Source organism: Anguilla rostrata, chromosome 3 (assembly GCF_018555375.3).
Source record: "Anguilla rostrata isolate EN2019 chromosome 3, ASM1855537v3, whole genome shotgun sequence".
Classification (NCBI taxonomy): Eukaryota; Metazoa; Chordata; class Actinopteri; order Anguilliformes; family Anguillidae; genus Anguilla; species Anguilla rostrata.
The window spans coordinates 24041755-24113843 of NC_057935.1; the positions used below are offsets into that span (position 1 = coordinate 24041755).

The following is a 72089-nucleotide window of genomic DNA, read 5'->3' on the forward strand; positions in this document are numbered from 1 at the left end:
AAAGACCGGTCTAATCTGACATTGTGCGATAGGAATGATGTACTGGCCCGGGGGCCAAATGCAACCTACCACAATGTGACTGCTGGCCTTTTGACTACTATGAAAAAAAAGTTATTAATATGCATTAAATAAAAAATTATTGATAATGATGTGTCTGCACACTCCTAATATTCAGATCAGGACCGGAATGGTTTGTTATGAATTTGATAAAGAAGAACTATGCATCTTTTAAAGAATGTGTCCAAGGTGTTCATGGTCATCACAAACTACTCATGCATGTATTGTCCTATAAATAAGAAGTGTAAAATGTGTGGAATAGTTCACAGAGGTTTATGTTCTGCTTAAAAAAAAATAGTATGCACTTTATCTTTTCCATAAACTCATTGTCAGTACAAAGCTTTTCTTTAGAAGCCAGTGCAGCAGTTCCACAACAGCAGCAGCAGAATTATTCTGTGGTCACTGGCTGATTTAATAAGACAGCCCATTGACCAAACAACACACAGCCAACAGGGACTCAACATCAGTCAAGCATTTGAGAGGTGGTAGTAATTATAGTTCACAGTTTGCCAATCAAAAGAAACGGGAGGTTTCGACCATAATGTTGCAAAAGAAAAAAGGGAAAGGCAGAAAACTGATTTCACATAATAACCTGAGGCTTTTTTATGATCTGGCTGTTCAGTGCTATGATGGTATAGCGGACGCTATGCTTAAGGTGCATGTTATATAATAATAATAACAATAATAATAAAGGGTGCACATAAAGACAACTTGCCTTTGCCCTACTATCGCTAACATTTAGCTGGATATATTTACTGAATTATAGCAGAGCATGTGGAGTTCTCTTTGAAAAACAGAGTTGTACAATAAAAGCTACAGGGAGCTGAGATAACAAGATTGGTAAATTTACATTCATATATCTTTTTTTTTTTTTTTTTTGTAATGCAGACTGATCAAACCCTATTTTTTCTTTAGGAATGTGTTTACAAATGTGTAAATTTACATCAAGCCCATCATTTTATTTTTGAGGATAACCTAACTCAAGCCAAATTTTCATTAAATAGAACTCTTTGGCTTACGTTTCAGGTAAGATATGGGTTAAGAAGATAGAAGTTAGCCTTCCCATCCTGAAAAATGGAATCCAAACCATGTATTCTTATGAAAAAAATGATTGTGTAAAATGTGTGCTCCTCATTCACAAAGGTGTCACCATCTTGTCTAATGTAATATAAGGGCACTCTTTTGTTACATTGCTGACACTTCCATATAATTTGTTGTAACTGACCAGCACCCATAGGATATGGCGTGTCTTATACTATAAGAAGCTTTAACATCGTGACGATTGGGGGGAATAAATTATTGTCAATCAGGTGATTTAGCCCAGTTATGCATATGTCTCTCACACCCAAGATGCTGTTCAGAAAAGCTATATTTTGAAATATAAATACAACAATAATAATAATAATAATAATAATAATAATACATTTTTACATATTAAAGCTAAACAAAGTAAACAGACTGTGTTACCAAAAGAGTTACATTTTTTTCATTTATGCTTACTAAATATGAACACATTTCTGTGTTTAATATAGCAATCATGTCTGCGTCATGTTGCTTCATATCTGGTTGGCAATAGCTACAGAATGTATAATCTGTGTTCAGATAGCCTAGACATCCAATTAGCAGCTGGTGTAAGGGTCACTTATTACATAGGCTGTAGCTCTGCATGGCTGGGGCAGCCCTTGGGTAGCAGTCTTTGATACATACGGTATTCCAGTTAGGGGTCTTTCTGAACTGCCTCCCACAGGTGCAGTGCAACTCTCTCTGCGCCTGATTAAAAGTGGATGAGAATGAGGAGGATACCATTGCACATGAAAGTTTAATACATATCATAGTCATAGGTCAAAATAAAATGTAAGATGGTTGTAATTGTCATATTTATTCGTATCACTTTATGATTCTCTTTGGCAACTACTCTTTTTTTACACCTTTAATGAATGCTCAACCCCACAGCCAGGATCAGTGAATTGACTTCATTATTGCATTTTCAAAAGAAAAACAAAACAAAACAAGGAAATACATCCTGCTGGCTGATGTTCACATTATATCTATTTTACTCATTGTACATGGGCACTGAATGCAGAGCAAAGAACACAAACGTCAGAACAGAAATCTTCTGGTGTTCTTTCACTTTTCACGCATACACACTATTTCAGAATCACGCCATGTATTACCCTGTACTGTATTAAACACAAAAACGAGTAACTGGAGACTCCCAAACTGCGTACAATATAACACTGGGATGGCAGGTATGTAATCTGTGGTGTAACAGCTTGTTGGAGCATACCTCATACCTACTGTATCTGTATAACATTCCTGACCTCATATAAATACACAGCATTCTGACACAACAGTTTCGTAAACTTTCACTTTACATTTATCGTTTTTATCCTGCCAGTCACATCATCTGCTTTGTTATAACACAGTCTGTACATCACAGCCCAATGCAAGCTGCATGAACGGAACTTTACTCTTTTGGAAATAGAGAGATAGAAGTAAATTTAAGAACACAGAATCTAAGAGTTAAAAGTTTTAAGAGTTAAATGTTGAAAACAGGGTTAAAAAATCATTGTTGTTTATTGTGAATTTCTGTTGAGAGCTGTTATTCTGTGATTAACTGGTCATGCCTTCAAAGTGAAGGTACATTTGGGGAATTGATTTGGGGACAGTCAAAAGGGAAAAGGGGGATGTGGCCATAGTCTGTTATGGTGGGTGCTAACCATGTGTGCTCTGGATACAGAAAATACAAAGGACCGAAAAGCATCCATATTGTCTGTGTCTCACTGGCATTTCTTTTTATGTTAAAGTAAGTCATGTGTGCTACCAATTTTGGTATTAAATTTGCTTGCCTGTTAACGTAAATACCCAGTATAATAACACCATCATTTTCAGAGCACGGAGAGCCCTCAGGGCAGCAAAACTACATTTGTCTCCTGTCATTTAAGTACAATTAAACTCAGATTGCATTACATATTTTATTGCATTTGATTTATTCTGCTGACAAGCAAGCCACTAGAACTGCACAGTAATTGCTTCCATAGTTATTCTACTGGTTGAGGTAGCCTGCTGGCAAATGGAAAACGGAACTTCAATTTTTTTTTTTTTTTAAAGCAACCTAAAAGTAGTTCTTCAGAAAGTTCTTACATTGCCCAGAACAGGAAGATTTGGTATTGGCATTGGTATTGCCAAATTAACACAGGATTTAGATTTTAACTAATCAGTGGTCTCGCCCTTTCGTGGGGCTGTCAATCAGTGGACGTGAAGTGAATATCCATAAAGAATGGACCCTCAGTGTCTTGTATTTTGGGAATGGTACTTTATTATTTTCCTGTATATGAATTTGAAAAATGTGGTATACATATTTATCAGAGTTCCCCCTGTTAACCAGCAGAGGCCACCTGTTCTCCTTCCTTGTGTGCCAGTATTTTATCTGTGTTCATTTCTTGTCGTTATTGGATAACTAGTTCTTAGATTCACGTTAGTTTGTTTACTGTAGATGATCGTTTGCTTGTGTGGTCTTGTGTATAAACAGTATGTTCCCCTCTTCCCAAGTGTCTCTGCTGTGTCTTTGTATGAACTTCCCCAGCCCTTTGTGTTATTAGCCTCCTGAACATTTCCCTAGTGTTTTCTCAAGTTCTCTGTCTGGTGTTTCATCAATGTATTTGCACTTCATGTATTTATTTGTATTTTTGCTTGAAACTTCCAGTAAAGTATTTGGGGTTTTTCCAAAGGGCGTCTCTGTGAATCTCTGCACTTGGGTCCAATTTAGAAATCCTGAAAAGAGGCCAATTTTCTCTGAGGAAATATAAAGTCAATATTTTTTTTACACAAGAAATGATGATTTAACTAGTTAATCCCATCCCTTGTAATGTCTCCCCTGGGTCTGATTTTTTAAAACAATTCCGCCAAATCAGGGTTAATTTCAGCGCATGCAATGCAGCTTGTCCTACTACCGTATGACCATATAAGGATTTCTCCATCCTTGCACCCAGGCAGAGTGCCTCAGCGGCAGGTGTGATGCTGTGTCGTTTTATTACGATTAGCTAGCAACATACGATCTCATCATTTTAAGTCCAAGGTCCAAAAATGTTGTGTGCTGCATTCAACTGTACTAACCGCTATTCTAAGGATTCTTCTCTCCAGTTCTTTCGGTCAATGCATTTGAGACATTTTCAGATAAACAAGGTTCTATGTCAAAATGCGATTTTTGACCATTTTGGGGTTTCAGCTGATTCTCATAAAGTCTCATCTTTTATAATTTGTATATGTTGTTGGTGAAATCAGATTTGTAAGCCGTTTTGAAGCTTCTTTAAGAAGACAAGCTAGGGGCATTTTAAAGCTTACTATCTTGCTATCGATCTATCTGTCTATCTAGCTAGCTAGTTATCTCATGATATATCTGTCTAGCTATCTAGAGATCTAAGTTATCTGTCTATATAACTAGCTAGCTGGTGATCTATTTTATCTATGTATGTAAATATCTAAACACTGAACGTATCTTGCACAATTAACTTTTTTAAATGTTATGACAGTTAGTAATTCATTGTTGATGTTGCACATTATATTCATTGTTGTAGTATGTGGACTTTTTGTAGTTCAATATGATCATATATTTTTAGTTATCCAGTACATAAGTCTTTGTCCCAAAAACATCCAGCGCTGTGGATACCCACAAGTCAGTGAGATCTGGTTAAATAACAGTGTTTCAGCACGGTAGTACATACAGGGTCCTCTCGCTATGAGCTTTTGACTAATGGTTCTGTGGTAGCACCATAGACCCTATAGAAATAGCTAGTCTACCGACATAACATTCAAATGTTTACGAGTGTTTGTGTAAAGTTTTTCACCTGAAATTATCGCTAGTCTGTGGTTGCACTGACACGCTTGTATTCCAGATGTGGGCGTGTCTAATTACCATGTAAGGTAGCCGGGGTGGAGTTTCCCGTAGTCGTGGACTCCACTCTTTCACTCCACTGCGCTTGCGTTGGTTGCAACGGGCAATGGCTACGCCATAGTTTGGACTTCATGCACCAGTGAGCACTGACTATTGCAAATCAGTGGGTGACATCATGAAGCACTTTGTCCATATCTTTATATAGTCTATGGTCATCCCTCACTTGCCTCTGCTGCCATTTGGACTGCTGACATCACAAACCGCAGGGCAGTCTGAGCTCCTCTTAGCAGCACAAACACTAGTCCATTCCCCTCCTAGTCCCAAATGTTCACATTAGCGGCTCACAGCCTGGGATCTAATCAGACCTGACTTTGCAGAGGATAGCTATTACAGCCGCCAAGTTTTCTAATACAAATTACTAACTAACACGTCATTCCGTGCTTGGGCTTGAGCCAGTGAAAGGTACATAGAGCATTTATTCAAAATGACCTGTGTGTGTGTGTGTGCGTGTGTGGAAATCATGTGAATACAAACACATATTGCTTTTCAGTGTGTCCCTTTGTGCAGATGTGCTTATGGGATAGGGCTTGAACAGTGAACCTTTGTTGCCATAGAAACTAATAAACTGAGCTGTTAGCCAGTAGATGAGAAACAGGAAGTGAATAAAAGTGAGAAGGATTGTGCTGTAATCCTGCCTTTGAAGAGTGACCAGTAGTGGTATTGTGCTGCTTAGTGACTGCTCTAGATCTACGGTCATCCACAGAGAAGGTAATAAAATCCAGTTTTTCAGCCATACTTTGTCATAATGCTTGAATTTTTCTATTAATGTATTACAGTGATGTAAAATAAAGTATGTATTTGTATGTCTGTATTCAGTAGTATGACGTGTACAATACAGGTACCGGTTTTATCATTAATATAGAATTTGTAAATATTTTGTATATACTTGACGTCAGACAAAACTGTAATACAAATAGCTTAATTGAGCATTTATGGTGAAGCAGGCAGTATGAGCCCTTACTGTATACATGAGACAAGTGACACAGACAAGGTAATAGTCTTGGTGCCCCTGACTCTCCATTATTCCTGCAACTGGAATGCTGGTGCATAGTTCTGTTTGGTGTTCCCTTACTAGCGGTACAGATTAACACACTCTTGCTGGTAAACTATTTTAAAATTATCTGTGAATGTCTGAGCTCAAGTTGTGCCATATAATTGAATTTAAAGGATAATGGAGTTACAAATGGGACTGAACTGATTGCTCACTTGTTGAAAGATTAGAATACCTCACTGAATGTCAGCGATCATAATAAGCAGAGAGCATTTGCAGGATTTTTAATGGAAATGTTCTTGTGTGGTTGATTATTACCAAGTCTAGCTCTCGGCAGTCCATGTGGTTACCTTTTTATGCTTTCCAATTTGAACATTGACAGGGCATTAACTAGTTTTTAATCACATAAATTGTTGCGCTTGGTGGAAATAGTCTGTTTTCATCTTTTGGAAATTGCATAAGGAAGCTTCAACCTGTATGTACTGGTTTAGGTTTAATAACAAGCAATATATAGCAAAGCCTTTTTTACATGTATAAGTTTGTACCTTAGAATGTTTTGGGCATGTCATATAAGAACATTTTTGTTAGTATCCAATTCATTCAGGATTTCACGTATATAGTTTTAATGGGGAGTCTTACAGGGTAAAAATAAATGGAGGGAGAGAAATAAGAAAAGCCTAGATTAGTAAATCACCAACATTCCAAGTAGCAATTTACAAGAGTGTAATAATGGTTGAGCCATAACACACTGGTGATACTGTAGGTAATCCTTTGTCACAAGCATTAACATGTGGAAGTAAAGACTGTAGAGAAATATAGGATAAATAGGAGAACATGTGCAAGACGAGGGCTACGGGATCAAGGTGGAAAAGGGGAGGAGAGGTATTTCCTGAACAGATGGGTCTTCAGGTTACACTGGGGGAGGGAGGGAATCTGTTGACCTGACTGAGGTGGTCCGGTTGTTCTGCCATTGGGGAGCCAATAGGGAGAAGAATCATGACCAGAAGGGGCGATGACCAGGTCCTCGCAGGGAGGGGAGAGCTAGGCACCAGTGGCAGCAGAGCATACAGCATGGTTTGATGTATAGGGACCATGGCCTGAAGGTGTGGGGGTCCAGCTCTTTTACCAGCTTTGTACGCCTACACCAGAGTTTTGAATTTGATGTGTGGAGCCAGTGGAGGAAATGCAGGAGGGGGGATGACATAGGAAACGTTTGGGAGGTAGAAAACCAGGTGGACTGTGGTGAACGTACACACACAAGCATAGAGCGGCCCTATGACATGTATATCAAAATGTACTGTTAATAAGCCTGGGACTGTGCGGTGAAAAATTGTGAATGTATGCAAATGTTTTGTTCTGTGTTGTGTATGTAATGCTTGTGGTCCTCTACTTTCTCCTGCGATGTGCATTTAATGCAGATGTATCCAAACTTATCATAAAAGGACCGATATAGGTGCATGTTTTTGTTTTAGCCCAGCACTAAGACGCCTGATTATACTCATCTTCAGTCAAGGTCTTGATTGAAGACCATGATTAGAAAATCATGTGTCTTTTTGGAAAAGACTGGACACCCCTGATTTACTGCATCCTAGTAGTCCTAAAACAGACAGAAAATGCAGGATTTGTAAAAGAAGGGATGGTTGCTCACTGGTTAAAATATGTATGTCTCATATGAGTCTCATTTGCAATTGTTCTGCTCGTACTGTGGCAGTTAGTCCTATCAGTTGTGGCCAAGAACAACAATCATGCTTCATTATTTTTAACAGCAGGAGAATTTACAATCAATTACAAAGCTATTAGCCTTGGTATGAAGTTGTCTGCAAGATGGTGATTTTTATACATTTGCCAATTTTTATCTGCATCTTATTATTTAATTACACCGGTAGGAAGTAGGAAACAAATATTATATTTTTCAGCGAGATTAAGTTAAGTACTTACGTGTCGTGTTATGAAGTGCTTTAATCTGAACATAATTGCATTAAGTATGTATGCAATTGTGCCATGTCATTATGGATAAACTGGGTTAGCATAACCTGAGTAACAACCTGATTACTGTATCTGAAAAGCTGTGAACTTAACAGGCTGGAGTTCCATCTGGATACAGTGCAGTGACGGATCAAGGTATGTTAGAGAGGCTTTGCTGAGTGAATGCTGAATGGTAATGTAATCCATAAAAAGTCCATTCTTAGATATGTGGTCCAGTTCACACTGAATGCAGAATTATTGTCGCCTGGACGTGTTTACTGTTACATTGTCCACAGTCTGTGTTTTGTTCAATTATAAATCCCATAATAATATATCTCATGTAGCAATGGGTTTATTCTGGAGTCTGTAAATTCTCCAAGACTGACTGAACGAATTTGTGGCTGTTTAGGTTGATATGTATTCATTTCTTTCATGGGCACTCCATTCACAAGTCTAATGTGTTCACATTTCCCATTTGGTAACTGGGTAATGGGTGGAATGGCTAAAATACGATGTTCATTCATATGCCCAAATACCTATATCTAGATTCCATTTACAAAGTTGAAACTGACTTTTGGATCAGCGGTGTTTTATTTTCATTTAACAATGTCATGCTAAAAAATAAGTTGATAATTACTTCAGTAAGATCAACTCACAATGACCCTGCAATAGAAAGTCCAGTAGGAACTTAAAGATAAAATCTGCCATTTTTTCAAGCTTTTGCGTTTTAAATGTACATTTAAATTTTCAGAACAGCTGATACTTCCTCTCAGCTGTTAAATAGTTTTTTTTTTCTTTTTTGGCAAATGGTTTTACCAGGTACATTTCTGGGAGTGATATGTCTACATACAACAAATACTGCTGATTATTCTTTGATACTCCTTTCTATGTTCTCATTTTACTTTTTGTATGAACACAATCTTTTGTAAACTAATATGCAGGGGATGACTCAGAGGCCCAGATACAGTTGAATCTTATCACAGCTTGAGGTACAAAAATGAGAGCATTTATTTTTTCCTAACAAAGCACATTTTATTCATTTCAATCTTTACAATCTCATAATGATGTGTCCATGAAAAAAATGAAAAAGCACATTGACTTTAGATTGAATCTTGATAGACCTTAGTTCTCCTTTATACAAAGTTTTCATTCACGTGTGAAAAAAGCCTATTACGTGAAAATGTCCAGTTAACATGTGACATTTTGTTTTCACATGTGGATATTTTAATTCACCTGTGAAAATGTTAAATTAACAGGTGAAATTATGACTTTCACATGTGCAAAGGCAAATTTCACATGTGATTTTACTTTGTGAGAGATGTCAGCCGAGTGTGTGATGTAAATGATCTCTCTGCCTGAAGCAGCTCCGCCTGCCCCCTGCGCTGCTGCTTGGAGGCAGCTTGGGCGGGGTGTGCCGGAATGATAACCCTTGGAAGCAGACCGAGAGCCGCCACGCTGGAGCGTCTGGAGTCGGTAATGAGCCAGTTCTCCGGGAGCCTGGACCAGTACGACCTGCAGGACGACACCGATGACCCGGACCTGAGCTGGCCTACTGACCAGTACGACAGGAAGCCGGAGGGTCAGCGTCTGTGTGGTCAAGTCACTGCAAATTAATCAGATTACATACAGGACTCTGTCATTGTCCTCAGAGCCCTTGTTTGCTGCTAAATGGCTTAATTGCTGCTTGATGGTAAACAGGCATTGCATTGTGACTGTAGACTAATATCCACTCTGATGACCACTTGGCTTTGACTGTCATCTTAACTTAACTAACTAAAGCAAATGCCGTATTAGTCCAATAACTCGGACGTGAATTTGAATGCTGTCTGTTCGTTTGTTTCAGAATCGAGTAAGATCCCGTTCCACGCCATTTACAACTTTGTTTCCTTCAAGTCGCTGGACTGCAGAGTTTTTCTGGATCAAGTCCCCATCATTGTTCGGGTAACCGAGGTGGAACGGTTCTCTTCCACAACACGGGCGAGTCTGAAATTCTCCTGTCACAATTATATACAACGTGATTAGATGTATAATTAAGTGCAACAGAGACATCACATGGTATAAAAAAAAGATTTGTCATATTTCTGATAGGAAATATGCAACAATGAAATGATGCATGTCAAAAAGTGACACAATTGTGTTTGCGTGAATAATTCATTGAAATCGTGGGACATTTTCACACAAAACTGACTAGGATTACTCCATTATAGATCAGGTTTTACCCTGATATAGCATGGCTACATCATATTCAGCTTTTTAAATTATGAAGTACAATGGGCAGAGGACTGTCCATCTACTCATACAAGTATAGAGTATTATTCCTTGTTGACTTGATCTGACAAAATCTGTTGATAGGCATTGCTTTAATTAATATTAAGCCATCTCTTCCCCTCTTTGAAACTAATTATCTTTAAAGGTTTTCAATCCCAACCTGTATACAATTGAACTGAGACATGGGGACTTCACATGGAAAGTCAAAAGACGATTCAAACACTTCCAGGCCCTTCATCAGGAGCTACTGAAGTTCAAGGCCCTTCTGAAGATCCCTCTGCCAACACGCACGTAAACACGGCTAACTTACCTCTTAGCACATGCAAGTATTACTCCAGCTTGCAGGGAGAAACAGTAGTCTTCCTATCATTGTATCCTTAAGCACTGATAATGATGTTTAAATATTGCTGTTGATAAGGTGTGTTTGCATTGATCTATGTACTTGCTTATTTAAGGTAATTAAATTGATTAAATTGCCACAAACCTTGTTTCCAATTCTGACATTCCTGCGAATGACTACTTATATCATAAGGAATCAATAAATAAATAAATAAATATCTTGCATGCTAATATGGTATGGATCCATGGTCGAATGTGGAAAGCACTATAACTAACCTTACTTGAATGCCACATATATTTTGTCCTAATGAGGTAAACTATTTTATAGAGACTGTGCCAGATATAAGTTGATATTGGAGATGTGTACAGAGTTTTCTAACAATAGCCCTGCAATTCTCTTAAAAGCCATGCAGTTCAGAGAAAGTCATTCAAAGGTCATAAGTGTTCTCAGGGAGGACACATCCCCACATTACCACAGAGACCCGACGCCTTGGTTAAAGAAGACCAACTGACAAGCAGAAAAGTACAAGTGCATTTTCATTACCGTTTTCATGTTTGTCCTGAAAGATACTATGGTTAATGCCACTTTTTGTGTATTTTCATCTGTGGATAATTTCCCGGCCAGAAAACATGTAGTTGAGTGACATCGGCACAGCTGTCGATTTTGAATCGCCACGACAGCGGTCCCCTAAAGGACAGCTGAGGTGAGGCTGTTGAGATAAGGATCAGGCAAAATGGCTTTTGAACAATGCTGCTGCTCTTGGGCTGTTTTTAATATCATTTTTCTAAAGACTGGCAGGCCAGTACCTGACACTGTGATTGCTTGCTGGGTAGTTGTCCTGTAAGCGAAAAGTGAACTATAGTGATATCTGGAGGAATATTTAATGGTGGAGGAACTTTGAGAAATCCAGCATATAAACCCAGATTTTTTGAGAAATCATGCTTTGCTTTCATTTATAAGCCAAAGTTAAGTAGAAGTGCTCATTGAATCCATGCCATTGTACGCATGGGTTACATAGAACAAGCAGTTCAGGTATCTAATTGGAGATAAACATTTTCCTTATAATATTTTGGGAGTAGTAATGTAATTTCCTTTTTTATTCTTGTGGTTCATTCAGATGCATCTTGAGGATTATTTAAAGAATGTGCTGAAGAGACCCATGTACAGAAGTCACCCTGCAACAGTAAGGGTCAATGTTTTCCACTCTTCAGGAATGAGATTCGTGTGAACAAATGCAATAAATAAGCATTGTCCAAATTGGAAGTAAAAAAGGTGTAACTTCGTTATAAATCGGGAGCACTCTCCTGTACAGTGACCTGTGAAAATAAAATAAATTCATTTGAAAGTTTTGAGACAAATTTTATTGATTTAATTTTACATTGCATCATAGTACAGTTTGTAAGGGAAACTAATGTACACCATTCACAAGAGACTAGTTATCTATTGTGGACTCTGCTAGCCCTGCAGTGGAATTTGCAATGAGATTCTGTTAAGGCTTAGCTTTCGCCTTGCATTTCAGCTTGAGTTCCTGGAGGTGAGCCAAATATCATTTATTCAGGACCTTGGACCAAAGGGAATGTAAGAATATTTTCTGAATGGTTACTAAAATATGGCAGGTTTAACTAAAACCTAGCCAGTGTATTAGAATGTATCGCAGTTCATCTGCGCAGTGGAACAATAGAAGTTCCATTTCAAAAAGATAAATGTAACTTGTTCATTGCTGTGTTTGTGCTTTGTACTCATGCATGGGTATGATCAGCATTTTGATCTTTGTCTTTTTTGTTTAGCTGTCATTTTGTCTGGTGTAACTTCCACTTGACAGTGATGTGTGTTTTGTGTGTTTCATTTTTGGCTGCTCTAAAGTGAAGGGCTTATCCTGAAGAAGTCTGGAGGGAACACCTTCCTAGTATGCTACTGGTGCGGCTCCAACAGTGTCTGTTACTGTTGGTCAAAGAGGTAGGACAGTATTATACTGCTTCACATGCCTCCTCTTCAGGGCCTATGTCATAAATGGATGCATTACTGACATACATGCCTTAATCCTGACCAGTTTACATACATACTTGGATAAAATCTATTCAGGCCAAATTGTGACAGCAGGAAGACTGGGAAAAAATAAGTAAGTTAAATAAGTAATCAAAAAATAGTGATATATAGATGTTTTACCCAGACCATATTGATGGCCTGGAAAATTATGTTATGAGTTTGTTGGAAGGATCAATCTTGACTTTAAACGCTGGACTTGAGTTGATGTGTTGAATCTCAGAGACTACAGCAGCCAATAGCATCATTAGACTTTATAAAACTCAGTGGTGCACATGAACCACAATTCTGAAAACAGTTTTGTCAGCTAATGAATTTTTGATATGATCAAGCCTTCACATTCTTACCTATTCTCTATTTATAAATCTGACTGTTTGCAGATGTAAAGCACGAGTAATACCTGGATAGCAATGGCCAAAGCTCAATTTGCATCTCAAACCCTCTGGCCACAAATGAACACGAGTCTAGTTAACTGCCATAGCTAACCAGATTCAATCATTCCACGTAACTGGGCTAATGTTCAATTTACTCTGCTTAATAGTAAATTGAAGACTTTTGATCCCCTGGCTAAGTTGTTTATTGATATGGCATGTCTTGTTTCATCTGTTTTGTTTGGTGGTGCAGTACTTGCAATAGTTGCTGAAGAAACTTTTGAAAAGTGTTGTAAAATAACATTACTAAAAATAGTTGATGAAAAACAAGAGTGGCAATCAAAAGCAAAATAACTTAAAAAAATTAAGATCTGAATGTGAGACATTGGTGAAAAATTAAGTTCTGGCAAAGTGTTAAAAAAAAAAAACATTTTCAACAACTTTATTAAATATTTAAAGCATATTTAATTCAACTTGAATAAAGCACAGTGCCCACCAGACTTTTTACTTTTTATTTATTTATTTATTTATTTATTTAATGAGGTGGATATTTTATATTTCAGATGGCTGGTGGTGAAAGATTCTTTTGTTCTGTACATGCGACCAGAGGATGGGCAGGTTGGCACAGTCATCCTCTACGATAAAGGATTTCATATCAAAACTGGAATTGAAGAGACTGGAGTTAGACATGGACTAACCGTTGAGAACCTCTGCAGGCAGGATTAACTTTATAAAGTCACGTATCTGCATTTTGTTTCACATTTTGTATTTTCAGCAACCAGTTCCAAGGCCACCCCACCACCTCACTCCCCAAACATTAGTTCCCCAAATCATTCCGGACTAGTGGTCCCTAATCCCTCACCCTGTCCACCTACTCCAACCAATCTCATCCCATCTGGTGGAGAACAAAAAAGATAAGAAATATGAGGAGCATTAACGGGGAAGCTCTAAAATTATACTAAATTAAACGTATCTACACTTGAATTTTGTTTTTTAATCATTACAGATTAACTCTGACAAAAGATAAAGAAAAAATGTATAATCAGTTCAGGAGGAAATCTGTAAATTTTGTAATTTTTTTCTGCAAAAAAAAGAGGAATGACTTGTGATTTTTTGTTCACAATATATTTTTAGGGCGCTTACCATCAAATGCTCCACATACAGACAGGCTTGTTGGTGGGGTCAGTCCATTTTGGAGTTTGTGCTGAAGTACGGTAAAGACTACTTAAAAGAAAACCGACATGGCTCCTTTGCACCTGTCAGAGAAAACATACCCGCTAAATGGTGAGGTTAATGGAGCTAAGCTAACATTATGCACATCCGTTCAAGTTATTATTATTATTATTATTATTATTATTATTATTATTATTATTATGAATAACAATAATAATAATAATAATAATAATAACCGCAAGCGGTAATTAATGGGGTGTAAGCAGAATTTAGTAATTATTAATTTGTAAGCTGTAAGGACCCATGCTGGAGGAATGGTACAAATATTTTCAGTGTCTAAGCATTTCACATGCCCACTGAAAACTTACTGGGTGATGGCAGTCATATTTTCTTCCAGATGTGAAATCTATGATTGTACATCCAATGGGAGACTGACACAACTTGAGTGGTCAAGCAATTGAGGAGTTAGAGGCATTTAAATGCATTTTCTTCTTACAGCGTCAACTCTTGGCAAAAGGCCAACTAAATTACCTTGCTGATAAGAGGCAAGCATTGCATATGTATGCCAAATTTTGTGATGACCAGACAAAGCATTCACAATTTACAGCTGTTTTAGTAGCAACTTTACTAATAATGTATCAGATCAAAATCATACAGATGCCACAACATGAAAAACTATACTGTATGTATAGGACAGGGTGAAAAATAGGCAGTAATTATGGTAGTAGATAGAAGTGTTAAAACATTTAAAAGCAGAATAAACAATGAGCAATAACAGACATTGTGTAGCCTTACAGGTCGACCATACAATGGAAATAAATTGGCACGGTATGTTTGTTGTTACCCCACATATGAATTATTCCCATGTACGATCAGTCTTTTCCTTTTTTTGTCCTCTTGTAGGTTTGTTAATGCTGCTGACTACTTTGACACTATTGCTGATGCCCTGGAAGGAGCAAAAGAGGAAATATTTATCACCGGCTGGTGGTATGTGGCCACCTTACACATGGCTATTTCAACAGGCAGCCATTGTTCCTCCCACACAGCTTAGCATTTATCAAATGCACATGTTTTGCACTTCTACTGCCAACCGAGGAAGAGTATTTACAATTTTCCTATGATTTTAAAGTTTATATTGCGTCCCTTGGAATGGTAGAATGTTGTCCTTTGTTAACAAACTATAATTAGTCTGTTTGGCATTATTATTCTTATTTTTGATGGACTTAAACAGACTTCTCTCATTTGAACTATAAGACAACTGTGTTGTTACTTGTAAATGCTGCTCATGGTCTCTTATGCTTATTAGGTTAAGCCCAGAGATCTTCCTCAAAAGACCAGTAGTGGATGGAAACACTTGGAGATTAGACTACATCCTAAAGCGGAAAGCTGTAAATAATCCTCTAAACCAACACACACACACACACATGCACCACAAACACACACATAATGTACACACTTATATACATTGCTGTATTGACTATAAGTGTTTTAGCTTACTTTTGTTTCAATGACCTTGATATGCACTTTTGTATTTCACTTTGGATAAAAGTTTCTGCTAAATAAATGTAATGTAATGTTACTGTCTGATTATGATAGTGTAATACTGGTATTATGACAGCATAATAATGCTAATTTATCATGGCTTTCATAAAGAACTCTTTATAATAAAGGGCATGTTGAAGCGAAGTAATTTCAAGATGTAATACTCTGAAAACATCAACACATGTATCCAGTTAACGACAGAGGGTTAACATAAACTTATCTCTCTAAAGAGTATTAGATGGTGACTAAATCAAATGCCCACCCTGAGTTTGAGAAGCAAATACAACTGATTTTACTAGTGTCAACCATCAACCCACACCTTGGAAAGATGAAGTGTAAATGCAGGGTCTGAAACTATTTTTTTTCACCTTGTGGATGAAAATATTAGCCAGACACTTGTACATTTTGTCAGACACCATTTTCTTTTGCACAATATGAAAATTAAAATCACAGAACTGCACAGAAAAGCATACTTTGTAAAACATTTTTTTAAATCTTTGTTTTAAGAGAAAATTGGTTTCAGAGTGCTATTTGAATGAACAAACCATAGTAATTATAATATTTTTGTCTATTTTCTTTTAGCTGGGCTTCCAAAGTTAGAGCTAATAAAATATAGAAAGCGTGTCATTCAGTAGTGTATTTTTGACTTAACGGGGGCATATAGGCTGCAGTCGGCACAGAACATAACTTGCTATTCAACCTCAAATATCAACCATTCACGACACTTACCGTTATCATCAAGCTTCCACTTCTCATTAAAACACCATTTCTTTTTTGCTTTGTTCTTTAAGATTATCATTTGTATTCCCCTTTTTGACAGGTTTACCCCAGCGATGTGTTGCCCAATCTTTTTCGACATATGATTAATGTTAGTTAATTGGCTATGATTCTCACAGAAACATGTTGGCTAACGTTAGGTTACCGCTCAATACCGTTCTAGCAGGTGCTAACCACTGACACATCCAAGTAAAATATCCTTACGAACGTGAGGATTTGTGGGAGTCTCGTATTCTGAAGCTATGCTTGTGATTGCTGTAACCTTCCAGGTAGCCTATGCTTCTGGGAATTTTTTCAGATGGTTGATTTCTACATGACACAGTATCTGGTAAATTGGTCCGTTTTACCCAACACTGACATAATATATCTGCATTTGGTGGGTGGCCGGGTGCTAGTTTCAGAGCCTGAAGATTGGTACATTTTTTCCCACCTTGTTTCTTTGTCTGCCTCCACAGGAACAAGGAGTGAAAATATGTGTTCTGCTTTACAAGGAGGTAGAAGTCGTCCTTGGCATCAACAGCGAGTACACTAAGAAAACCCTCATGGGGCTGCACTCAAACATCAAGGTAAGGCCCATTCCAAATGGATGGAAATATGGGTCAGAGGGGAGGGCGTGGTTCTCTAGTGCCATTGTTAGAGAAATCTCAACCAATCATCATCGCTGTGAGTGCAGAACTCCAACATGGCTGTCCCTCAAAGGTATTCCCTGACTTCAAAATACATTATAGCTGGGATCTAACTCCAGGACTAGGCTGCTTCAGCACTAGAGTTCTTAATGAAAGTAAATGACTGAAAGAACCACCTGAACCCCCAGGATTTCTGAGATTCCTGATTTGCTCCTCAATTTAAATAAAAAGAAAAATGTGCCTGGTTTGCGCTGCTATTAAATAAAGCCTGAAAAATGAAAAATTATTTCATTAAAATATGCACCATTATTAGGTTATATATGATAGTTTTCAAGTAATTGCAGACCGTTATCAAAAATATGCACTGCCTCTTTAACAAAGCAGATTAAATGGCCTCAGCAGTGAGCCAGCCAGATGTTAGTGTTGAGCTGGGTGGTTAGATAAACAACCCTTAACACAGAAATTGCAATGTGGTCTTGTTTTAAAAGCTATGAGACAACACTTACAACTGGCAGGGTAACACTTAACAATAAGATCACGTGAATTGGCATTAACGAATGTAGTTGTTAACATGAATTATCGATGTTCAGATGCATTAACTAATATAACCTGATTATTTATACATTGGCAACACATAGCATAAACTCATAATTAGTTAACCATGAACAAATAAATGAATTGTTTTTCTAATACCTGCATTAACTAATGCAGTTGTTAACATGAATTAATGATGTACAATACATTAACAAAGTGGTACAGATTAACTTTTCAGTAGGTTGTAGTTACTACAAACTACATTAGTTAATGCCAATTCATGTGACCTTATTGTAAAGTGTTACCGTCCTCTCTAATTCATCCCCCTGCTCAATTGGCTTGTAAGGAGACCGATGGCTGCTCAGACAACCAAAACCAGCTGATCACCAAGAACTGACCAGCCTGTGGCTTCTGCTTTGCTTTTCTGGAAATTTCTCAGCTGAGAGGGAGTCAGAGGGCAGAATTAGCTCACAGTTGAGGCCAAAAGTTTACATTAGTTTTTTCAAGAGGAGCGGTTTCTCAGATTAACCTCACTCTGGAACACATTAAACTAGGTCAGAGCAGACCAGAATAAAACAGTGGCCAGGGTGTTACCCTACTGGACACTTTTATGTCACATGGTACATATACTGCCTGAGCTAACTTCCTAATGTAGTGGTCCAACATTTAACCTACATTACATTACATTACATTACAGGCATTTGGCAGACGCTCTTATCCAGAGCGACGTACAACAAAGTGTATAACCATAACCAGGAACAAGTATGACGAAACCCCTAGAGAGAAGTACTGGTCCAAGTGCAGGGAACAACCGCATAGTTCAACTTGGACCCTGAAGGTTAAACTGATTAACACTAACAACGAGAACGGCAACAACGCAGTCTATGGAAAAAATACAAGCAGTAGTTAAGACGTATAAGACGTATAACAGAACTTGTCAGTTAACTTGTCTCTAAACTCAAAAAACCAATGTTTAGCAACAGGGCTAACTGCTTAACATTGGATGTGGTTCTGGCTGTTTACAGGTCATTCGTCACCCTGACCATGTCCCATCCACTGCTTTGCTGTGGGCACACCATGAGAAGACAGTAGTGATCGACCAATCAGTGGCCTTCCTCGGTGGCATTGACCTGGCCTATGGGAGATGGGACGACTGCCAACACAGGCTGACCGATGTGGGGAGCGTCAGGAGGAGTCCCCAGCCGAGCCCTGCCCTCTCTTCAAATTTTACCAGGGCAAGTACTGTTCATTCCATTGTTATGATAGTGGTAGAGGGTGTCAATGTTGCATGGACTCTATAACAACTAAACCATCATTGATTCAAGGACAAGTATTGACTCAACTTCTGTGAACATTATTGACAGCAAAACAGCAGAACAAACTGAATTTTCTAGTTCTCTGAAACCTGGGCTTAAAGATTAATGTGATGGAGTAATTATTTCAAAATGGTGTAAGTGTAATACAGTATGTGATAGCAAGCTATATAGCTGTCATCATCCATTTCTGTTCAAATGTGTATGTGTGTTTAAAAACAAAACAACCCAAAAAAAAAGCTATAATTTAGTGTGAACAGCTTTACCAGAAGGATACTTGAATAAAAGCATGATACCATACTATTGTGTGACGCATCAATTAAGTTCATGTGCAATTTTTATTGTTAAATGTTGTCATCTAATAGAGTACCAATTAGCACAGTATGTTTGATCTCAATTCAGCAGACAGTTATGCTATTCTGAGGAACAATGACGTGGCTGGTGAATGTACTGTAGCCAGGTAAAATTATAGAAAACGAAATCCTAATTACTGTGTCTGGGTCTACCATCAATGCTAACAGATGATAGCTGTCCTTTCCTCCAGCTGAGAAGCATTTCTAGGCCCTACTACCGCTTTCTTATTCTCCTTGAGACCCAAATTAAACATAAAGGTCTTGCATGGATGAGTGAATCATCAAATTACTGCCCCCTCTAAATGGGAAATTATGTACCCATTATAGGCCACCTTAGCCTGTCTGATTGTCCTATTAAATATGTCCATGGCTATTAAACAGATGTTATTTTACTCTTTCCATGGGGCCAGTTATTGCATCCACTCAGGCCATTTTGGACTATGATTGAGAGGCAGGATCTGTCAATTTTGGGCTCCTCATTTGTAAAACCCTTTAATGAAATGCCTCCATTTATTTTACAACTGAATGAATGAAGGAACGGGGTTGTATTTTCATGTATACAGAATATTGCTGTGACATTCATTATTTGTCAAATAGGCTGCGAACATTGCCTCTGGAGCACACTCCCATTACCTCTAAATAAATGATTCACTGAATCAGTGATGGGAAGATCAGTACAAAAGCCACTAGATATATTCAGTATGCAATAAACTTCCCCAACAGATAGAGGGGTTATGCTGGGGCAAATGCAATACAATTGTGAGAGAAGGATGTACGGATGACGTGTATGTTCCACAGCAGTCTGCAGTGATACCGGAGGAAGAGAAGGCTGGGACAGAGGAAGAAAAGCTGGGACGAAGGGCCAGAGACATCCTGAGAGACCTGGAGAATGGAGAGGGGTGGGGCAGGTGTGGGGCATGTGAAAGAGGCGGTGTGGGACAGCAGGGGGAGAACAGTAGTGGAGTCCTTCCCAGCAGCAGGCTTCTGAGCACACACACACAGGAGGACTTCAACTACTGCGCAGAGTCCGGTAAGAATAATGCACACGCACACACATACACACACACACACACACATACTGTACACACACAGTTGCCGATCTCCCAATCAGGACAGGGGTTCTGTTCATCTTGAAATGTTATTTCATACATACATCAGGCAATGTCATGAAATGGTGTCTTGTTCTCACATTTGCCCCCCTTGCCCCTGTTGTCTTCTTGCCCCACCACCAGAACAGTGCAGCAGCAGGAACAGCCTCAGTTCCAGGACCGTCCCACATATGGAGCGGCAGAACAAGAACCCTGCCCTTCATTCCAACCAGTCTGAATCCTTCCGTACCCATAATTCTCTCCGTCTGCCTCAGGGTAGGTACCTCCAGCAGGAGCCCAAACGTATCTGTTAATGCAGGATAAGAGGGCAGCACCTGTAGCAATGCAGTATAATGTTAGGTAGCTGGTCTTTTGACTCAGAGGTTGCAGGTTTGATTCCCAGGAGCAGTCACTGCCTTTGTACCCTTCAGCATTGAAAGATCCTTCTGTATAAATGAATTGTATTTTCTGTAAGTAAGTCATGTGAGAAATGTCTGTTAAAGGTTAATGAAGGATGTGTGTATGAATTTGTTCTGCTTGTTAAATTCTGATGATAACAAATGCAGTTTTATTTCATACAGTCGTGCATATCTGGGTTTGAGTGAACACATAAATTGAAATTCACTGAATGGTTTGGAAAAATAAACATCATAGACACATTTCCGTTGATGAGTTGCAGTTGATGAATTGTATTTCTGGTAATTTCCTGAATAGACTGGATAGAAATTGAATTGACTGATACTTGTTGACCTTTTGTTAAATATTACTGGTCTGTTCTACCTTCTCTCTCGATGCACCCCTAGAGATCAGCTCTCTGAGGAGCCACATACGCACCAACGAACTCTCTGGAGAAGCACGGTTCTGGCATGGAAAGGACTACTGCAACTTTATCCTGAAAGAATGGGTCAAACTGAACAAGCCCTTTGATGGTAGAGTAATTAACAGTCTCTATGCATTAAGCACATTTTTGTTTGTTTCGTAAGCAAGCCCCATCCTCGTCATTTACATGATCTAATACAGCCCCAATTTTTTCCAACAAAGAACACTCTGCTTGTCTAAATCAATGATGCGCTCTCCATCCATTCATAAATGGTCATTTGTTAGATTAAAAAGGAACACCAAATCATTGCATTACCAAGCATGTATGGCTTATTCGTGGTTGAGGCAGGATCGATCAGCTCTCATTATCACAAAATTTGGAGAGCAACATTTATTTATTCATTTATTTATTTTCCTGTTTCCATCATCAAGCTTATGAACAGTAATTACTAGGTGCAACACTGCAGAAAAAGCAAATGTCTGACCGATCCATTACTTTTAAACCTCTTGCCTTTTCAAGTGAGGAGACCATCAGTTGTCTAAAAGAAAGAAAAGGAATTTCATGTCCAGTACTATCATGATCAAGCAAGCTGTTACCTTATGTAAGAAAATAAATATGAACTATTGTGTAAAGGAGGAAATGCTATATATTTCCATGCATAGCATGAAACAAAAACGTTTAATTTGAGATTTATGGTTTACATGTAATACTAGCCTTAACCAGAACCTTACCCAACCAAACCAGACCATACCAGTAGCCAATTCTCAGAACTAACCCCACGTCCGGGCCAGGTAATTATTCCTAAGGTGTAGCATAATTGTACAGAGCATTATGCTGGCTAACTATTTTATGTATCCCAGTGTGCTTTTAGGCATGTGTAGAATTCAGTGCTCTCATGCATGGGTGTCCCTTTTTAATTATGTTTGTTTGTTTGTTTGTTTGTTTGTTTGTTGAAGACTTTATTGACCGGTACAAAACACCAAGAATGCCTTGGCACGACATCGGGGTGGCCGTGCAGGGCAAAGCAGCTCGAGACATTGCCAGACATTTTATTCAGCGGTGGAATTTCACAAAAGTGGGTAAAACGATGGCTTCTGTTTTAATGGATGAATCTTAACAACCTTCAAAAATATTTTATGTACATAAGGTTGGAATCATGAACTATTTGTATATTCATTCCTGTTGTCTAATTATTTTCAGAATCAAACATTATTATACAGTATGTTTTAAAAATACAATTAACAGGCAATACATATATGTTGCCTGTTTAGTCTACATAATTAATACAATTGGAATAGTATATAATACACAATCACTCAATAGTTATTTTTCATCTGAAATACATGCTTTGAGCCCCGGTTTCTCTTTCTCACTTACTGTAGTATAAATATTTTGTAAGAGAAAAAAGAAAATGCATTTATATAATCACCTGGTGTATGTGATTTAAATTTGATCGCTAAAATAAATCCCATGTATGGTTTCTGAAGCTCTTTAGAACAGGCTGCATTAGCTTGAGATGAGCACCCTCTGCTGTTAAGCAGTGTGCACTTGTCTATCTTCCATCAAAGAATGTATCTTCCGTCAAACAGTGGCTCTGTTTCTCTCAGTTTTAGGGACTAGGAGCTTTTTAGCTCTGTGATTTCGATCAGAACTTGGACATCACGTTTCAGGTTAAACTGTAAATAAACAAATCAGTGTATGGAAGACAGAACACACAAACACACACACACTCACATACAAATACACACGCACAGACACACACACAGAAGACTTAATTTTAGGCTTTCTGAAAATTAATCAAAGATAAAGAACAATCTCACTTAATTCTGGGATGGAAATCTGGCCACCATAGGTAACAAAATATGTTTTGCTGCACCAATTTTCTAAATGCATTCTTTCTAAAAGTGTTTTGTAAGGTTTGATGGAGGGAATAAAATGAATCAGTGAGCGTACTTCGACATGAAACAACAACACAACGTTCAACATAAATATTTGTTTAAAAAATAATTGTTGTAATACCCTAGCTGCCTGTCAGGATTGTAGACACTATAAAAATTTAAAATCAGGTATTTAATTGTGCTCCAGGAGGGAATTATAATAATATTTAAATGCATATTTTAACTCATAAGACATTCTTGTTCAAAATTCAGCTGCTAACAACTTCCTTTAAAACAAATATTTTACCTGTCTTCTTGTTCACCAGGGTATCTAAGTAACTGATGCTGAGCTGTGACAATTTTCAGTCAAAGTTTCATTAAAAACTCCTTGTTAGTATCATACGCCACGTACAGTGTTATATTCATGGCTAGTTGCGTATGTGTATAACCATTCAGTACAGAAACCAGTCGTAGCTGATCAACTATACTAGGAATGTACCTGGCATTGCATACCCTTTTTTATAGCCAATGCTTTAATGCACAACAAAAGGCCACATTGATTCATAACTTTGATTAAAATATTAACATAAAATCTGAGTTGTGGCAGTGGCAGCTCTTGCAAAAAATATACAGTGAGCTCCATAATGTTTTTTTTTTTTCCTTGATTTGGCTCTGTACTCATTTTTGAATTTGCAATTAAACAGTTGTGTTTAAAGTACACATTCTCAGCTTTTATTTAAGGACATGTTTATACACATGGTTTCACTATGTAGAGATTACAGGACGTTTTATACAAAGTCTTCAGGGCACCATCATGTTTGGGACGTATGAATGTTCTGTAAATGAATTATGTTTAGTAATTTGTTGTATATCTGTTTGAGGCTAACTGGTGGTTTTAATCCTGCAGTGTAGCCCAGACCTGGGTCAAATACATATTTGTTTTGGATTCAAATACTCTTCTACGCTTTACTGATCTTGTCTGGTATATTGGAACTAATGAAATACTCTGAAAAAGTGCAAACCCTGCCTTCTGGTCATATCGGCGAACTCAATTACACCAGGCAAGATCAATAGAGCACAGAAGAGTATGAATTCAAAACAAATATGTATTTGACCCAGGTCTGGTGTAGTGTCTGTAGTTCTGTTTGTGAAGTCTTATGTGGACAGTAGTCACTGACACATCCATACCTGCCTCCTGAAGCATGTTTCTGATCTGTCAGACAGGTGTTTGAGGGTTTTTCTTCATTATGGTGATAATTCTGCAGTTATCAACTGTAGAGGTCTTCATTGGCATATTAGGCCCTTTACGATTACTGAGCTCACCAGTGCTCTCGTTCTTCTTAATGATGTTTCAAGCTGTTAATTTTTGTAAGCCTAATGTTTGGCCTATGTCTCTGACTCGTAATGGTTTCCTTGACTTTCAATGGAATGACTCTGGCGCTCATTTTGAAAAACCCCAATAACAGACTCAATCAATCAAAATCAATGAAAAGAGATACTGAAAGCTCTCTTATACCTGCATTAAGGAAGCAACTGAACACACCTGACTAATCAAAAACACCTGTAAAGCCATTTGTCTCATTATGGTGCGCTGAACTGGGGTGACTATGTATAAAAAAGTGTGCTGTAATGTCTACATGGTGAAACTAAAATTTATTAAAAAACTTTAATAAAAGCTGAGAATCTGCACTTAAACCACATTGTTGGTTACAAATCTAACATTATGGAATACTGAGTCAAATCAAGAAAAATGTCTTTCTCTCAAATATGGAGTTCACTGTATATGCTTAATATTAATACTTAATAGTAATCATTTCACCAGTGTTTATGTACAACTACTTCCCTGGGATAAATACTGATTTAGTTTTCTGTTGGGACTAGTAATATGGTGCAGGCAGCAGTGGCTTTCTGTGACTGTTGTGTGACCTGGTTATGCTTATCGAGGAAGAACAGACTGCCTGTTAAAGATGATAGAGAGAACAAAATAAGATTTGGGAGCGCTTTAGCTCCCCACTAACTGTTCTCCATTTATCACAATCAGCCCCGCTACTTAAGTCAACAGACAAGGCTAATGTACCTTCTTCATTTTAAAGTTTTTTTTTTTCTTTAATGAAAAATATAGTGTCACAATAATGAGATAAGACAGCATTTTAGCACACTTGGCTGCAATTATAAATCTTTTTTTAATCTGGTCAAATTCAAATTTTTTAAACAACAATTTCCTTGATTACTAAAATCACAATCACATGACTTTTTTTCTGCAGCTGGTGAAGAAACGGTCGAGGGCGACGTGTTATCCCTGCTTGCTGCCGAAATCACTTAGTGTGCCCACAGAAGTTCCCTCGGATGTGGGAAAACAGACGCTGGCCTGTGTACAGGTAGTAAGAGATCTGTGGCCAAATCTGTATCAGCCAGATGTCTAGGTACCTTCCTATGGTGATCAGGACAACAGAATCACTGGCTGCCTTCTGACCCAGACCCAAGACCCATCTCATTAGTCTGCATCTCAGCCGTTCACATCCTCTAAAGCCATTGCTACTTTATAAATTCAATTGTTATAGCGGTGGTAATGCTGCATGATATTGTTTCTCATTTCCAACGACTGTGTTATGGTTCCTGGTTGGCATGGTTACCAACATTAGTGCTTTAATGACATTGCACAAGCTCTGTTTGTTACTCGTGCTAACTCGTGTGGGTACGCTTATGCTGTCTTGCATTGCAAGCCCTTCTGGAAAAGTGCATCTGCTAAATGAGTTTCATGTAGTGTAACGCGATGTACTGAGAGGTTATCTGTGGGTTAACTGTACTCTCTGCCTCATTCAATCCCAGGTCCTGAGATCTGTTTGCCAGTGGTCCGTAGGTTCAAAGATCCATGAGGAGTCAATTCACCTTGCATATATCTCTGCAATCCAGAACAGCGAGCATTTTATCTACATTGAGGTGAACACAGCTCAAATCTGACTGTACAAAAATGTGCACGACTACACATATAGCACGCATTTAACATGTAATGGTGGTTTTTATTTTGCCTGATAAATGGCATCTACCCATCAGCCTTTTAATACCTCTGGTGCTAACTTTCTCTTACAGAATCAGTTCTTCATCAGTTGTTCTGACAAAACCATCCACAACAGCATAGGTGACACCCTCACAGAGAGAATACTAAGAGCCCACAGGTACGGCTTTAAAAACTAAAGCATCTCTGCATTCGTCTGGGTGTACCAGTGACTGATGTTTTTTCATCAGTCTTTTTTTTTAATGAGTCTAAATATATGTAACGAGAGAGATGGATGTTCTGTCACTGCAGGGAAAAGAAGAAATTCAGAGTGTACGTGGTGATGCCTCTTTTGCCCGGATTTGAAGGAGACATCTCCTCTGGAGGGGGCCAGGCCATCAAAGCAATCATGTACTTTAATTACAGGTACTCACAATTTTATATTATCCTATGATGACAGAATGTGCCACAATTTCTCTCTTCATAAAGGCTAATGATACATAACATGCAAATATTATTATTATGATGATTATTATTATGATGATTATTAATATTATTATTACTACTACTACTATTATTATTGGCAGTAGTAGTAGTAGTAGTAGTAGTAGTAGTAGTAAAGTAAAAAAAAAAAAAAAAAAGACAAGCAGTTGGTCTGGCACTTGTAGAGAAGTGATCATGTGCTTCTTCCTTAGGACAATGTGCCGGGGAGAGCACTCCATCATTGAGAGACTCAAATGTGTGAGTAAGTAGACATACTACCGCCACTAATTTACTTCAACCTTTGTTCTCATTTTAAGACATTAGCTATATGATTTGTCTTAAAGACAAATGGAGACTCATTACTGGTTACATATATCTACTGCACAGAGTGTATTAATAATTTAAGGCCATTGTTAAAGGACAAGGAATTATGAATGAGTAAGGAGTAGTCATGGTCAAACACACAATTAATAAAACATTTGAGTTGAAGCCCTCAGGGGAAATGTGGGAATTAGTAATGCTAGTTTAATATGTGTCTGTATGTGTGTGTGTGCGTGTGTGCATGCGTGTGCCTGCCTTCATGTGTTTGTCTGTCTGTCTACATGCACGTTTGTGTGTATGCCGGTTGTGTGCATGCATGCTTACATGTCCACACAGTGGCTGGCATCTGGATAAACTACATCTCTTTCTGCGGGCTGCGAACTCATGCTGGTCTGGACGGAAGACTGGTCACTGAACTCATCTACGTCCACAGCAAGCTGATGATTGTGGATGACCGCACGGTCATCATCGGTGAGAGGGGCAGCATGCCCTGCCTATACATGCACTGTGCACCAAGTCTTTCATACATAATACCAGATGGGAGGATTACTCTTCACTCATTGTAAGTCTGTTGCTTTGTTAAACTGAATAAGGAAAGGTGTATTCCATCCGTTGCATTAGCTGGATATATGTATCCAAGAAGGAGGTCACTGTGCATTAACCAGCTAAAAGGCTTTTATTTTGCACCATTTTGCATCTGTGTGCTCCAGACGTCTTCGCAATCTGGATTGATGCATTGTCTCTATCCAGTAGATGGCACTGTCCTCAAGGATAGAGCAGGGCACTTACTCTGATGTCTGCACCATTGTACAAAATGTTTGTATTGTCGCTGGCAAAGCACTTCATTAATTTATTACGTGTTGTTTGCTTGAGCCCTGTCACATTTGATTGTCTTCCAAATATTTATTATTATGATTTATGTTGTCGTACAACATAGCATGTTTCACCTTTGTTACATTTAACTATATGTCATGTCATTATTTGGGTACTCAAATGTCATACAACCATGTCTGCTGCTTTTAATACATTGTATGAAAAGCACTTCATAAATAACATTAAAGATGTATTAAAATATATATTTACTGCAGAGGTAAAAAGACCAGGGAGGCATTTCTCAAAGTTAGCCTTAAATGTTATGACATAACTCAAAATATTTGCAAATGTTAGCTGACTAACTTAGTTCTGCTTCATATATATGTCCTGCCGATCTTTTCCATGTCACTCTGACATCTCTCTGCTCCTCTTTGCTGTGACAGGCTCTGCTAACATCAATGACAGGAGCATGCTGGGAAGGCGGGACAGTGAGATGGCAGTGGTGGTGGAAGACTCTGAGCTCCAGGCGTCAGTGATGGACGGAGAGACGTACCAGGCTGGGAGATTTGCACGCTCTCTAAGGGAAAAGTGCTTCAGGTTGCCTGAATGTGTGACACTGCTATTATTAGCCTTATGGAAATTGAAAATATTGCAATACATTGAAATAGATGTTGAACATATTACACCACTTCACAATACTTGGACAAATGCACAAATTATTATAATAAATTTAAACACCGCTCTTATAATTTACATAAAAATCCACATATTTACAAATATGTTGTAGTATATTCCATGTCTGTAAAAAAAAAAAAAAAAACTTGAATGTAAATTGGCATCCACTTGCCAGAAGGCAAATATTTTAGCAATCATTTAATTTGAAGACTTTTCTTACTTTCAGATCATTTGGTTATACATTTTGAGCTCTTTGTTCTGCTGGGAGGTATGGACTCCAAGGTCTTGTATCAAATGCAGACTGTGTCTGTGTTGACTGTGGCCAGCAGGTTGCAGACCTGCAGGGTGATGCATAATTGGCCATCATATCACCAAGGGAAGTAGGGTTTCAATTGGTGAAAGTGTCTCACAGTCAGGTGCCGTCCATCTGCACATGGAAAATCCTCCTCTGATTTATGTCTGTGCAAGCTGGACTTGTGTATGAAAAGAAGCACTAGCTGGACATTTTGGAAGCATCTGCTTGTCTGAGTGCTCTCAATTTGATAGCAGAGATTGCGGCCGGCCAATTTCATTGGAAATTTCGAATTGGGACAACAAGGGAGGAGAGCATAAAACATATGCTTGTCTTTATTCAGGATGGCATGTGTATATGATGGATGATTCTTGCAATCTTTTAAACATCAAGACTTGCCCTTTCAGTAAGAAAATATTGCCATTAAAATCTAGCGTGTAATTCCTCAGGTATGAGTGGAATAAGGAGCAAGCGCATGCACAGATCCAAATAATCTGGTCTATTCTCTCTCCCAGGCTAGCCCTTGGTCTCCTGGATGACCCCACTGTAGATGTCAGTGACCCAATCAGTGACAGGTTCTACAAGGATATCTGGATGGTGACAGCTGCAAAGAATGCTAGTGTGTATGACAAGGCAAGAAGCAGCCTGTTGGCTAAACACTGTTTCCATTGTGCCGCTCTTCTTGAAGAGATGCGGCATTGTTTAATTTGGCATTTAATGCCATTTGCTACTATACATTTACCATGTGATGTTGTGTCTGCAGTACATATCAGTAATAAAATTACAATAGACTCATGCTATAGGATTGTCAAATTCCAGTCTTGGAGTTTCTGTGGGTCTTGTAGTTTCTTTTCAATCAACAGCCAGGTCTTGGATTCAAAGTTTATAGACTCTATCGGTAGCAAATCAGTTTTGGAACACGACAAAAACCATCAGACCCTGCACCTATCCAGGACAGGAGTCTGGAGATCCCAGCCATACATAGAAATGCGTGATAATAAAATGTAATCCTCTCTCTCTGTTGGGAAATGCAGGTCTTCCGGTGCCTGCCAACCGATGCCGTCCTGAACTACAAAATTCTACGGGAGTACGTGTCACACCCCTGCATGGCCACAGAGGATCCTGCTCAGGCCTGTGAGGAGCTGAGGAAGGTGCGCGGCTTCCTGGTCCAGTTCCCCTTCTACTTCCTGTCAGAGGAGAACCTTTTCCCATCCTTTAACTCCAAGGAGGGAATGATGCCTATTGAGCTGTGGACATAGTCTCACGTGAACAAAAGACTGACTGGGAAGAAAAGCATTCTTCCCAAGATGATACCAATTCTAATGAAGCTGTACACAATTCTTTCTACCTTGTATATTTTTATAGAACATTTGTGCTGTGATATAAAAGAGATCAGATTTTGGATATTCTCCTAACAATGAAAACAATAATATCTACCTCTTGAACCACTGGGGAAAGACATATACATTATGAAAGACAAGGGTTGTCTTATACTATATAATAGATATGTCACAGACAAAGGTATTAGAATGTAGGAGGACATTGAAAACTTTTGGTACACTTTGTAATTTTTCCTTTATTATTACTATTATTCTTGTTTTGTGTTACTTGTAATAAGTTACTTCATTTGTTCATTCATCAAGCGTCTTTGAGACCATGAAAAGCGCTATATAAAATAAATGTATTGTTATTATTATTATTATTTATTCATAAGATGCTTTATTTGATACATTTAATGGAACATGGACGGATGTTGAAATAAAATATTGGGACAGCTAAAAAAAAATATATATATATTTCTTGTTTTCTTTTAATGTTGCTGAATTGTTTGTTGCTTAAAAGTCACCAGATGGTTCCAAAGACTTAATTTAACCTTCAGAATAAAACATATTGTGGGTGATATTTTACACACATATGGCACAACTTGATGAAAGTTTTATTGCCAGTACTTTTATGGATGTCATAAAGGTCTGTTTTTGTGGTGTTTGGATACTGGCCAGAATTTTCAAGCACTTCATTTAGAAGTATTGAAATGTTTCTTTTGAAATGAGTGGAAATTAACAATTATATAAGTTGCCTAAATGCTGTTTGTAGTGGTCTAGTCTAAGTTACGGGGTGAGATTCCATCTGGGTCAGGTTGTGTGATCCATTCTATATGGAGACAGGAAACGTAATCGGAGAGTCAGTGCCTGACCTTCCTTGTGTTTTGCAGTCACATGTTTCAGAGCTCAGTGTACTGCACAAGTGAGTCCAATGTGGAAGGTGACATCAACTCCAAGATTCAGAACAAGAACATGATTGGTTCCCCTGTGCTATAGACCTGGCTCTTTGTGTAGGCAGGCATTGTGATTTTGATTGTCATGGATATGAGCCACATACTGTACACAGTCTTTCATTCCAGTCTCTCACTGTGACATAGGAGAAGAGGTGTTTTGTTGACTGACCTGCAAAGGAAGAATCTGAGTGCTGATCAGTGAATAGAGATACTCTTGTGTAACAGATGGAATGATATTATATAACTGAATGCGTTGAAATACTCTTAAATATCTGTTTTCTCAAAAGCCTGAAATAATGTGCACAATGTGCATTTTTATTGTGAAGTCTAACTGACTCACCACTGTTTTGAAATTGTGATGGCACCAGAAGTGTCAGGTTATGCAAAGTGATACTTCAGTGCCACACTTGTCAGAAGGCTTGAAATTGTCAGGAGCCAGCCTTTTAAATTCTCTCTGTATTTAACAATAGGGAAGGCTTGACTGCCAGATGGCTCAGTAGGTAAAAGACAAGATACAAGATGAGCCCTTGAACTCAGAAGTTCAAACCTCAGCTATGCCATTACCTGGGTTTAATTCTGCAAAGAGTCTTGGTATGACTAACACCTTATTTCTATCAAACTTGTCCAAGCTCACCTCTGTAGCAGTAGCCCCCCCCCCCCCCCCCATTGCAGGGGTCTCAAATCACTGCTCTCATTTACTCAGCAGTTGACCATTGACTATTTTACTGCTTCAAATCAAATCCGGGAGAGCCACAAGGTCTGCAGGTTCCTGTGAATTCCTTGCTGTCAGAAGCCAGTTTAGGTCTTGGAAAAAAGGTGCATAGATGCCTTAGTCAATCAATGATTTAATTAAGCAGTTAATTAAGTACAATTCATTAGTGCTGGAACATACCAGAAACCAGCAGACACTGGCCATCCGGGATTTAAGTTTCAGAAGCCCGGAATAGAGGGTGTGAAATGGCCTATAACTCAAAGAGGATAAATGAGAGAAGAGTATACATGTCAGCTGCAGTGCGGTGTGCATGGATATGTGCACCATTTTATTTATTTTTTAATTATGAAGATGGCACACCATTGATGTAGCAGCTTCAGAACCTATTCAAATATTTTTGTTGTTTTTGTGACTGTAAAGGGTTACGTGTATCCAAATGTCTCGTTATCTCATTATCAGTTTAGTCATGTGTTTTTTTTTCTTTTTTTTTCTGTATCGGCATGACAATAGCCTTCCTGTGAATAGCAAAGAACAAGCTCACTCAGGTTGTGTTCATAAGTATTCACATAATGTAGGTTGAGGCATTCTGGGAAATCAATCTGTCTTTTTTCACTCAATTAGGTAGGCAGACTACTTGACAGAGGTAGAGATGCAAATCTGGCCGTGCAAAACAGAAATGCACGCATCAACATCCATTCTTGCTTCTATTGTGCCATAGCATTAAGAAAATAGCTCACAGTGTTGTGATTGGCAGGCCATAACAGTTCCTCCTACACTGTCAGCTGGTAATATGGCAGTAAAATGAGTCTTGGTTTTATGATTCTACAAAAACAACAATGGAGAATAGTCTTAAACTATTAAACTGTTAAACAATGGGCCTCATTCATAAAAAATGAATCTTGTTCTTAAAAATGTTCCTATGAAAAACCAATATGGGATTTATGACACGTGCAGACATTTGTTTTTCTGCATATCCCAGGTGTATGAGATGATGAATTCTGACTGTTTGTAAATCTTATACACACTACTGTTCATGTGATTAGCATAAGGTAACAGTCATGAATAAATACAGATAAGAAAAAAATGATGGGTGCCGAAATGTTCATGGAAACGTTCTTGCACACAGTTTACGATCAAATGTTATTGTGCACGTTTGTTTTGTAAATGAGGCCCAATGCATTTATAAAGCATGGACATTTAGATTTGTCATTCCAAGGCTATACAAATAATTATATATATATATATATATATATATATATATATATATATATATATATATATGTATGTATGTATAACACACACACACACACACACACACAAAACAACAGATAGATAAATAAATAATACAAAAACAAAATGAAACACACACTTACCACCTTCTGTGCCATTCATGCAGCACTAAAGGGATGTCATGCCTTGAAAAGAGATATTTCTACAGTGATTGTCTTTCTAGAGTGACGGATTGAATCAAACCTTGGCTGAACCCATTTTAAGCCTGATACTGTTGAAAGTCCATGTATTGGCTGAGGGACAGTGACTGAGAGAAACTCTGTAAAAGGGAAATTACAGGTTTGAAATGTATGATGATTTTGCATCAACACATCCTGAAACACTAGTAGAATTTTTTAAATGGTACAAATCAATGTCTGTCTTATGTAACCACATAATGCACCAAACACAAATTAACATGAATACTGGTTTAAAATGTAGGAAACATTTCTAAATAGAAGCATGCAATAAATCTTTGGTTTGGCATGTGGCCCAGAATGACACAACTCAGCTATTGCGGCTGTACACGTATACAAGTGTTACAACGGTGTCTGTTGACAGCTGCCGAACTGAATTTGGAAAGTTGTACTTCCCTCTTAGTTTTGTTTTATTTGTTATTTTCCTTTAGTTTCTTTATTTGGATAGGATATCACCTTTAAGGAATTGGTACTGATACTGATACTAGGAATTGGTAAGGGGATGAGGTGTGCATGAATTGGACATGCGTATGGCTGCTGTTTTCTTTTTCTCTCTTCCCATGACCCTAATGGGTAGGAAACAACTGTTAGTGGGGGTGACAATCAGTTTAGGGAGAGACAGTTTTTGGTGAGACAGTTCCTCTGACGGTGGCCGCAAAAACTCAACATTTTTGATTATCATTTATTTAACCCGAGTAGTGATTTTTCCCCCTGAAAACCTGTGAACAACAAGGGCTGGTCGCCATTCGAGATTGGCATGGCTTGTGCTAGCCGAAGTGACGTTACTGCAGTGAAAGGTAAGCCCCCAGTTCTCAGTTAAACATTGCCCACCAGCAGTCTGATTTAGTGAAGTGTGAATCATAACTCTCAGACATAATGAGTTTAGGACTGAAAGCGGAACTAAGATAAGCTATATTTTATAGGAACATATCAGATTTAAATTTATCCACACAGACGCACATACTGCGCACCCACTCTCTCACACACAGAAGCACACACACGTACACACACACACACACACACGCACACACACTCCTTTGGACCTTCTCTCTCTCTTGCAGTATAATTGTAATTGGGGCATTGCTTTCTGTGGGATAATTGATCAAAGGCTTATGTTCGCTATGCAATAGTCTTCGCAGCTCTCCAGGAACCCACATTAACCGCCCAAAGAAAGCATGAATTTTATATGCACCTTATGCTGGCTCTTAAAAAAAGTAAACAGCTATAGAAAAGTAATACATCACCTTAATAACATGCCACAGCCTCTCACTTCCTTTCAAGCCTGAAGGCTGCCTGTGGAGGCCTGGCATTATACTGTATGTGATGCAGCAAGTTTCACCACATTCAAACTAAATAAAACAGCTGCAGTATCAGCTGACTCAGGTCCTCCAAGGCAATGGCTTTGGGGTTTTAACTAACTGTCAAACATGATTGCGGTATGTCTAGTGCAGGGGCACACAGATTAAGTCAGTTGTCTGACTAGAGACCACACACCTAATTGAAAGGAAGCTACAAGAAGCTGACAGAAATTGTGAGGACTGTGTGCCCTTGGTGTATTATCTAATGCCCAGATATCCAAAACGACTTCAGTAAATTTCATAATTTTAAATCAAATCCAGCATTTCTGCTCTGAGCCCTTATAATTGGATGGTATATTGTCCATTTACAGTATGCTGTTCAGCTCCCCAAATTCCAAGTTAGATAAGTATTGGATGCTTGAAAATCTGCATTGCAAAGTACGACTCCAGGAGTTTCACTGCTGTCAACCGCGTAAAGAATGATGTAGGGTGTAACTGTGCAGAGGTGTTGCATGACTCAGCCAAATCAGCCAGCTAGTCTTCCCTCTGGAACCATGATGATAAAGCTGCTGCTTGCTATTTCGTTGGGCTGCACCGTCTGGAATATTTGTGGGAAACCATTTTCAGGGGGTGCCATCACACAAAGTGATAAAAATTGTATAAAAATCTAAGCTAGACTGACCCCCCCCCCCCAAAGTGTTAATTTTCTCCCTGATTGCGTGTCTATCGTACCCGTTTTTTTTTCACTCTTTTAGAGTACTGTGTTAGAGATTCCTTTTCATGTTTCATGTTAGTAACTTTTCACAGTGCAATCAGATGGTTTCAGTCACCATGATTCACACAAAGCTAATATAGATATAATTTTGAATAAATTAAGTCATTAATTGGAGACCATTTATACATGTAGAATTGCAGATATTTTTTTTGTTTTGTTTTGTTTTTTGGCAGGGCTCAACAGTTTTCTATCAGAATCCAACTGAGACAAAAAGTGCACATTTTTTAAATACGGCTGGAACTAGTTGATTTGCAAACCATTGATTCATCCTTAACCTAAAAAGGACTGGTCCAATGTGGTTTTGTGCTTTGTATTACCATTGGGATATAGCTGGAGGAGCAACATTATCACAGCCGCCAGATGGACATCCACTGCAACAAAGTCCAGACAGAACTGACCATGTAGTTCTCTGATTAGTTCTGGCTGCTCACAGATTAATCATAGGTTTAATTAGATTTTGCTCAAGCCATTTCTTAATCTGTTACTATATTAACAGTCATATCCCTGAGAGTATATGAAACCAAGCTATCACCCTGTCACACTCTGAAAGTGGATTTTCATTTTGGAACAACTATTATTTTCCATTATTTTGCCATCATATTTTTATTATTAGTTATAAATAAGTCATTTCAGAAAGCACTGTGAGTCCTGTATAAAATTGTGATACCATATGTGCATGCTGCAAAAAGTAATCATATATATGCATGCTGTACACATTTTCAGATTATGGCCATTAACATTTTCTTTGTAGTTATTAACGTCATTTCAGAATACATTAAAATTATTCAACAATTTAAGAGATGCTTCTTAATGGAAATATTTTAAATTATGAATATACACATAGATGGGTCCAGGCTTTATAATATAGGGCAGTTAATCTTCCTTTTTACTTCAAATGTTAATGGTGTGTATGATTAGAATGACCTGTTTTGCCTGCAAGGTAGAGACTTAACAGATAACTACAGTGCAAGGAGGATTATATCTTAGTGAGAAACCAGTTTTGATGTATCACAATGTGTTCTCCATGTGAACCTGAGCAGAGAAAGAGAGAGAGAGAGAGTTAATTCCTCCCACAGCTTCCTTTCCATTTCTCCCCTCCTCCAGAATTATTTAATAAATCAATACACATTCTAGGTCATTTATATGGAAAACAAGCTGCTGAGAGTTTGTTGCAACAGTGGTTACATTTCTACTAGACATTAGAATGAATGTAATATAAATAAAGCTTATCTAGAGCCATCTGTTTAAAACACTGTATGTCTCATAGTTTAGTATTATGCACCATCCATTTTGAGACCCAGAGACAGTAATAATTCAAGTTCCAATCATCTGGCGAAAAACAACAACAGCAGCAACAAATGTCAGAATATTACTGAATAAATGTTTCATTACTCAATAAAAACTGCGACCATACACAAAGTAAATTGTTTCCGTAAGAACGAGCTAGGACTTTGCTGAGTAGATCCATCACATCCTTACACTCAGGACATACAGTAGTTGACAGATGTTGACAGATGTGGACTCTTGGCAGGGCCAGTTCTACATTACAGGCATTATTGTTTAGGTTCTAGGCACAGGCGACATAGATGGTGGCCTAGAGTGCTATACATATGGGGGGGGTGACAACTGTCTAGAGGTCATTTTAGACCTGAACCAGTCTTACCACATTGCGGTACTGGTCTATAACATAGATACATTTTCTAAGTCAGTTAACCGAGACAAAATGAAAAACGCTGAAAATCCAAATTCATACACATGCAGATTTTCACACTATCCGTTTTTAAGCACATTCAAAATGGAGGAAGAGTAGATTGCTTTGCAAAGTGCTACAGAGATATGAACTAAACAAAAGAGGCACGCAGCCCATATAAAGTGAAACAAGTAGACTTTATTATGAGGTACTAGGCATGACTAGTAGCAGTGCAATTGGTGCCCTGCACTGGCAGACATTTAACCAATAACAATGGTTTTAGCTTGGTGCAATCAGTGGGGTACAAAGCAACACATTTTACCCTATCATGTCCTCTTCAGGCAGCGGTGAGTTGCCGACGCTAATTATGACATCTAAACATTCCGTCAGTGTCACTGTGTTGCTGAGTCATGTACCAGAACACTGCTATCGCAGTCGGATTCCAAGGGCTGTGCTTAACCCCTGGTGCTTATGAACACTGCGTGCGAGTGCGTGTGAGTGTGTGTGTGCGTGAGCCGTGGCTCTCTGATTTCAGGCCAGTGTTAGTGCACAGACTGTGGAGCTGGTCAGCCAGCATGCAGGGAGGGAACGTGTCTTGGATACTGATGCACCGATGTCTGGTGTCTGGCATCCCAGGAGGGAAACTGTCTGGCAGTGCCATTGTTCCTGTCTATTGCATTCAAGCAGAGTCTCAGCGCCTGTCAATTTAGCTGTGCCAAGTCCATTATCGAGTGTACACAGGTACAGATGAGGAGCATTCAAACCTCAAGTTTTTAAAAAATCTTTTTCACTTGATCCACATGGTTTTCTAATGAGTTCAACGTTAGAATAATCTTCTAGTGATTGCATTCATTTAGTTTAGCCTCTATTTTCACCTTCCTTTCTCTGGGACCCCACAAACAGAGCAAGAACACTACTATTTACATAATGCTGCAGGAAAAACAATCACAGTTCCCATGAGCAACACAATGGAACATCATGCTTAAATAATTCAAATCAATTAACAGTGTATTACTGAAATCTGTCTAATGAAAGGACTTTCAGTTTCGGGGATATTCTTAGACAGAAAAAGTAGAAGGTTAGGGATGCATTAAACTGATATATGCACAGGACAAAACCTCTTTCTCTCCCCTCTGTCTGTCTCTTGCTCGTTTCTCTCTCTCTCTCTCTCTCTCTCTCACACGCACACACACACACACTCACACATTTGTTTAGCAGAGTGTTTTGTCTGTTCCACTGTATTGGGAGATGCAGTCTGTGAGCTCTCACTGTGAAATAATGGTTCACATTTTTCAGCATAGAGAAAGCAAGGGAGGAAAGACCATTAAAGCCCTTTTAAACCCATTTGCAAAGGTTTCAGAGTATCTCTGTAGCATTCCTCAAACACAAGTCACGCTGCTTGCCTTCATAATGAGATTGCGTTATGCAAGTTATAATAACCTTCTGAGACCCAGCAATTCTGTTTTGTCACATGGAGGGGAGCCTCTGGTCTTAATCTCAAGAACCATATGAAACCTACGCTGCAAGGGATGTTCGATAAAATCAAATATTTTGTTTATATTTTTGATATTTTTGAAAAACTTTTCTCTGCAACATGTTTTTTGTCATAAAAGTCACTTGTATTATAGCAAAAAAGAAATTCAAAAGTTCATTCAACATTACATATTTGTCATAATTTTGAAGACATTTTTAATGTGATGGTCATATGATTAGGAGCAGAAATCTGACATTTCCAGAAAATATTATGTGGTCTCGTCCCAAGCACTGAGAAATAAGAAAAGAACAGTCAGAGTCAGGCCAAACCTAATGTTAACCAAAATCAACTGGTTGTAACATCATGAAGAAAGAGGGCGAAAAGGCCTTTTTCATATTTTTCTTGGTCCGGTGTTTTGATTGCCTGGTCTGATGAAGTCTTTTCTTCTTGTTCACAGCACATAGCAAGATCTTTTTTAGACCAACAGATTGTTGTTGCAGTTTTATTGTAGTCAGGGGAACTAGTTTCTCTCTAGTTGCACTGAGTGCTCCCTGTATTTGTGGTGGAGTTTTCTGATGGTTTCCTTAGCTAGACACCACAAGATATTTGTCTTCTGCCTCTGATGTTATCCTTCTTCTTCCTGGTCGTCTCTGTTGACATTACTGCCCATCAGCAGTAAATGGACCCTTCTAAGAATGTACTGAACACTGCACCTGGAAATCTTAAGCTTCTTTGCAAGTTCTCGCTGGGAATAACATTGCCACAGTATGTTCACTTGGCCCCATTCATCTGAGCCTAACTCCTTCTGCCATATTTCTAGAAACCTATTTTACTTACCTTTAGCCTGTAGTGTATTAGGCTACCTGTGACTTAAAAAAAGTAAGGTAGATTTCCATCAATTTAACTATCCATCTCCACCACCTCCCACTTTGCAAAATGGTTGGATAGATTTCCAATAATTTGTTTAATTGCAATTAAAGTCAAAGAAGGCCATTTCTAGGAAAGACAAGTCCAAGATTTTTAGCTGCGACTGCAGCTCTATAGCTCTGTCTGTCGGTCGGTCGGTCGGTCGGTTGGTTGGCCTGTTGGTCCACAAAAGTGTCCCACCCTGTAGCGGCCATGGTTTTCGCCCCAGGAGGATGAAATTTGGCATGGAGGTTGGTCATGACCAAAGGTAGAGCTGAGTAACTCTCAGGCTGATTGACCAAGAGGGGGCGTGGCGATGGCCTATCACAAAAAGGCACATAACTCCTGAATGGATTCATAGATTTGCACAAGATTTTGTGGAAAGGTTGGTCATGAGTCAAAGAAAAGGTCACGTGTTTGTGTGAGGGTGTGTGCATGGATTGCATCTTTGTATAACCAAGCCTTAAAAATAATGGATAAAAAACCCATGAGATGGCATCACTGTCACATACTGAAGCAGTATAATTTTCTCAGTTTTGATAATTTCTTAAAATATTTGTACATTAAATTGGTTTTTAAATGTTTACACAACTTATGCAAGTTTATAAGCAGGCAAAATAGTAGTAGGATCACCAGGGGCAAAGCAAGTGGCAATTGTAAAATTGCATGCCGTAAGACCTCCTTTGGGCAGTCAGCTTTTTCCATAAAGGGTTCTCAATTGTGGAACACGCTGCCAACCGAAATAAAATTAACTCAAGATATTAAGGTTTTTAATAAAAATGTTAAAGGCTGGCTGAAGCAAAATCAGAGCTGCATGCATGTTTAATTACTTCATGAATTGACTTTTTTTTTTATTCTTTAAATAATGTTCAATAATTGTATGTTTTTGCATTTCTTTTTCTCTTATTAAAAGCCTAACTAGGGACAGGAGTTGGAAACTAGCAATAGCTATAATCTCTGTATGCGGTACATCAGTTACATCAAATTGTTTGTAATGAGTTGAAGTGGTACTATGTTAACTTGCATTGTCCCTACCAAATAAACTATATGAATGAATGAACATGGATGCATGCGCGTGTGCGGTCGAAGCTATTGCGGATTCGCGCTTGTTTTTTTTTTTAAGTAAAACTCATCTTTTTGTGTTATTGTAGATAGAAACTGGAAAAAAGTTCATACTTTTGTTTGTTGTTTAGTAAATGCACATATATTAACTGAATTCTCATCAACCTAAAGTTTTTTAAAAAAAACCACAGGTGGCCTAATACTTGGCCTGTACTATTGTCAAAAGTATGTGGACATCTGACATCCAACATCTCATCCAAAATCATGGGCATTCATTTGAAGTTGGTCCACCCTTTGCTGCTATAACAATCTCCACTCTTCTGGGAAGGCTTTACACTAGATGTTGGAGCATTTCTTCGGCGATTTGATTCCATTCAGCCAGAAAAGTATTAGTGAGGTTGGGCACTGATTGGTCGATTAGGCCTGGCTCGCAATTGGTTCTTCCACACCGATCTCAACAAAACCATTTCTATATGGGCCTCACAGTGTGCCCGGGGGCATTGTCATGCTGAAACAGGAAAGGGCCTTCCCCAAACTGTTGCTACATAGTTGGATGGTCTAGAATGTCAATGCATTAATATTTTCCTTCATTGAAACTAAGGGGGCTAGCGCAAACCATGAAAACAGCCCAAAACCGAGGGGTGGTCATATAGTGTATATACTGTATACTATATGAGAGGTTCGTGAAGACTGTCCACTTTAACTTGATGATATTTACAAGGTGATCCTTGTAGGAATTACAGCCCTTTTTTTGCTTGTTCTTACTTAATTCTTTTTTGCATGTGCATCGCCTTTAGTATACTCCAGTCTCTTTGCTAAAGATTAACTACTTAACTATGAAAGAAAGAGCACAAAGAGTACAGAGTGTCTGTCTCAGGACCATTTATTGAGGAACCTCTTCAGGGAGAGGACACAATAAATTGATTTGCGACGGTTCGGTACGTCATCCAGACAGTGACTGATGTATTTGTTATCTTCAGTGACAGACCTTCCAGAAGCTGCAGGAAAAGGATCCCACTGAAGAGAGAGCTGTTGATCAACAACCTACTTTATACAGTATTTAATGGAACACACGCTCATACACACACACACACACACACCAACATGTATGCATGCACACACACACACAGATTTTCAGATTATCATGCACATACTGTACAAATATATACTATGTGCACATGCGTGTGCACACAAACACTCACAGCACATAATTAACACACTGAAAACACTTAATACTAAATATTTAATAGGAATGCAGGCTGTGAATACAAATTTTCTTCTGAACGCTCTCATTGAGACCATTGACTTATATCGTCATCACACCACCACTAAAGCATGCCAATGTTAGAATTGCTCATCCTTAAATCCTTGGTGTCAAGGCTAGGGAGAAAATCATTTTTGGCCTAATACCAACATCAGCCAAGACATTGAGTAAATACTACATCTATGCGCACTAAATATAAAAAATTTAAAATAATCATTCAAAGAAGTATTTTAAATCAGGAGGAAATCATTGCAACTCTGTAACCTTACAATTTAATGTACTGTTCTGAAAAAGAGGGATATTTTTCATTCTGTTGCTATTAGTGAAAGTTTTTATTCATACATTAATTGATTAATTTGTTCCTTTGTTGTTGCATTAGGTTCTTAAACACCATTTGGTGGTTTAGTTGATGGCATGTAAAGTTTAGGAAACACAATGAAATGTTGTGCATACCTTTCTCATTGTTTCGCAAATCAAAAAACATTTTGGTTGTGTCGCTATTTTTAAAATCTGCTCTGTTGTGTCTAGAAATGTATCAGAACTATTACGAAACTGGGAAAATAGTTCTGGCAATCAGGTAGTTATGGGTTAGACTTAGGCCAAAGAGTATCCCAACATGACACATGCATTGTTTTGTATTTATATCATCTCAAAAGATTTAGAGAATTGAACACAAAATAAACCTTAATCTGCTTCAGTTCCAGTCCATTATTACAATGGTCTCACAACAGTGGCTTTGTGAAGTGTTGAAAAGTTCAAAGTGTGTGTTTGTACTTGTGTGTGTCCGTGTGTGTGTGCACTAATATGTTAGTTAACCAAAGGTATTGCGATTGTTATGCTTCTTTAAAAATTATCGTAATTGTTTTTTGGTAAAAGTAAGACCCTGTCAGTCATACACAGTACACATCACATTTTAAATATGAACACACATACACACATTCACACACACACACACACACACACACACACACACACACACACACACAGACACACACGTGCGCATGCATGTACACACGCACACGCAAATACACACAAACACAAACACATGCACATTTTCATACAGCACATTCCACAGTGCCCTCCAAAAGTATGCATAATCTAAGAACAAAAATACTATTTTATATATATCTATTTTTTACTTGAAACAAAAAAAAAAATCTCTGTTCAACTCTATTACTATAAAGCAATATGTTCCCATTGTTGAGCATAAAATACAGCAGACTATCTGTATTATTATTTGGCACAGCTATTCTTTGCTCTTCTATATCAAGGGTTTGAATCAACTTAGAGGGCACTGTATTATAGAAGATATACAAGATGTATAAAATAAGCATTAGCTCAATTTATACACACATCAGTGTCTCTACATAGAAAGCACATCCCTAGGAAGACCAATGTCTGCCTGAAGATGGCACTAGTAACACATGGACAGCTGTCCCACTTCCACACCTAAACCCACTCATATCCACACCCACAGGCACACCAATAATAACCTTAAAATAACCAATAATACTCTTACATTTTAAAAGTCAAATGTTTACTTATATGAAAATGTTGGAAAATAGTAAATCTATATTTTCTTTAATTTTATATTCTATTTTAGAATTATAATAATTATTGTAATTATATTATTAGTATTATTATTATTATTATTATATAATATGTAGGTCACGATAATGCATTTTCAAAATATTTTTACAAATGCAGGGATGGAGGAACACACTGGGCACATGAAAGGACAATGAAATTACTGGGCTCATTTAATTACATACAAAAAAGGCTTATTTGAAATTCTCTGCTGGAAATTTTCTGTCTGGAGGCTTGGAGATAAATCTGATGTGTTCCTGATCAGGGTGAAAGCTAGCAAAATTCAGCCTCCCGTGGAAGGCTTATCGTCAAAAACACTCGCGATTTGCTCTGCAATGCCCTTCCTCGCGTGGATGGTTGGATTCCTTCTGGAAGTAAAACTGGTTTGGGGGTGATGGGGGACAGGGGTTGACAGGATTTTCCTGGAGAAAAGCATGAAAATGGGAAAGAATGCTATTGGTTGTTAGACAGGCCAAAGCATGTTTGGTTGCTTCAGATTACAGACAAACCCGGGGCGTGGTCTGTGTCAGAAATTATATTAATGTCATTGATCTCCTGAAAAAAATGCAGTATTATTGTTTATGTTTTTTTCTTCCAGTGCCAGTTCAAATACTAATAAAATATAGCATCTCTAAATAGCAGTGATAACCCTTGTTAAAGATGTGGGATTACATTAAACATAATTCATTCTTACTGAGTTTATTTACGGAGGCGGGACTGATGATTTCCTCCAATCACAGGTCACCACTACTCAATAACACCCAATGAAAACAATTAGGTGGAATCAATACCTTACACTGGCATTTGTTTTTAATCTTATTTTTAAAATACAACAGAATTTATAACTGTATATAAAAAGATAATGTTTTCCTTGCTCATCTTAAATATGAAGTCCTTCCCAAATTTGAAGTTGTTGGTTACCCCTCATATTACATAGGACAGTTTGATTGCCTCCCTCTGGTTAAGGAGCTTAGTCTTTTTTTGCACATTTCATTTGAGAAGACAGTGACTGGTATCACAGTAGAAGTCAATGCTAGAGCCTGAGACATAGATATAGGTCTTTTAACAAAGGGAGAGAACTGACAGAGATGTTAAATGCATTCAACAATGTTGACCAACTTATCAAAGCAAACATAAATTAATGGGGAACATAATGTCCCAATGCATGATATATGTACGTTAGAATATCAGTGACATGACATTACAGTACCACATAGCAGATGAAACCCAGTAGCTAGAAATAAGTTATAATGACTGTGTAAGTTTATGATGAAAATGCATTATGTAGCAACCATTAAGGTATAATTGCTGATGAAAAATAACAGGATCATTTTCAAGCCGAGGTTAACTGAATGATCTGTTGTTATGATCATGTATATTTAGGTTTCTAGGTTCTAACAAGATGCAAAGATGCCAAGTCGCTCATACAATGGTACAGAAATTCAATATCGTCGCAAATTAAAAGAAAACCATGCATGTTCATTTTTGCATGCATCTAGTGGTATAATACCTATTTAATACACAAAGACAAAACATTGATGAAACAAGTGACTGAATTCTAATTTTTCACAGTGTTCGTTCAGTTTGCTTAAAAAGGTAAAAACTCACTGAGGCCATCCTTTACCTCTGTCAAATTTTGGTTGCTTGATTTCCCCGTGAGGCCAGTTGGCATTTATTTTTGGGATGGCAGACGGGTTTAAGAAAGGGAGCTTTAGCCTCCGGTCCCAAAGGCCCAAATCAATGCACCCCACTCAGCCGGACAGCTCTGACCGAATGCTCTCCTCATCCCAGCAGAACCTGCTCCAAAAAGAGCAGAGTGTGCCAAGAGAGAACACAAACTCATGACCAACAGAATCAATGTCTACATCCCCGTCGATACACATAAACACATTAATCAAAAGCTCTCTTCCTTTTCAACTGCATTCGATAGGCGCTCGATTGACCATTTGTTAAATCACTATGGAAATAGACGTAGTGCCGCATTTCATTTGAAAAAAAAAAAAAACTTGGCATAGTCCTATATCACTTTCTATCGATGTTTGGGCTGAGTGGCCTCAATGCAATGATCATACTTTCACTATGTTTATATAATGTAGATGAATGGTCTTGCATCAGAGCTTTACAACTTCTGCATAAGTGCTAAATAGCAACTGCTTAAGCAGTACATCATCATTCATATTGTACATGCTAAAGTCAATAACTCCAAGAAGGCATGTGGTGTATATATGCCTTCTTGTAGCATGTCATTCTCCTGTTTGTGAATAACATTTATGAATATCCATCTAGTGCTTATAAAAGCGTTCTACAGCTGTAATGAAAGACCATTCATATAAATGAGGAAAGTGTTGCTCATTTACCTCAGGAAAATAAAAGGAATATGTGCATTACCATCGATTTCAACATCAGTATTGGAGTAGCTTCACAGCGCCTAAAAATTCTCTGCAGGAACTGGAACTGTAATTGCTGCTGAGCTTTCACGATTGATCTTAACAGTGAGACTCTCACGCTCAGATATTGACATGCGTCTTGCTGAATGATAATAAATGGATGCAGCTCAGTGATATGATGGCAAACTATTTTCTGTCCCCGGCAAAAGTAACATGTTCTATCAAGATGAATGAAAAGGTGGGTGGAGCATGCGCAACGAAGAACGGACCACTGCGCGAGCTCTGGGCCTTCGTGATGAAGCCGAGATCTTCTTCATCACAGATCATGGCATGCGTGACAGCACAGGTAAGAAAAATGTTCTTGCTTTCAGACACATTAGAGTGATCTACCCCCCCCCCCCCCCTTGGTCACATTCTGTCCAATTTCAGGCTTGGACGAATTGTGTATCAGGGATTTCTCTGTCGTTATGTTTGATCATTTCCACGGCTGCTGCACTTGGTCAAGGTGGTCAAAATGAAGAGAACACTGCAGCAAGGATTTTATTATTGATTTATTGCCGCAGTGTTTGGAGAAGATACAAAAAAAAACTTATCTGGGGAAGTCACCATTTTGTTTATCATTTTATCATTCACAATTTATCATTTCATACTGAGAACAAATTAAAGTTGGCCCATCTTCTTGTATATCACTTTATATTTTAGTAATATCATCAGATTAACTAGGTAGACTAAGGAGAATTAAAAAAATAAATAAATAAATAAAATCAGTCAGTAGAATTGCAGACGTGACAAATATGTCCAGTCACTTAAAATATGGAGGGAAATGGAACAGAATTGAATCCACAGGCCAGACTGCTTCAGCTTTGTCACACGCTTGACCTTTTGTTTGTCATGAATCCTGCGGGCCGTGGGTTTTGTGAGGAGGGGCCGAGCACGACAGCAGACAGACAGCGGCGCCAGCAACCGGAGCGGAGCGGAGACATTCGGCGGGGTGACGTGGGCGCCGATAACCCTGTTGCTAGGAGGCCGCTCGCGTCCGCGCCGCAGACAAATTACGGAGGGTGCCGGAAAAGCACACGGTGAGACGGGTGTCTTGTGGCGAGCAGACGAACAGACCTGAAGACTCACGCTTCAGACGCGAGGCTCTCGCGTTTGAGATGAATGTCACACTCGTACAGCCGGAACATCGGCTGGTTTCAGTGAAAACAACCGCGCTGGCTTGGACGGTGAATTTGCTCATAGGTTGTGAAGCTTTAAGTCACACACTACTGGTCAGTTTAGAAACAAACCAAGAACAGCTATCTGTCCGCATAGGCAAGAAGATGAGTCGGTAAATAAAGAAGGGGGGGGGGGGGGGTAACGGACCCATTTGGCCTGATTGGGCAATGGACATATGTACAGCTAAGTTAAAAATGTTACCGTAATTTTAAAGTTTCATATGCCTGAATCAGCAGTTCACAAAATTGATATACAAATCACAAATTTACTGGCAAAAATCTCAGTGGTAAATCATACATACACACATATAAACTAATAGAGGATTGTATGTACTCTATTATTACATATTTTGCCAAGAACATTTTTGCTGTGTACTTATTTCAGCAATAGCTGAATATGGCCAAAGGAAGCCAGGCTCAGTTTATTTCTACTATGTCGTCACAGTATTGACATTTGTCATTTGGTCATTTTTTATTATATATTTTTATGAATATCAATGTATTATATAAAAATCAATAGATATTTTTTCTATTGATATATATAAAATAATGTTTCTAATAAAGTCTTAAAATGATCTACCCATGGCTTATTCTAATCTTTGCCTAAACCATATGTCTTGTTCTTCCTTCTTTATATGTTCTCTAGCTTTTTTCAGTGAAGTGTGGCTGATAGAAAAAGAGAGAAAACTTTCTGCCAGCAATGAGTGGGCTTATAAATGAGTCCTCCATGTTCCTGTTCTGACTTAGGTCTTCTTTCACTCAATCTTGCCAATTCATTTTATGCAATATACAAAGGTTGTTGTTTTATTAGGAAATCATTCAACTTGTTCATACTTGTCACAGCTTTGGTTCTTAATTTGCCCTGCATGTTGTCCTCTCTGCACTGTCCTTCCCTCATGCATGCAATGCCCTCTTCAACTAATACAGATTGGCACAATCTCTTTCTCCCTTCTGTAATATAGTTCTATTGCTCTATTCCCTCCAACAGCTCCCCGTTGATGCTTTAATGGCCTCCATTGACGTAGCTCTCTTGTTTGAGAGTTCAGACATCTTAAGAGTTTTGTTTTTCCTCAACTTCAGTCTATATTTTTTCCCATATTCCTGTTGTCTTCTGGGATAAACCAACCGAAGAAAGTCTGACATAAATACAAAAAAATCCCAAATCTGGATGTTTTCCCGATAATAAAAACAAACAGTTATTTCACTATATATACAACTGTAGTCAACTGAGGACAGCTGGAAAATGATAACTTTATTCAATGCAGAATGTTTCCCCTTTGGCTGGCTATGGGCGGTGAAAAACAAGTATTTGCAACATGTTGTACGTAGCTGCATCAAGACCTAGACAGGAGCATGTATCCTCATTGGTAGAATGTGATTTAAAGGCTTTCAGAAATTTTAAGAACTACATCAAATGTAGAATCTTATGGATCAGTGGTCACCTGAAGAATGAGCCTACAGGTGAGATAACACACTGCCAAAGCACCCCATTACTTTCCATTATATGTGTAAAAAAAAGTTGAGCAGGCTCAGGCCACTTATAGCACAGTGCACCTCACAGAATGGAAAGCTAATGGTGAAAACAAAAAGAAGTGCATTGAAAACCTTAGTCATCATACCGCAGCAAAAGTGGCTTCACAACAGGCTAGCAATGCAATATTACCATTCACGGAAGGGGCTATTAATAGGAGAAACTGGCACATTGTGCATGCTCCATCACAGTGTGAAGAGTGTTTGGGTTATTGATCCACAGACCAGCAAGTTGAAGACACCAAGCCAGAGAGGGAGGGACACAATGACTGCGTGTGGCTGCAGGTGTGACTTGTTTGGAGCTAAATGTCAGTTGAATCTCATGGACCGAAGGCTAAATTATTTTCCCAGGTTTCACTCCACCCATACGAGACTGCCATTAGCATGTACAGTAACAGCATTTCACTGATGAAGGCAATGTATTATAGGCATACTATGCAGATTTGTTATTTGAACATTTGAACATTATGAAATAACTATGCTAAAGCATGTCTATGATACACCGTCAAGCTCAGTCTTTACACACTTTAGCCACATTTGTGCACCTTTTACCTGTATTTGTGTATGTGTTAAGGATGTTTCTGGGCATGGCACTCTTTTCAGTGTGGGGAGGGGTGGGCATGGCTACAAAGCCTGTGGTTTGGGGTCAGATTCCAACGAAGTGTTTGCTGATAGTCAGCTGCCGAAATGGCAGATGCTAAGAAGCCTAGATACAGCAAAGCAAAAAGACAAGCCGAGACGGCTAGTCCAAAAACTAGAGTCAACCTTGGAATTCATTTTTTTCAGTGGCGTCAGCTATAGTTCGCAAAAGGGGATGAAAAGTGATGCAAAGTTGGTCCGTTTTCTGTTGGACCTGTAAGTAACATTAGTTTTAGGTAGTTACCTTACGCAGCTAGATGTCCAAGGTTGGGTAGCTTTTGTATTGAATTGAAATTTGTTAAATTTATTGCATGTCTGCATTTTACCCAACGGGGTGCAATAACAGCACAATCCAATTCTGTTTACTGAATATCACTTTTTGAATTTGCTGCCATGAGCTTAATAGCCTATATGAAACTAGGTGGTTTGATTAGTAGTTCCTCTCTAATTAGCTTGTACACCTGTGGTGATGTTTTAGGGTTTGGTTATCAAATTTACAAGAGCAGTATTTATGTATTATTCCATTGGTGTGCTGTTCATGTTCATACAAGTAAGTGTCAAAAACAGAGGACACCGTATGCCTCTCTGTAAAGTTCTCAACAGACGGCTCTTGATGAAACTGCTAGCTCATGGCCTAGAGCCTCGATTGACATTTGTAGCCAACTGATTCAGAGTTGCTTGTCTGATTTGCCTTGCATCTCAAACCAATGCACGGACTTCACATTTGGTCACTGAAGCTCCAGCCAAACATTACCCAACAGCTACCCATCATGATAGCCAAAATGATAGGCAACTGGGCCAACTGATTAGCATTTTTCCATACATCCACAAGCATGCCATTAGAGACGTTAATTGTGCAATTCACTCAGGAACCACAACTTTGTGAAAGCACCTAGTTTCAATATACTTTGTAGCCCTCATTGTTTCCTTTATTTTGGCAGTTATGTGTGCATACGTTTGCACACAAGCTCAGGTGTGTACAGAGCTAAAAAAAAAAATGACTTAGTTATCCCATATTTTGTCTTTTAATGTCCCAATTTTTAGTATTACAGTGCTAGCTGCCATCCATTAGTATCATTCGGCTAGTACCTTCCTGTTAGCCAGAGCTGTTCAGACTGAAACTTGCAGCGTTATTAGCACTGTAAATTTGAAGTTTATTCAGATGCATAAAGCACACTGTGTCTAGTCTGAAAGACCCAGAGGAGACTGACAGGTCACAGACAGGGCGTGCAGAGCCCTGAAGGCAGTGGCTTCAGGGTGCCTGTCTGAAGCTGTCTCCTTCAGCCGTGACTGGCACACCACCCCCGCTCCCGTCACAATCCCCAGCCCCACCCTCACCCCAACCACTTCCCCTGGCAACAGCCATCAGCCTGTGTCAAAGAGATAGCCCCGCCCATCACTTCCTAAAATGCTTGAAAGTAAAAATGCTAATTCAAAAAGCATGAGACAGGTAACTTGCTAGTGTTAAAATCCCCCAAAATTTTAAAATATCAAAAAACCTTGCAAGTGAACCACAGATGCTATAAAAACACCGCACCTGCGCACTCCGCTTCTTCCACATAAAGGTCAGCGTTCTGGCAGGCTGGCTTTCAGGTGACTGAGGTGCGCCTCAAAGCAGTACAGGTGTTTATAGGCTGCACAGCACTAAAATGGCTCATTAGATACTAAATTACGAGTAAAAAAAATGGCACCCCTTCATTAATTTGTGGGAGTTAAGTAAGCCTGCAGTGGTCAGGAAGCTTATGTGTATTCATGGTGCAGTGTTTAATTGCCTGAAGGTAAAACAGTTCTTCGGTCCCCTTTCAAATACTAATATTCTCTGCTTTATACTCCCAAGCTACACTATTAGCTGAACAATACTAATTAAAGAGAAGACCTTATAGGCAATCTTTAAAAGTATGACAAACATGAAAGAGAGGAGGAGAAGAGTGCATGCGTGCTTGAATGCCGATGGTGCAAATTCGCAAAATCCCATTCATTTCGAGGAAGAGTGGCTCGTTTATTTATTCATTTGTAGATCGGCATGTTGTGTTGCCCTTTATTTCTCTGACAGGTTATCAGAGTCTATGCTCGACCAGCCATGTTAACAATAACCTCTAATCCCCACTGTTCAGGCTGCCGCATCATTATTTACAACAGCAGTCTGAAAAAAATCAAAGCCCGGAAGAGAAGATGACACATAACAACAGAACACAACACAACACCAGAGCCCTATTAGTCACAGAGAGAGAGAGATGCCAAGTTCAGTGACACATTCTGCAAACAGAGTAGTTCTGACTGCTGTGTGGATCCTTTCTTCTTTAATTTTCATTTGCCCTGCTTAGCAGCTGCCTCCAGCTTGCCTTGCATGACACAGCAAGTTAGCCCTGAGAGGCTTCTGATAGCAGGCACCTTAATCTCCTCCCACCTCCAGGGAACTTCCTCCATTTGACTTCAGCCTGCTGAAGATAAACATTTTCCAGAAGTTTCGCAGTGCCCTCCCTCTCCGGTTCGGCTCATCGAGATTTTTTGATTGCCTTATGTCGGTCAATTTCTCACAAGGCCACAAAATTACATTCATTCATAAATATGCAAATATCAGCAACAGTGATTTGCTGGAAGTGAGAGCACTTCGCTCTCTGAACAGTGAAAGAAAATCGATTCATTACTGCTACACACATTGCACCAGTTTAGAAAGCACATAGCAAAACATTCCATGTAAAAGCCTATTGCTGATATATCTATCTAGCCTGAATACACACAATACAGGCATAATTCAGCCTGATGCGTTTCCTGAGATTTTCAAAATCAAGGAGATGATTTCAACCAAATACGGAAATAAGAAACAGCAGCAACATGCAGAGATGATTAACAACCAGTACAGTTGTTTGTGAATCCTGTCATAAACACACATTGATTTTGTAAATTGTATGTTGCTATGTGCATTTCTTAGTTCATACTCATGATTTACTACCAAATTATGTCCTATTCTGAATGAATGGAGCCACCCTTTGTGCATTACAGAGCTTTGTGGAATTGGATTAATGCCACTGGAGCATAGAGCTATAGCTCTATATTAACTTTGAAATATATATAATGTACAGTACGGCAGGCCCAGTGACTGCAACACTGAGTACTGAAGAAACATGGAAATCATTGAACATCTACAGAAATTATAATTTTTTTCCTGTCCAGGTGTTTGTCTGCTGTAGATGTAATATCAGTGTAAATATGATGTTACTGTATTCATGTTATTTCCATACACATTAGAGGCAGCCGTTAGGGACATTTCATTTTGAATAGCTAGTTTTTCCTTTTTACTTTCCCTCTTCTAGTTCTCTGCTTCACTGTCAGTTTTAGAGTACTGAGTTGGAATTCTCACTACTTCTCACTTGAATGCAGCTTAATGTAGCAATGGAGACATTGCTGTTCAAACAAGACATTTAGCTTGACAGCCTTATTGTAGCTGGCCTGGTTGTTAGTTTTACATTCACTATATGCACAGCAACACTTTCCTCCATCACATTCCAAATCCTCAGTACAAAAATGTGGTCTCAAACTCCAAAATGCATTGTCATAACATAGAGTTCAAAATATAGAGTAGTAATACTTTAGGATGATTCTGTGTAAAAGTCACAAAGTGACGATATATAGTGGCTGTACGCAATTCCAGAAAATTGCTGCCAAAATCAATCTTAATCCTTCTTTTATTAGCCTGCTGTCTTGGGAGGCCTTCGGCACCATGGGCAGTGGCAGTTTTACCCACAAGCCCTTGAAGCTAAACTCTTAATCTGGCTTGTCATAAAGGCACAGTCTTCCGCTCCTTGGGGAGGGACATTGATAAATCTGCCCCTCTGTGCTTTGTACCTGACGGAGTCCCCCAAAGCAGGTAGCAAAATAAAAATCTCAATCTGGAAATCCGTACTCTCAGTTTTGTAATCTGTAGACTGTGCGCTCTTTTTTTCCAATCCGTATGCTAAATTTTGCAATACATGCACTCAGTTTTCTTAACTGTACACTCAGTTTTGCAATCTCTGCATTTAGTTTGCCAATCCGAATGCTCAGTTTTGCAATCTGTACACGTGGTTTTCCAATCCATATTCTCGGTTATGAAATCTGTGCGCAGGGTTTTTTATTGAGATCACTCGGGTATGCAACATTAAATCCATTTGTAAATGGAAGTGTCATAACTACAATTCACACTTGAGGTAACGGGATAAATATTAAAGTGATATGGTACAGGAATCCATGGTAGCCTAAGAGAAATAACTGTTAACTGTTATGATACATGATGACACAATATGACCGTTGACAATAACCGAAGATAGGCAGTTTCAATGATAGAAAAGGTGAACACTTTATTTTACAAAGCAAGACAAAAGACTACTATGAAAAGAAAAGACATACAAACTAACAAATTAGGACAAAGAAAACGAACACAGTGAGTATTAATGAAGGCCCAAATATTCTGTACAGCAAAGACTATGGTACCAGGAGAACTGTTAAGCAGATTCTCCCCGAATGTTTCTTTGGACTTCCCTTAAATCCAATACTGAGAAAGCCTTCCACACCCCACAGCTCCCTGGGTTTGCCCAAATAAGGTCTGGACACGAATAGGCCGGTAACATCTGCCCCACCAAGAAACCCCCCTAATCCTCCAGAAAGAGAGAAACTGCACTTCCCCCCTACTCTGTAGACATAGGAGAAGTATCAAAATCCAGTGACAGTAATAAGATACTTTGTACAATGGCACGTGATCCTATGATTTTACCTATCAATTCTCCAAATAATTCTCTATGGGAGTCCATGGTGGTGACCCATCTGTGACCCAGACACTTATGTAGGCATACCTATGTATAAATATACTATGCTTTACATACTTGTGATCATAACTCCACATACCATGTCATACCCGTTCAGTGTGCTTGTCTATGTATGATATTATTCACAGTCCCCCACATTTATCATATCATCCTTAGTTATCTGCATGCAAATACATATGATGCATTCTTTCAGTCCATGGTAGTAGTTTTGTCTGACCCAGGAGAGCCTGGGCCATTGTCCATGAATTTTAGAGCAGCCGTTCATGGCCCCCAATTGAAGTTCTTCATGACCCTCCACCTGGTATGGCCACAGCTCCAAGACGGTAATATCTTGTCACCTGATTCCTCCAACTCTTCCAGGAGGATAAGTCATTTGAAGATTGCAAAAGACAGTCCCATGCAGCTTTCAGCTGCCGTCCCTATCCTGGGGCATTTTATGGCTCCACTCAGTTAATTGACACCTGTGGCTTTATTTAAGAGCCTACCTTTAGAGCCACTGCCTTTTTGCCCTTGATTCCATGGGAAAATCCAAGCAACTCGGCCAAGACATCAGAAAAAAAATTGTGGACCTCCACAAATCCGGTTCCTACTTAGGAGCAATTCCCAAAGATCTGAAGGTACCGCGGGCATCTGTAAAAACAATTGTATGCAAATGTAAAAATCTTGGGACCACACAGACTGCATCGTTAAGGAAGGAGGCACAAATTAACTCCCAGGGCTGAACAAACTTTGGTGTGAAAGGTTCAACTGAACCCCAAGACAACAACAAAGGAACTGGTGAATGAGTTGGAAGAAGCCCCTACACCAAGACCAGCATAAAAAAGCCAAAATGATGTTTGCAGGTGATCACCAGGATGAAGGAAAACGGAAGAAAAAGGGTATGGAGGAAAAAGAGTGGGGCTTTTAATCCGAAGAACACCATCCCAACTGTGAAGCACAGGGGTGGCAGCATCATGTTGTGGGGGTGTTTTGCTAGAAAAGGGACCGGTGCACTTCAGAAAATAGATGGCATCATGAGGAAGGAGGATTATCTAGAAATACTGAAGCAACACCTCAAGACATCCGCTAGAAAGTTAGAACTTATTCGCAACTGGATCTTCCAACCTCCAAAGTTGAAACAAAATGGCTTAAAGACAACAAAGTGAAGGTATTGGACTGGCCATCACAAAGCACTGACCTGAATCCCGCAGAAAATTTGTGGAATGAACTGAAAAAGCGTGTCCGAGCAAGGAGACCCACAAACCTGACTGAGTTATACCAGTCCTGTCAGGAGGAATGGACAAAGTTTCTGCCAAAGTATTGTGAGAAGCTTGTGGAAGGCTACCCCAAGTATTTGATTCAAGTTTAGCAATTAAAAGGCAATGCCACCAAATACTAACAAAGTGTATGGAAACTTTTGACTCACTGAAAGTCTGATATAGTACATAAAAGCTGGAATAAATCTGTCTCTTAGCTATTATTTTGAAATGACCTCTTATGGAAATAAAGTGAAAAACTGAGTTTGAATTTCTTTAGCCTAGGTGTATGTAAACTTTTGGCCTCAACTGTATATTATGAATATTGACATGGCCAGAGGGTATTGTTAAGCATGAGTCAAAGCAGGAGAACCAAGGAAAACTGCCTACCTATGTCAATATTCATGATATGCCAAAGGTTTAGAGTGCCATTTTGCTTTTATAAAACGGTGTCTAATATACGTATATCTTATAATAATTCACCAAAAAAGACAACATAACACGTTTTAAAATAATGTTTTAATAGATTGTGTTTTGTGACCTTCTGCTGAATTGAAAAGTTACTGAGCAATAATTTCTTGTTTGGACTTTACATTACTTAACTGGCTACATACATGTACAAACTATGTTAGCAGCTTAGCTATTTAATTGATTTCTGGCTAGCTCCTATTACAAAACCGTATGTACGGTTTACAAAACCAAACATATGAAGAATTACAAAACAGATTTCCACATTATTTTTATGACCAATGCTGACTTGGGGGGCTCCGTAGAACTCCAATAACCATCAAAAATCATATTATTTTATACAAATACTAATAGAAAAATATATTTAACAAGTTATATTTATATTATATTCCAAAATTAATTTGAAAAATGCTTATCAAGTCACTGGAATTAATAGTTTTGGAATCAGAATTATACCAGTTTATAGGCTGCAGGGTAATTTTGGGGAGGTTGATTTTTTTAAATATAGGAAATACAATATGAATTTACATAAATTATCTATAACCAAACGCCTTCATTTTTTTACAGAATGTATCCTCCATATGCAAAGAATATTGGCAAACATGCATGGTGGGTGGAAATGAGCCAAAATATTCTACTATTTATTATTTACAACAACAACTATGGTACTACAGCCCTCGAAAAGTAATGAGCCAAAGTCCTTAGAGAACAGTCTTCTGGCATCATCTGAGAACACAACGCATAGCACACATATTGCAAAGGTTGAAAATAGCACACAAATGATGCATTATTGTTGAAGCGTGGTGCACTGTGTTGTGAATAAATAAATAAAAAATGCAACCGGGTAAGTGCCTTTATGACTGAGCCAAAGCAGATGTAAAGCAGTGAGATTGAGATGCAAATACCACTCTAGTTTTGACATGAGAGAATTATACCTCATTACTCAGGGATGCTGCCCTATAGGATCATAAAACAAAGGACAAAGTAAAACTCCGGAAAGCAAAGTCAACAGCTGTGTGCCTTTCACGTCTAGCTGTTTTCCCCCACCTACAGTACAGTGCTTCTGTTCTTTTTTATGCCAGGTGTGGTGCTCTGCAAGGCTGAAGGAATCCTATAGGTCTAGCAACATATTTTTTATTGATTTTAAATGATTATTACTGATTATTAAGATTTAAACATATTGCTCTTGTTCAAAAAGATTTATGTTTGAATTTAGTAATTTCACCTTGTATCTTGGTTGCTATTTTGATCATCAGCTCAACAATGTTACAATGCAATTAATACAGACCCAGTCATTATGATGACAGCGGTAATCTGTAGGATTAATGGGAATCGCTTACATTATGTTCAAACTGTACATTTATTTACATTGGTTACTTATCTGTACTTGTTTATATGCCGATATTGAATGCATTTCCATTGTACTATTTTCAGTTTCAAACATAAGAGGAACAAAAGGCTGTGAATGTATACGAATGTAATGTATATGTTGAACAGGCCTTACGAGTAAACGACAAACTTTCCTTCTGCGCCTGGTCATCATTCAAGCTTGCAGTCCACTAATGCATATACAGTATGTGTTCCAACTCTCAGCTCTTTCCAAAGTATTCCTTTTAAAAAATTAAAAATTAGTCCCAGGTAAGGGTCTGTTTGAACATCTGTAAAGTGTTTTTAAATGTTTGAATACATCCAAAGTTTAGTGAAAACACATCTGTGTCAGTTTGGATATGCATTGATTTCTGCACATTGCATTTATATTTAGTTGTTTATCAGACATTCTTGTTCAGTGACTTTTTTCATCCATTGCTATTGCTTATAGGCACTACAGAAAAAAAATGCCTTCGCAAAAGCTTGTTATAAGACTCTTATAGCCCACATACAAATTTAAATGATCATGACTCATAGCCTTAAGAAGTACTTTCTTTACCAAACGCAGTTTTCCATTTCCTACAGACAAGGAGGTGGTTCAAACTGTCTCATACAGACATGCACAACTGAGGGGGGGTTGGTAATAAGGCTAGATATTTTGAGCTACCTTAATCATTGCTGTTATGACGGCAAAGACCAGAGAGGAACGGTCAGGGGGGAATAGTTGCCAAGAGAACCAAATTGCCAGATTTCCTGTTGTGTGAACTACAATATTATTCACTGCAGAAGTAGTAGTATGGGAATCAATGGGAATCAAGTCATATTTTTGGGGAATAATTGATTAGTAATGCTTAGACATGTAATGCCTAAATTAGCACGTCATAAGTCATTTTAGAAAAATTGGATGTGTGAATAACTGTTTGTTCATGCTTTCACATCATGTTATATTGTACAGACAGGGTGGCCAGCTTGCTTTTGTTCTACCTGTCAAGATCATTGCTTGGCATGACAGCGTGCTGCTTAGATATTCAGATGAATGTGCATTTATTAAGATTGTTCAGTCTTGGTGCATGTTCACTAAGTTAATTGACTACTGCAGTTTTTTTATTCCCCTGTCCCAAACTAGCATTATGGCACCCCCTGGCTTCATGCTACAGAAATGAACATGAACATTTTAAAAAGTAGTCATTCTGGCACACACAAATTTTGTAATGGTATAGGTCATCTGGCTTGTGGGCAGATTTCTCTGAAGACCTATCTGTTTCTGGAAAGAAATCATAACTTGAGCCTATTTTTATCTGGCTCCAGGCTGTGTTTAAACGACCTATAAAAATTGACAATTTTTCAGGGAGGGTGTCAAATCAGCCATCTGTGCCTGTGAAATAACCAATTTGATGCATTCAGAAATGCAAAAGGATGAAGAAGTGAAGAACCTTAGGGCTGAGTGACACACGGTGACGGTGGACTGGTTGAGAGATATTGAGCAGAATAATTGTTTCCAGTACTGTCACACAAACCCTTTGGAATGTCCATTAGAACTGAACATGTTATCTAAAATGAGGTTAATATGTATCATAGAGGTTGAGACGTAAGTCTTATCCTCTTCATTAAATTTGCTAAAAACCACAAAAGCCTTTTAAGAATTTCATTACATTATACATTGAATTATTGGAATCCTAAAGAACGATCGTAAGATCTGGACGTGTAACTATGCCCAAGTGATTTTTAAAAGCTGCAGTTCAGTCATTAAACCACACCCAAGTCCCAATATGTGGTCAGTTGCAACTGCAAACTCATGATCCCTGAGTGGAATATTTTCATATTAAAGGATTCTATGAAGATGGAAATACTATGTGTAACTTAAACAAACACAGACACACACGCAGACACACACACACAACATACATATAGCAACATTTTTTTTTTAAACTGGAGTTTGCACCATGGGGTATGCAATCTAGAGTGTTAACCCCCATTGTGTTGTGTTGATGATTTATTTTTGTAAAGCACGTTGTGTCACTCATGTATGCCAAATAAACAACAAATTATTATTATTGTTGTTATTATTAAATACAGTACAATCCCACAGCAAATGTTTATATTTGGAGCACTGATAAATCTCACCCACCTCCGATACCCCCAGGAAATCTGTTATTTGTTATGAGACCTTTATAATCAATGGCTGTAGGGCATCCTGAGCTGGCAATTTAAGTACAAGGGCAACTAATTTCCCTGTGGTCATCCTGACTGTGGCACACTAATAATGTTCAGTAATGAGGAGGTAGGTTATTAGTGAAGCAGACACTCTGAAAGAGGGAAGTCATTGCAGGGAATCCTTCTCCAAAATTGAGGTAGAAAGGGCTCATATAAGAGCAGTTCAGTATGTACTCAGTGCAAACAGTTCATGTTAGAGTCCCTTTAGATTATATCCAATATTGATTGTGCTGTAGTACCAAGCATGTCACTTGTAATATTGAAAGTGTGCAAGCTAAATCTAGATTTGCATGTAATAAAAATGCACCAGTCTGCCTAACATTTGCAATGAATTCAGAGACAAGGAGACCTCTCTCTGTTAACATTTGTATTGTGCTATTTTCTTAAATTATGGGTACTGCTTTGCCCATTCACAACATCAGTACTTGTTCTATTTCTAGATGCAAATCATCAAATATTTGAATGAGATAATCACTTCATTGTATCTTTTGCAAACAAAAGAGAAGAAAGCTTGTCATCTTTTTTTAGTCTTAATTATATACAAGCAAGGAATTTGGAAAGTGAGCAGCCAAAAATTTGCATACGACCACAGAATCTTAATCAGGATCTGAAACTGAAAAGGCCTTCTTGTTAGATATCCTTTATACATCCTTGATTTTTTACATTCTATCTATGGACTTCCCTGTGGATAATGTTACAAGTATTGTTACTTTTTGCTTTACACGTTCTGATTATAAATAGGCCTCTGCGACTTCTTGGTGATACCACATTATTTGTATTCCTGAGCGTAACACTAATGATCTCCACTACTGTGTGTTGCTAAACCACACTATTAACTTAAAAACACATAGACACACAGACACACATGCATTTAACAAAGAGTGACATTTTCAATATCACTTGCATAGTGGTGTTGACTATTGCTTTGCCTGGATCAAGGTGAGCTCAAGGTTGATCAGGCTTTCTTAATGTAAAATGGCACAAGCTAATAATTTAACATAAACAATTTATAATAATTTGGGAGGAAACTACCAAGTCCTTTAATGTCTGCTCATTTTAATCATTTATTCTATTACAACAAAGAGCATGGTTCAGATTTGTACCATATCCAATAGTTTTTGCATATTTTAAACAGAGGTACACTAATAGATGCTATTTCACCAGCATGTTAGGTAGAAGCAGGGCCAAGGGGTTGTATTAAACATCTTGAAAATGAGTGATCAATACTATACTGACAACAATAGAATGCCTGTGCATCGCTCCTTCATTGTTCCTCAGCATATTTCCCAATGTGCTTTATTATGTAGACACACAACACCCAGGTCCCTGAGTCATTATTGAAGCATGCCTCCACATCTACAGAGCAATAACAGCAGAAAATCACCTATGAGTTGGCTGAGGGATGAATTGTGAGGGAAAAAAATAGGCATAGGTGGAATATGGAACTCCAAGGTGGGAGAGAGTTCTGAACGGCTCTACGGGAGGGGGGAGGGGTGTTCTGCGCCGTCTGGTTAAAATGATATGGACTGCAGCCCATACCCGGCAGACATAACAGGGGAAATTTTCAGTCAGCTCATCTAGTAAAAGGAGCAAAGTAGAACAATTTGCATTTAGATGCGGTAAGAGTCAAGGGAAGGTCTCTGACGGTAACAGAGACCCCCCCTCCCCACCAGCCCCTATGGGAAGGATATTGGTCACACATAACCCCCCCTCCCAAACCTCATCCCGCTGGCCGCAAGTCATTGCCGATGGAGATAATTTCACAACAGGTTTATTCGTCTGGGAAATGGGTAAACATCGTTATCTTCAGTGGTATCTCGCCACCCGGAAAGAGGAGGTTGGCAAATGAGCAGCATCTGTTTACAGGGGCCCTTGGAAGTCCCAGAGCTCAGGGATCAGTGGGTCCCTGGTAGAGAGAGGATAAAAAGATTTGGTTAATGAGAAAGTGGCTCATGAGCGGTTACTATCAAAGAACTTGGCAGAGGGTTGAGGATCTATTAAAAACAACAGCTTTCCCTTCAAGAGTAGTGTTTTCTCTCTCTCCCACTAACATTTTACGTGGGTCCATGCATGTAATGCAAATATGCACTACTTATATATTATATACTTATATGGACAGGAAGCCAGAAGAGAAGCTTGGAACTCAAAGACTCTTTATTGGCACCAATGCAACTCCACAGCACACACACACCACAATCAATGGCAATGGCGAGATGGTCACAATTCACCTCATGCATTGACATGATGGTTACTCTAACTGCTGGTCTAAAAGGATGTGAATCTGCCGCTTCCAAATCTTTTTAGTCCAGCATTGACGGTGCTTGGCCCACTGGAGTCTTTTCTTCTTGTTAACAGAATGTGGTGCAGTTTTACAATGGTTTCTCTTGCTAGACAACACAAGATATTTGTCTTCTGCTTTGATCTTCCTGGTCTTCTCCTGTTAACATTAATAATATGAAGAAAGATGACACATCTGACCATATCACTTTTATCCACATCTATGTTGACCAGTGCCTATGTTTTTTGCACCACTGAACTCTCAAATGTGCATTTGTCTTTGTAATGAGGGGTTTATGCATGCAACCCTACTATAATATCCCTCTATATGTAGTTGTCGATGGACTGTTCTTGCTGACACAGTCTGATCACATCCCCCATTAACATATTCAGTAGCCAGTTTTTCCTTACATATCGCACTAATGCACGAGCATCACAGTCATCGAAAAGTGCACATTCGACCGCAATTTCTAACCTATTTACTAATGTCTTTCCCATAGATTTAAATGCAGATGTCACTTTAGTCACTTTTCCTATTAAAACACTAGCAGTCTTTGTGATCGAAGCTCCTGCCATCCATGTCCCAATAATGAGCGCTCATTCCAAGTCACTTAGATCTTCTCTTCTTGCGATCTTGATTCAAATCTAGGTCAGTTGGGCCTGCTCAACATTTTTATAAATGACACAGATTATGATAGAATGTTAATTGCTTAATTGCATCATGCAGTACGCATGTATGGAAGCATCTGCATTCATTACGTGTCTTCACTCATCTATTCTGGTTTTTTATTTGGCACCCGCCTGTATATACCATATACAGTATGCCAGTATGCCATATATCAATACGCCAGTTTAACAATGCTATGATTGCCTTATAAACTGTATGATGTTGTACTCGTGCCATGAGCGTTTCAGTTTGTTTACAAGCTATTCCATCCTACATGCTAAGGTTATTAGCTAATATCGGTCAATGGTGTTACCCATTATGAATTAGCCTACTAATGTTAACTTTGTGGGAGCCGCTTAGTTCTCATTAAGTATTAGCCTACTTCATTTATTTCTGGCTCTGTGTGTGTTGAGCACTGGAGAAAACACTACCTGATATGAAATGGACATTGCAGACACAATACTATGAATGATACCATCAGTCCAGTCTGTTATTTTAATGGCTTGCTGCCACAAATGTCTGCGCACATCTTTAAAGGGGGTACTCGATGATGGTATTCAATAAAAATGAAGGCCCTATTTTTCCTATGATATCCAACACCACAATAAGACATTTTTTCTCTCCTTATCAGTGTACTTCTTTTCTGCCACCACTATGCGTATGCAACAGTCATGACATAAACATGATGTATGCTCCAAAATAGTCTATTCAATCATATTGCAAAGTGGGAGGTTTTATCTCTGGTTCTTGTGCTGTGCTGCATTGAATCTATACTGAAAATGGCAGTGATAACCACATTGGCTAGTACTGGGGGAAAGAGTCATCTGTATGACTGGAGCTAATAAAGTCACTCCATTGTCTGCTACTCCGCTTTACTTCTGTACAACAGAAAACTGTTCACACAGATCATCCTTATCGTGATTCAAAGAAAGACAATCCTGTCATTCAGTGAGCTCAGAATTTCACAGCTTGCAGGTATTTGGTATTCTCATCACAACAAATATGCATGATTAACTATTCTATTTGCTTCCTCCTGTCACTGTGAAATCAAGCCACAAAATTCAATGAAAAAAAATGCATTGAATTTTTGATTAAAGTACTGAGATATATTATGGAAGGACAGTTAAGAGTTGATGCAGTTTCATCTATTGTCACAATTATTCACAATTTTAAAAGATGTTAAATGTTATTGCATATATATATATATATATGTATATATATATATATATATATACATGGACAAGGTCTAAAAAGGCCCAACAGCGCATGTTCTCCTGAGGAGCGAAGGGTTTTAATGTCAGACAGACATTTAAAGCACATAAGTCACTCATCGAATATGCTCCACTCAACATTGCATCCTGTACACTCCTGCAGAGAAAAGCAAGAAAAAACTCACAAGAATTATCAAGTAGACAACTAAAATCACCGGCATCACTCAGACCCAACTCTCAGACCTTTACAGTCATACAGTGAAAAGAACGGCAGACTCCATCACTAAGGACCCTTCACACCCCCTTTACCACTCCTTTCAGCTACTCCCATCAGGCCCTCGCTTCAGAGCACCTCTGGCCAAAAAGAAAACTCACAAAAACTCCTTCATTCCCACTGCAATATCCATTTTAAACAAGGGCATAGACTGTCACTACTTTTTAATGCAGCTTTGCACACCTATTATTTATGGAATTGTTTGTGTTTTTAATGTAATTTTATGTGAACCTTTCATGGGTGTATGTTTTTATGTTGTTTGTGATCCCCTAACCTAAGACAATTTTCTAACACTATGTGATAGACAATAAAGTTTTTTGAATCTTTGAATCTTAGGTTGGGGCTAGCAGTGAGCATCTCTTTGAACCATTTTTCCCATGGCGTGCAGGAACTGCCGCCGTGGGCTATGCATGGAAAATGGTGGTCACTCACTCACGGACGACCTGTGGGACGCATGCACAGGTGGTGCTTTGTTTAGTAGGAGGCATGCGCAGGTGCATCTCCCAAAATCACCACTTTGAACGGCACAAGATTTTTAAGCCCAGCTTTATTGTCTAACATTACATTACATTACAGGCATTTAGCAGACGCTCTTATCCAGAGCGACTTACACAACTTTTTTTACATAGCATTTTTACATTGTATCCATTTATACAGCTGGATATATACTGAAGCAATTTCGGTTAAGTACCTTGCTCAAGGGTACAACGGCAGTGTCCTACCCGGGAATCGAACCTGGGACCTTTCTAGTTCCTTACCCACTGTGCTACACTCCGTCCTAACATTACTTTCGCTAACATGTTAGCGTTTCGCCTACTTTAGTTAACCTAGCGCGTACCACCGATACAGATGTATGGACACACGGAGGACAACAAATAACGTTACAGAGGTGAGGACATGCCATAGCTAGCTAGCTATATAGTTAGCCAAGTTTTACTCATAACACTTTGTACAGGTGCGCCGTGGGTCTGCACGGTTTCGGGCTTGTTATTAACTCTATGAGCAAAGCAATATGTAGCAATCTTTTTTAAAATGAATAACCAAGCCAAATTATTAATAATTTCCAAAGGAATAGATATTTTGACATTGTTTTCAAAATTTTAAATAAAAGCATTTTGTTGCCTGGCAGCCCACCAGGTCTGTACAATTTTAGGGGAAACACTGAATGTGGAAAACGAAGAGCAATTATTTTGTATCTGACAGGCAAATGGAAATCACCTCTTGAATTACAAATAAAAAAAGATTGTTTTTTACTTTTGATTGACAGGACATAATTGGAGCTGGCCAGTTGTTTTCAAACTATCCGCCTATGGCCAATTGCAGTACTATCAGCCAATAACAATCGGTAGCTGATCAATCGGTGCATCCCTAATGGCTACAGGCTTGTACTGCCCTATCTCCAGACTAAAAATATTGCATTTTAATAAACATATTTTTAGCGACCTGGTAACTCACAAACTGATGGACATGTTTTATAGAAATCAATACAATTTTAAAACTGCTAACATTTGACCACATTTATTTGAAAATGAGCAATTAGAAATGTACTAGGCTCATGTCAAACATCTGAATGTCACATTCAAATGAATTCAAAAGAGTCTAAATGTCTCTCCAATTATAGTTTAGTTATTCAACAGTCTACTGATTGAGGTAATCAACATCCATCCCCGTAAAGCCGGCTGCAGTCACAGCCATGCAGGGCCATGCAGAGACCTTTTGAGGGGTGGGTGCTCAAAGTGAGGAAAGGGCACAACAACCTAGACACCTAGTTTCATGACACCTAGTTATTGTACAGAATATTTTTTATGAAAATGAAAAAATGAATTGGAATCAAAAAATGAATGACAGAAACAATAACATAAGTATTTTTTTTATTATCAAATAAAAGGGGAGCATTAGGCAATTGGGGCAAAAAGGCTCTGGTGCTCAGGCAGCTAAACCTGCCCCCCTGCATGTGCCTGTATCCATGTTTTACAGGTACATTTTACATCTTTTAAAATTGTGAATAATTGTGACAATAGATGAAACTGCATCAACTCTTAACTGTCCTTCCATAATATATCTCAGTACTTTAATCAAACATTCAATGCATTTTTTTTTCATTTAATTTTGTGGCTTGATTTCAGAGTGACAGGAGGAAGCAAATATAATAGTTAATCATGCATATTTGTTGCATATTTGATGCGAATTGAATGAATAAGAATAAGTGTTAGGAGGAGGAGGGAGCAGAAAAAGACAAACAAGCACACCCTGCAGTCATATTAACCCATAGATTCAAATGTAAAAAAAAGTAGGGAAGAAAAATCAATAAAATGACAAGATGGACTGGGAGCATTTTACACTGCATCCCCTGCAACCTCCTGCTCTTATCACTGGCGTTCAGCTGTGAGTGGGCGGGTGGTCTCCACACCATACTGTCTGTCATTGTGCACACCGCACTGCACCACTTGCATACTGATTGCGAAGACAGGCAGAACTAGGGAAGGGAGATGCAAACTATCTGCTTGAATGATTACCAGAGTGGGGACGGGTATCCTATTGGCTCAATGCTATACAGTATATAAACACTTGTCTGAATTTGTTCAGAATTATAACACTTTTTTTGTTCTTTGAGGGAGGGGCGAGGAGTGAAAGGTAGGGGTTTAGCAGATTCTCAGGGGGTCCACAGAGTCCCTTGATCCATCACTGTACGTATTGCCATTTTAATGTCATGCTAACTGCCTCTGAGATTTCTTTTTAAATATATAGGTTATTATTAATGTATTGATAACCAAAATAGTCATCTTTTTTGTAATCAGTGGATGGGCCCCGCGGTCTGGTATTGAATCTGAACAGTGCCAGTACCTGCTGTCACTGCAAGCCATCCAGAATGATGCATAATTGGACACAGTGTCACCCGCGGAGGGAAATATTCAGTCTGCCTCACTCTGCTTCTCCTCCTGGTCAGTCAAGCACCTACAGTTTTCACACAGTGCATGTGAAGTGTTCTCTTCCAACTCAATGTCCAAGTGAGCTCAACTTGTGAAAGAAGCAGCAGCTGACATCCCATATTTCACAGGAGAGTGTGAACCTGTCTGCACTCTCCTAAACTGACAGAGAAGGCTGCCTTAATTAGCATAAACACACACAAATTGGTCAAAAGAGGATGGATTAAGTAAATAAAAGAAAACAATTATAACAGGAAACAATTTACTTTGACAACAACTTGACTTTGTTTCCTTCCTAGGTTATCTGCGGTAAATACAGCTGAAATATGTATTTATTTATTATATTTAAAATTTGAGGTTTTTTAAAATTTGAAAGGTAACCCATTTATATCAATGCCTATCAATGGCTTTATTAAGCTGAACTGCAATAATGAAATGTTCCATTTTTGGATTAAATGCACTGTGGGTTTCCATCTTTTAATCTGTATAACTGCACAACTGATACAAAGAAAAAGACTAATGAATATATTTTCTTTCCAAAAGATTCAAGTCGTAGAGTTATTAGAAATATTTCAAATATTTCATTATATGATAAACCAGTTATATATAAAACTGATCAATGAGACTGGATTTTTTCCATATTAATTTAATTTAGATTTAGTTGACTGAAATCAAAAGGGCTTACTTTATCCTTAGATATAAATTAGGCAAAAGTAATGATATCTTTTAAAAGATTAGATGCATAATTTCATGATTCCCCAGTGCAGTCGGGGAATCTCTTTTTCTTGCATTCAAAGATAAGTCTCTGTCTGGGCCAAAATCAGTAGTCAGAGAGACTAAACAGCAATAGGGTAGTAATGGGAAGTCTATCAGAGCAAAAAATCTAAATGGGTGAGTAGATTATTAAACTAGTTGGTAAAATAGACAGACCTAGCAAACAAATATATTAATATGGATAGTACAAGAAGAGATAGATAGAGAGGTACATTTTTCAATCAATTAGCATCACCCTAAACCAATAAGACTTTATTTAAAAATGAAATACATTTAGGAGCTCCATTAGCCAATAGGGTAATCTAATCCAATTGGCAATACGGTAAATACAATCACTTCTGTAATTCACTCTAGATGAGAGCAGCTACAAAGTGATTGTAAAGCTACTGTAATCTTATTGTGCCACTACTGCTTAATGTTTTAACAATTGGCTGCGCCAACCGTAATTCTGATTATGAGCATGCAGAAATACTATTACGAGTTTGTGTGAAAACACTGTCAAACACTGCATCTGTGCTTAAACCCAGATGTAGACACACAAATGAAAATGTGTGCAAACAGAGAACACATAGCACTAATGCATAAACTGACATAATGACAGGAGCATACTGTACAGTCTACCTACAGACTGCATTCTTTTGCATTTACAATATTCTAAATAAATTAATTATAATTATAATAATGACTAATTACATCCTGGGCATTCATGAAGTATGCAGTTGAAAGTCTCAAATATAAAAAAAAAGTTTTAAATTATGTTTTGCTGACAACGGCTCCTTGAGCACATTCAAGAGCATGAGTGAATATGAATGAATCAGCAGTTTGGAAAGATGTGACTTCACAGCTGTTCCAGCATCTGTCCTCTGCAGAAAACAACCCTTTATACCATAAAAAGAAGGGAAAAAATACATCAGCATAAGGTTTAATTCAGCATAATAAGAGCAACGTTAACAAGCAGTTCAAAGAGAGTACAGTGGCCCCCATTCCAAATAAATAAATAAGTAGTATGGTATTTGTAAACTCTTTTAAAAAAACCTCTGAACTATGTCATCCTTTCAGTTTAATTTCACTTGAAATTTACTCGTAACTAAAAACTTATACCTCAGAGAAAAACAGACTACTGCTGACCCTGCAGACAAAACTACACAACCATTGAATAATAGTTGGTACAGTATAACATGTAAGCAGGCACATGTCATTCACAGGCTATGGTGAATATGTATTAATCTGTAGTAGAACCTCAATACGGACATGTGTTTGTCATCAAGGGTAAACTGGTGCACACCGAGTTCCCCATGAAAAGAAATGAGTGGGAAGCGTAGGATAACAGCTGTCATAGACAACAGTAACTGTCAAGAACCTAGAAAGATCTGGACTGTGAGTAAGTATAGCAGTCAGTGTCTCATCATTTAGAGTGGGAGGAAATTAAACACCATCATGTACAATTTTCATTTAAAGAGTATCTTTTAGTTTGGCATACCCTGTTATTTAATATGTGGGAAAGTGATGCAGCAATGGGATTTTAAAGTTAAAAATAAAAAAAATACACTTAGAATTACATCCGTGCTCACTTTTGCAATGTAATGAGCCACGATTGGGGTGCACTCTGTGCCCTGGCAGGCTAGAGGTTGCACAGCCAGCACAAACTAGCTGTGAAACTACAACTAAGACTAACTGGCTAAACCAATTGAATGACTAAAAAGTGACCTGTATAACTAACAACCTACTGTGCTCTAGTAGGGTCAGTTCAGGCAGGGAATGGTCTCTCCTTTGTTACGTCATTGGCCGATATCAACATTTTTATGAGGTGTGGCTTGGAATGCCCACTTTAAAAAAAAAAAAAACTATATTTCTGCCCATATGAAATGTAATTATAAAAAATTGTTTTAAATTCGAACCATCCTCTCCATGAGCCCAGAATTGTAAATCCATTAAGTTTAACCTGCACATTGCCCTTTTATATTGGACAAATCCTCCAACAAATCTTGGAAAATCCTCCAAAAGTTTTTCCAAGCAACTTTCCAAAATAAAATAAAATAATGAAAAATAAATAAATAAATGCTGCACATTATACAAGGCAATTAGTTATATGCAGAGACAGTGACCTTCTTTTCTATACATTGTGAATGGTATATTTAATAAGTATGTTATTGTTATTGACATTAGGAAATGTTTGAATTTATCAAACAGTGGTTCTTCTTTGACACAACTATGGGCAATATGGAAAAATACATAAATAGCATGTCATATGGGAGAATGTCTCAAGATCACAACTAATGTTGCTGTATCTGGGCTTCTTTGCAGCAGCTAACTAGCAACAAACATTCTACTGGAATCTGATCCCAAAACACAGGCTCTATAGCCACGCCCAACCCTCCCCACATAGAAAAGAGCACCACATCCAGAAATGTCCTGAACACATTTTTGAATAACAAATACAGGTAAAAGGTGCATAAATTCAGCAAAAGTACATGACGACTAAGATTACCAGTGCATCATAGGTATGCCTTAGCATATTTATTTTATAATATTTTCATGTAGAAATGCCTGCATAGTATGCCTTTAAAGGGATATTTCACTGTGGTATAACACAAGTATACCAAAGTAAGTAAGTAATTTTGTTGAGTTTACCCCATTGTATTTTCAAAGCATGAATACTAGCAATATCAGATATCCCTGTTGACCGTCAACTGCAGCACTATTCCTCCCGGTTTTCTGGGTCCCATTCGCTTCCATTCATTATCACAACCGTGCCACAATTAATCGTTTTAAAACATAATTTAACTACAAAGGATAGTCGGAGTACTGAGGTTGAAGTTTGACGGTGAAAATGCTGAGTGGCTAGTGAACCAAAAAGTTAATATCGAGCCCTGATTATGTCCATGTACATTGCCTAATGATATATAAATATACGGCAGATGGCTTACAAATAAACCGACAATTGCCATGTAAAAACACAAATCCAACTAAATTTACGGTACGGTATTTACGGTATTATAAACGCTCTATGCGGTTGTTTAGGGCCACAACCGCTAGGGGGTGCCACATTACATTACAGGCATTTAGCAGACGCTCTTATCCAGAGCGACTTACACAACTTTTTACATCCATTTATACAGCTGGATATATACTGAAGCAATTTCGGTTAAGTACCTTGCAAGGGTCAACGGCAGTGTCCTACCGAATCGAACCTGCGACTTTCGGTTAAGTTAGTTCCTACCACGGCTACCTCCTATGCCCACGAGGGGGCCATACGATCCAATGTTTATCTAAGGTAAATAACGTTATTTTCTTAATTACGTTATTCATCCCCTATTGTGGAACTAGCGGTATACATTTTAAATGGAATGGCAACAGAACATTTCATAATGTAATGTAAGAAGGATTTTACAAAGAAACGCTGTGGGCTGCTTGAACGCAGCCCACAGATTAGTTTAGGACCACCAAAATCCTACGGCCGGCCCTGATAGCAACTGCCTAAGTGGCACGCATGGTTGGGAGCACTCTCTATCTACTGTCATTCTTTTATGCAATTAAGCAGATAACTACCAAAGTTCATTTAGTGTGCCTCCGGTTGCACATAAATTTGAAAGTAGTCAAAACTTGCAATAATTGTGCGGACCATTTCTAATGGTTTTATGGGTTTTTTGCGTGTGATTTCTCCTATAGGCGGGTTAGGTGACTTGAAAAAACACTCAGGTGGCCCACCTAAGACACTGCAGGAAAACCCTGCATGTGGAGCAGGCCAGTCAAACCACCTGACAAAATGTATTGTAGGCCAGGACCTTGGTGGTGAAAACTGAACTGAGCATGGAGCCGGTTCAGAGCCATCACTGGACACATTGATTCCACAATTCAAACCACAATTATTTCATTCTGAAAAGGTTTTTTTTTTTTTTAGTGTGGGTGATTTAATGTTGAACCTTGTCCATTTGAAAAACTTTTTCCAGTGGAAAAAGCCCTCTGTCAATGGTTCCATGGAGTGTCTCTAACCCCACTGAAGAGGTTTCACATATAACCATTTATAGAAGGTTGAAGGTATAATTAGAAACTTTCAAATGAGGTTCTATATGGCACCCAAAAAGATCCACAATTTCAGGGGTCTCAAGCTCCAGTCCAGCAAGGTTGTCTTTAAATCAGCAGTCAATTTAGGCCTTGGAAATGAGGTGTGCAGACTCTTTAGCCAATCAATGCCTTAAATAAAGTCAATGCCCTTAAGTGCAAGAATACATTAAAATATTGCAGATACAATGGCCCTCCTGGATGAGAGTTTTATATCCCTACTGTATATGGCCAGACAATAAAGCCCTTTGATTTAACACTGAGAATTTATGACCAAGGTACTACTATAGCTATACAATCCGTGAAAAAAAAAAAAAAAAAAAAGTGCACTTCTGATGCACAGGCTTATAAAAACAGGGTAACTGGAAGTGATCAGAGGGCCTAGGAACAGGGGATGCATATTAGACTGTAGCGACGGCCTGTCCTCTTATGGACTGCAAAGGGACAGGTCTTTGCTTCTTTGTGGCCCCCACCCTCTCCTTTCCTCCCAGTAGTCTCTCTGACTGCGATTAAATGTGACAAAGCACATTTCCAGCATCCTGACAGGCTTCCCAGGGGTGTTTCAGCTGAAGCAGATAAACGTCTTTATTTTATTTATTTTTAAATCCCAACTTGGCCTGTATAAACTTTCACCCCTTACAACCCCATACCAGTGGTGACACATGCGTGCAAACCAACAGCCTCTACGGAAGCCCTGAAAGGCAAGGTTAAAAACTATTTTTTGCCACAAGTTGGGAGAAAAAGTTTCTTGTATGTGAGATAATAACACGTATGTATGAGGTATTATCTCACACGAACAAGACAATATCTCATATGTTTTTGGCTGACTTTTACTGGGGTTTTTTTAACCTTGCCTT

General features: G+C 38.5%; 1 protein-coding gene across 1 annotated transcript; it reads left to right on the forward strand.

Moving 5' to 3' along the window:
- The first annotated feature begins 8799 nt into the window (after nt 1-8799).
- On the forward strand, nt 8800-30367 carry si:ch211-168k14.2 (phospholipase D1). Its single transcript, XM_064325243.1, has 26 exons — nt 8800-9546; nt 9811-9944; nt 10381-10526; nt 10980-11097; nt 11693-11758; nt 12095-12153; nt 12439-12531; nt 13553-13705; nt 14124-14273; nt 15066-15149; nt 15469-15550; nt 16937-17047; nt 18667-18924; nt 19998-20337; nt 20540-20671; nt 21199-21324; nt 22172-22290; nt 25357-25470; nt 25922-26032; nt 26183-26268; nt 26400-26513; nt 26783-26832; nt 27228-27362; nt 28148-28301; nt 29187-29304; nt 29706-30367. Exons 1-26 carry the CDS (start codon nt 9387-9389, stop codon nt 29928-29930), a joined length of 3438 nt encoding a protein of 1145 aa, XP_064181313.1. The 5' UTR covers nt 8800-9386; the 3' UTR covers nt 29931-30367.
- Nucleotides 30368-72089: the final 41722 nt, after the last annotated feature.

Bases quoted from the DNA above. Each gene is read 5' to 3' on its own strand.
- si:ch211-168k14.2 (XM_064325243.1), top strand. From the start codon at position 9,387: ATGATAACCCTTGGAAGCAGACCGAGAGCCGCCACGCTGGAGCGTCTG. The intron at 10,527-10,979 runs GTAAACACGGCT...TTCTCTTAAAAG, and splicing joins ATCCCTCTGCCAACACGCAC to CCATGCAGTTCAGAGAAAGT. The intron at 26,269-26,399 runs GTACGGCTTTAA...CTGTCACTGCAG, and splicing joins AGAATACTAAGAGCCCACAG to GGAAAAGAAGAAATTCAGAG.